The 72,089-nt window shown below is 48.4% G+C and overlaps 1 protein-coding gene across 2 annotated transcripts; it reads right to left on the bottom strand.

The window, feature by feature from the left end:
- Positions 1–35,000: 35,000 nt before the first annotated feature.
- On the bottom strand, positions 35,001–52,772 carry PRXL2B (peroxiredoxin like 2B). Of its 2 annotated transcripts, XR_012727497.1 has the most exons (8): positions 52,655–52,772; positions 44,694–44,898; positions 42,086–42,137; positions 40,010–40,073; positions 39,856–39,931; positions 36,670–36,788; positions 35,094–35,178; positions 35,001–35,051 (listed from the first exon to the last, which is right to left on the bottom strand). XR_012727497.1 is itself a non-coding variant. In XM_075327740.1 (7 exons), exons 1-7 carry the CDS (start codon positions 52,715–52,717, stop codon positions 35,152–35,154), a joined length of 606 nt encoding a protein of 201 aa, XP_075183855.1. In that variant the 5' UTR covers positions 52,718–52,772; the 3' UTR covers positions 35,058–35,151. The 2 variants fall into 2 exon arrangements, 1 of the variants encoding a protein (XP_075183855.1); XM_075327740.1 differs by lacking the exon at positions 35,001–35,051 and having other exon boundaries at positions 35,058–35,178.
- Between the last annotated feature and the right edge of the window lie 19,317 nt (positions 52,773–72,089).

Raw genomic sequence — 72,089 nt, 5'->3', positions numbered from 1 at the left:
CCTAGTTGCAAACAGGATGTTTTGATTTGCATCAAGCACATTCAAAAATACGCCATTCTTATCCGTCCCCAGGATGACACCGGGGTAGGTAGCAAAGTCTTTGCTGATCCCAGCTCTGTTCATCTTGGCTTCTTTTAAAAACACATCAAGCAAGGGTTACTCCAAGCGGAGTCTCCCTTTTTTTCCAAAAATTGGGCCACACAGACACCCACCCCATCAGTGGCAGCACTTGGGCCCTAGTTGCAAACAGGATGTTTTGATTTGCATCAAGCACATTCAAAAATACGCCATTCTTATCCGTCCCCAGGATGACACCGGGGTAGGTAGCAAAGTCTTTCCTGATCCCAGCTCTGTTCATCTTGGCTTCTTTTAAAAACACATCAAGCAAGGGTTACTCCAAGCGGAGTCTCCCTTTTTTTCCAAAAATTGGGCCACACAGACACCCACCCCATCAGTGGCAGCACTTGGGCCCTAGTTGCAAACAGGATGTTTTGATTTGCATCAAGCACATTCAAAAATACGCCATTCTTATCCGTCCCCAGGATGACACCGGGGTAGGTAGCAAAGTCTTTGCTGATCCCAGCTCTGTTCATCTTGGCTTCTTTTAAAAACACATCAAGCAAGGGTTACTCCAAGCGGAGTCTCCCTTTTTTTCCAAAAATTGGGCCACACAGACACCCACCCCATCAGTGGCAGCACTTGGGCCCTAGTTGCAAACAGGATGTTTTGATTTGCATCAAGCACATTCAAAAATACGCCATTCTTATCCGTCCCCAGGATGACACCGGGGTAGGTAGCAAAGTCTTTCCTGATCCCAGCTCTGTTCATCTTGGCTTCTTTTAAAAACACATCAAGCAAGGGTTACTCCAAGCGGAGTCTCCCTTTTTTTCCAAAAATTGGGCCACACAGACACCCACCCCATCAGTGGCAGCACTTGGGCCCTAGTTGCAAACAGGATGTTTTGATTTGCATCAAGCACATTCAAAAATACGCCATTCTTATCCGTCCCCAGGATGACACCGGGGTAGGTAGCAAAGTCTTTGCTGATCCCAGCTCTGTTCATCTTGGCTTCTTTTAAAAACACATCAAGCAAGGGTTACTCCAAGCGGAGTCTCCCTTTTTTTCCAAAAATTGGGCCACACAGACACCCACCCCATCAGTGGCAGCACTTGGGCCCTAGTTGCAAACAGGATGTTTTGATTTGCATCAAGCACATTCAAAAATACGCCATTCTTATCCGTCCCCAGGATGACACCGGGGTAGGTAGCAAAGTCTTTCCTGATCCCAGCTCTGTTCATCTTGGCTTCTTTTAAAAACACATCAAGCAAGGGTTACTCCAAGCGGAGTCTCCCTTTTTTTCCAAAAATTGGGCCACACAGACACCCACTCCATCAGTGGCAGCACTTGGGCCCTAGTTGCAAACAGGATGTTTTGATTTGCATCAAGCACATTCAAAAATACGCCATTCTTATCCGTCCCCAGGATGACACCGGGGTAGGTAGCAAAGTCTTTGCTGATCCCAGCTCTGTTCATCTTGGCTTCTTTTAAAAACACATCAAGCAAGGGTTACTCCAAGCGGAGTCTCCCTTTTTTTCCAAAAATTGGGCCACACAGACACCCACCCCATCAGTGGCAGCACTTGGGCCCTAGTTGTACACTTCACAGCTACATTTGCATCAATCACATTCAAAAATACCCCATAATTAACCGTCCCCAGGATGACACCGGGGTAGGTAGCAAAGTCTTTGCTGACCCATGACTTGTTCATCTTGGCTTCTTTTAAAAACAATGTAAGCAAGGGTTACTCCAAGCGGAGTCTCCCTTTTTTCCAAAAATTGGGCCACACAGACACCCACCCCATCAGTGGCAGCACTTGGGCCCTAGTTGCAAACAGGATGTTTTGATTTGCATCAAGCACATTCAAAAATACGCCATTCTTATCCGTCCCCAGGATGACACCGGGGTAGGTAGCAAAGTCTTTCCTGATCCCAGCTCTGTTCATCTTGGCTTCTTTTAAAAACACATCAAGCAAGGGTTACTCCAAGCGGAGTCTCCCTTTTTTTCCAAAAATTGGGCCACACAGACACCCACCCCATCAGTGGCAGCACTTGGGCCCTAGTTGCAAACAGGATGTTTTGATTTGCATCAAGCACATTCAAAAATACGCCATTCTTATCCGTCCCCAGGATGACACCGGGGTAGGTAGCAAAGTCTTTGCTGATCCCAGCTCTGTTCATCTTGCCTTCTTTTAAAAACACATCAAGCAAGGGTTACTCCAAGCGGAGTCTCCCTTTTTTTCCAAAAATTGGGCCACACAGACACCCACCCCATCAGTGGCAGCACTTGGGCCCTAGTTGCAAACAGGATGTTTTGATTTGCATCAAGCACATTCAAAAATACGCCATTCTTATCCGTCCCCAGGATGACACCGGGGTAGGTAGCAAAGTCTTTCCTGATCCCAGCTCTGTTCATCTTGGCTTCTTTTAAAAACACATCAAGCAAGGGTTACTCCAAGCGGAGTCTCCCTTTTTTTCCAAAAATTGGGCCACACAGACACCCACCCCATCAGTGGCAGCACTTGGGCCCTAGTTGCAAACAGGATGTTTTGATTTGCATCAAGCACATTCAAAAATACGCCATTCTTATCCGTCCCCAGGATGACACCGGGGTAGGTAGCAAAGTCTTTCCTGATCCCAGCTCTGTTCATCTTGGCTTCTTTTAAAAACACATCAAGCAAGGGTTACTCCAAGCGGAGTCTCCCTTTTTTTCCAAAAATTGGGCCACACAGACACCCACCCCATCAGTGGCAGCACTTGGGCCCTAGTTGCAAACAGGATGTTTTGATTTGCATCAAGCACATTCAAAAATACGCCATTCTTATCCGTCCCCAGGATGACACCGGGGTAGGTAGCAAAGTCTTTCCTGATCCCAGCTCTGTTCATCTTGGCTTCTTTTAAAAACACATCAAGCAAGGGTTACTCCAAGCGGAGTCTCCCTTTTTTTCCAAAAATTGGGCCACACAGACACCCACCCCATCAGTGGCAGCACTTGGGCCCTAGTTGCAAACAGGATGTTTTGATTTGCATCAAGCACATTCAAAAATACGCCATTCTTATCCGTCCCCAGGATGACACCGGGGTAGGTAGCAAAGTCTTTCCTGATCCCAGCTCTGTTCATCTTGGCTTCTTTTAAAAACACATCAAGCAAGGGTTACTCCAAGCGGAGTCTCCCTTTTTTTCCAAAAATTGGGCCACACAGACACCCACCCCATCAGTGGCAGCACTTGGGCCCTAGTTGCAAACAGGATGTTTTGATTTGCATCAAGCACATTCAAAAATACGCCATTCTTATCCGTCCCCAGGATGACACCGGGGTAGGTAGCAAAGTCTTTCCTGATCCCAGCTCTGTTCATCTTGGCTTCTTTTAAAAACACATCAAGCAAGGGTTACTCCAAGCGGAGTCTCCCTTTTTTTCCAAAAATTGGGCCACACAGACACCCACCCCATCAGTGGCAGCACTTGGGCCCTAGTTGCAAACAGGATGTTTTGATTTGCATCAAGCACATTCAAAAATACGCCATTCTTATCCGTCCCCAGGATGACACCGGGGTAGGTAGCAAAGTCTTTGCTGATCCCAGCTCTGTTCATCTTGGCTTCTTTTAAAAACACATCAAGCAAGGGTTACTCCAAGCGGAGTCTCCCTTTTTTCCAAAAATTGGGCCACACAGACACCCACCCCATCAGTGGCAGCACTTGGGCCCTAGTTGCAAACAGGATGTTTTGATTTGCATCAAGCACATTCCAAATCCACAAGCATTTACTCTCCCCAGGATGACACAGGGGTAGTAAATTCCTTCTGGATCCATGACTTGTTCATTTTGATGAACGTCAGTCTGTCCACATTGTCACTGGACAGACGCGTGCGCTTATCTGTCAGCACACACCCAGCAGCACTGAATACACGTTCAGAGACAACGCTGGCAGCTGGACACGACAAAATCTCCAAGGCGTAACTGGAGAGCTCTGGCCATTTTTCTATGTTTGAAGCCCAAAAGGAGCAAGGCTCCAGTTGCACAGTCATGGCATCGATGTTCATTTGGAGATACTCCTGTATCATCCTCTCCAGCCGTTGAGTATGTGTCAGACTTGTTGTCTCTGGTGGCCTTGCAAAAGAGGGTCTAAAAAAATTATGAAAAGATTCCATAAAATTGCTGTTACCGGCACCAGATACGGTCCTACTGGTACGGGTAGACTGGTGAAGATGACGAGACCGTCCCATGTTTGTCAAGTTACAACTGGGAGATTCCCTCCCTGCACCTGCACGGTTGTTTGGTGGAAAAGCCGAGCTAAGATCGAGTAACAGCTTCTGCTGATACTCCTGCATACGTGCGTCCCTTTCTATGGCTGGAATTATGTCACAAAATTTGGACTTGTACCGGGGATCTAATAGTGTGGCAATCCAGTAGTCATCATCACTTCTAATTTTGACAATACGACTGTCATGTTGGAGGTAGTGCAACAAAAAGGCACTCATGTGTCTTGCGCAGCCATGCGGACCAAGTCCACGCTGTGTTTGTGGCATAGAGGTGCTACCCGTTCTTTCTTCCTCTGACATCTCCCCCCAACCTCTTTCAACTGAAATTTGACCAAGGTCTCCCTCATCCGCTGAGTCTTCCATGTCCATGGACAGTTCGTCCTCCATTTCTTCATGTTCTCCTGCACCTTGCTCAACATTTCGCCTGCTACTATGCGCCCTTGTCGATTCCTGTTCCCCATGGTCCCATGCCTGCTGCGTTGGTGATGATGAACGTCTGGACCTTGGTGATGTTGTTGTCCCTTGCACATATGAATCCTCCTGTAGTTCCTCCCCTTCATGTTGTCCCACCCCCTGACTCCGAATAGTGTTTAGCGTGTGCTCCAGCATGTAAATGACTGGAATCGTCATGCTGATAATGGCATTGTCAGAGCTAAACATATTCGTCGCCATGTCGAAACTGTGCAGAAGGGTGCATAGGTCCTTGATCTGAGACCACTCCATCAGGGTGATCTGCCCCACCTCTGCATCTCGTTGGCCCAGGCTATACGTCATGACGTATTGCACCAGGGCTCTGCGGTGCTGCCACAGTCGCTGTAACATGTGGAGAGTTGAATTCCAGCGTGTCGCCACATCGCATTTCAGGCGATGAACCGGCAGGCCGAAAGACTTCTGTAGCGATGCAAGTCGCTCAGCTGCGGCGCTTGAACGCCGGAAGTGAGCAGACAGTTTTCGTGCCCTGTTCAGAAGGCCATCTAGGCCGGGATAGTGTGTTAAAAATTGCTGCACGACAAGGTTCAACACGTGAGCCATACAAGGTACGTGTGTCACCTTGCCCAGGCGAAGGGCCGCACCCAGGTTTGCAGCATTGTCGCACACGGCCTTACCAGGCTGCAGGTTGAGTGGAGACAACCATTTATTAAACTCGGACCGCAGAGCTGACCACAACTCCTCAGCTGTGTGACTCTTATTACCAAAACATGTCAAGCTAAAGACCGCCTGATGCCGTTGCGCTCGGCTGCCAGCATAGTAATGAGGCGTGCGTGATTCCTTCTGCGCAGTGAGAACGCTGGTGGCCTGACCAGGCAGGCTTGGGGCGGAGGTGGAGGACCCAGATGAGGTGGAGGATGCAGAAGCTGTGGCGGAACTTGGACAGACAGAGGATTGACACACAAGTCGTGGGGACGGCAAGACTTGTGCAGCAGACCCTTCACCATCTATCACCATAGTTACCCAGTGCCCAGTCAGCGACATGTAACGTCCCTGTCCATGCTTACTGGTCCAAGTATCGGTGGTGAAATGCACCCGTTCACACACAGAGTTTCTCAAGGAAGCGGTGATGTTGTGTGCGACATGCTGGTGTAGCGCGGGCACACCTTTCTTAGAGAAGTAGTGGCGACTAGGCATCTGGTACTGGGGCACAGCGACAGACATAAGGTCTCTAAAATCCTGTGTGTCCACTAGGCGGAAAGGCAGCATTTCGGTAGCCAACAGCTTACAGAGGGATAGAGTCAACCTCTTAGCTTTGTCATGGGTCGGAGGAAGTGGCCTTTTATTTGACCACATCTGAGGGACAGAGATCTGGCTGCTGTGTGTAGACGGTGTTGAGTAGGGTGTCCCTGGAAAAATGCAGGTTTGTGAGGAAAGTGCAGGCGGAGACATGATGTTGCCTTCATCCAACGTTGGTGCTATCGATGTCTGAGAGAGCTGTACACACTCACTTGTTTCCCCTTCCAAACCAACTGACGACCTTACAAGCAAACTGCCTGTTGCGGTTACAGTGGTGGAAGTTTTGCGTGGAAAAACAGGTGTGACAGCTGTCCCCACAGTCCTAGAAGATGAAGAGCGCGCGGATGCACTGGAAGGGGCGGGCGGTGGATGGTTCGCTCCGCTAGCCGGCATTGCAGCACGGTGAGCTTCCCACCGGGACTTATGATATTTATTCATGTGACGATTCATGGAAGAAGTTGTCAAACTGCTGAGGTTTTGACCTCTACTAACAGAATCATGACAAATGTTACATATCACATGAGTTGGGCGATCTTTTTCGATGTGAAAAAAGGCCCAGGCTAGGCAAGGCTTAGAGGCCATGCGACCTGTTGATCCACCCCGAATAATGCTCATAGGCAGAGTGGTGGCTGAGGATGCAGTTGTAGACGTGCTACCAGTGCTCCGACTCTGTCCAGGAAGGCGCAAGGTAACTTCGTCGTCGGTTGCATCCTCCTCCACCGCCTCTGTTGACCTCCTCGAGTGCCTGACTGGGGGTTGACAGTAGGTGGGATCTAGAACGTCATCATCAATTGTTGTGTTCGCACTCCCCTCCCCCTCAGACCGAGCCTCTTCTTGCCCTGACCGAATATTTAAGTTGTCATCCCAATCGGGTATCTGCGTCTCATCTTCATCAGTATGTTCCTCATTGTCTATAACCACAGGTGTTACAGTTTGTGACAAAGGGTCAACATTATGCTCAGAAACTTGGTCCTCACGGCCTGAATCTGAGTCACAAAGGTTCTGGGCATCACTGCAGACCATTTCCTGTTCTGTACTCACTGTAGCTTGGGAGCAGACCTCTGATTCCCAGGCTATAGTGTGACTGAACAGCTCTGCAGACTCAGCCATCTCAGTTCCACCATACTGTGCAGGGCTGATGGAGACTTCAGAGCTGGGAGAAATCAAGTGTGATTGGGATGACAACTCAGAGGAATGGTGTTTTTTGGATGCGGTACTTGAAGTGGCTGAGAGGGCACTTGTTGGACCACTTGAGATCCATTCAAGCATTTTCCTTTTTTGCCCATCATCTACCTTTGTTCCTCTTGTTCGTGTCCGTAAAAAAGGGAGCACATCGGATTGTCCACAATAAGTAGTAGACATCTTACTTTTGCTAGTAGATGGTCTATCTTCAGCAGATGATAATGGAGCTTTGGCACCTTCCCCACTGACAAAACCTTTTTTGCCTTTTCCACCACGCCTCTTCCCCTTTCCACCAGCATCTGTCATTTTGCCACTCATGTTGATTGCGACAAGATTGTGGACTGAAAATGTGGTAGTAAAAATTGAGAGGTGGTGAAGATTGCAGTGGTGGTCTAGCTTTATTAACAGCAGAATAATAAAGAATAAATATCCCTGACAATGTAACTTAGTTATAATTAGTTGGAGTGTGCAACGCAGGCAGACGTGCTGCAAATGTCTTGGCACTAGTGGGACTATAGCAAAGTCCAATAGCCACGTATAGGATGCCACTAGGTACACTGAGTGTGTGCTAGTATAATGGCTTAGTTATAATTAGTTGGAGTGTGCAACGCAGGCAGACGTGCTGCAAATGTCTTGGCACTAGTGGGACTATAGCAAAGTCCAATAGCCACGTATAGGATGCCACTAGGTACACTGAGTGTGTGCTAGTATAATGGCTTAGTTATAATTAGTTGGAGTGTGCAACGCAGGCAGACGTGCTGCAAATGTCTTGGCACTAGTGGGACTATAGCAAAGTCCAATAGCCACGTATAGGATGCCACTAGGTACACTGAGTGTGTGCTAGTATAATGGCTTAGTTATAATTAGTTGGAGTGTGCAACGCAGGCAGACGTGCTGCAAATGTCTTGGCACTAGTGGGACTATAGCAAAGTCCAATAGCCACGTATAGGATGCCACTAGGTACACTGAGTGTGTGCTAGTATAATGGCTTAGTTATAATTAGTTGGAGTGTGCAACGCAGGCAGACGTGCTGCAAATGTCTTGGCACTAGTGGGACTATAGCAAAGTCCAATATCCACGTATAGGATGCCACTAGGTTCACTGAGTGTGTGCTAGTATAATGGCTTAGTTATAATTAGTTGGAGTGTGCAACGCAGGCAGACGTGCTGCAAATGTCTTGGCACTAGTGGGACTATAGCAAAGTCCAATATCCACGTATAGGATGCCACTAGGTTCACTGAGTGTGTGCTAGTATAATGGCTTAGTTATAATTAGTTGGAGTGTGCAACGCAGGCAGATGCGCTCTGCAAATGTCTTGGCACTAGTAGGACTATAGCAAAGTCCAATAGCCAAGTATAGGATGCCACTAGGTACACTGAGTGTGTGCTAGTATAATGGCTTAGTTATAATTAGTTGGAGTGTGCAACGCAGGCAGACGTGCTGCAAATGTCTTGGCACTAGTGGGACTATAGCAAAGTCCAATATCCACGTATAGGATGCCACTAGGTTCACTGAGTGTGTGCTAGTATAATGGCTTAGTTATAATTAGTTGGAGTGTGCAACGCAGGCAGATGCGCTCTGCAAATGTCTTGGCACTAGTAGGACTATAGCAAAGTCCAATAGCCACGTATAGGATGCCACTAAAAAACACTTAGTGTGTGCAAGTATAATGGCTTAGTTATAATTAGTTGGAGTGTGCAACGCAGGCAGACGTGCTGCAAATGTCTTGGCACTAGTGGGACTATAGCAAAGTCCAATAGCCACGTATAGGATGCCACTAGGTACACTGAGTGTGTGCTAGTATAATGGCTTAGTTATAATTAGTTGGAGTGTGCAACGCAGGCAGACGTGCTGCAAATGTCTTGGCACTAGTGGGACTATAGCAAAGTCCAATATCCACGTATAGGATGCCACTAGGTTCACTGAGTGTGTGCTAGTATAATGGCTTAGTTATAATTAGTTGGAGTGTGCAACGCAGGCAGATGCGCTCTGCAAATGTCTTGGCACTAGTAGGACTATAGCAAAGTCCAATAGCCACGTATAGGATGCCACTAAAAAACACTTAGTGTGTGCAAGTATAATGGCTTAGTTATAATTAGTTGGAGTGTGCAACGCAGGCAGATGCGCTCTGCAAATGTCTTGGCACTAGTGGGACTATAGCAAAGTCCAATAGCCACGTATAGGATGCCACTAGGTACACTGAGTGTTTGCTAGTAAAATTGCTTAGTTTAAAAAAGTTGTAGTGTGCAATGCAGGCAGACGTGCTCTGCAAATGTCTTTGCACTAGTGGGACTATAGCAAAGTCCAATAGCCACGTATAGGATGCCACTAGGTACACTGAGTGTTTGCTAGTAAAATTGCTTAGTTTAAAAAACTTGGAGTGTGCAACGCAGGCAGATGTGCTCTGCTAATGTCTTTGCACTAGTGGGACTATAGCAAAGTCCAATAGCCACGTATAGGATGCCACTAGGTACACTGAGTGTGTGCTAGTATAATGGCTTAGTTATAATTCGTTGGAGTGTGCAACGCAGGCAGATGCGCTCTGCAAATGTCTTGGCACTAGTGGGACTATAGCAAAGTCCAATAGCCACGTATAGGATGCCACTAGGTACACTGAGTGTTTGCTAGTAAAATTGCTTAGTTTAAAAAAGTTGTAGTGTGCAATGCAGGCAGACGTGCTCTGCAAATGTCTTTGCACTAGTGGGACTATAGCAAAGTCCAATAGCCACGTATAGGATGCCACTAGGTACACTGAATGTTTGCTAGTATAATGGCTTACTTAGAATGAGTTGGAGTGTGCAGAGGACAAGAGGGTACAGTGGCAGGATTGTGGTGCTCTGGGTAGAGGAATGGAAGCCTGCCTTTCTATCCCTCCTAATAGGGAAATGCAGGGAGGAAATCCCTGACCTGGGCTACACAGACGCTGTCTCTGTTTTCAGGACCTGTCACTTATGGCTCTCTGACCCTGCCGCTTTGAGCCCTTAAAAGGACTGCTAGAATGTGCTCTCCCTAAGCTGTCTAACGCTGTGTATGCAGCGCATACAGCTGTATCGGCTATAGGACTCAGGAGGACGGAACTGCGACACTGATGTCTGACACCAAAGACGCAGAAGGCAGATAATGGCGTTCGTGAAGAAAATGTCCGGTTTTATAATGCAGGGACATGTGACATGCAGATCCTATCACACATGCCGTTGCTTCTCTGGCTCAAAGTCCACTTAGGTGTGTGTGTGTCTGTGATTGGCTGACATGCTGGCCCGCCCCACAAGACGCGCGCGCTTAGGGAAGGAAGACAAGGAAAAAAAAAAAAATGGCCATTATAGAAACAGCAGTGATCTGAAGGCGCTGTTCACGCACACTATACACTGAAATGTGATAATAGTTTGATTCACAGAGTGACTTACACTATTACAGCAGAAACCAAGCTATGATTTAGCTGGTTTTTTGCTGCTAGAACCGTTCTCGAACGTTTCTAGAACTATCGAGCTTTTGCAAAAAGCTCAAGTTCTAGTTCGATCTAGAACATGCCCCAAAATCAATCGAGCCGCGAACTGGAGAACCACGAACCACGAACCGCGCTCAACTCTACTTATAACTTTCAAAGAGCATATTAGGCATTATTACTTGTTAGGTAGCACAGTGGGGGCTTGAGTACTTTCTATGGGACACGATTATTTTTAGAGGCCCCTGTCGCGGGCGGGGAGGAGGGTGTCAGCACACCGCGCTCACCCCTTCTGCTCGGGTCCGGCGGCCGCCGCTGCTCAGTGGTGGCTCGAGCTGTGGGCCGGATCCCGGGGGTTCTCGAGCGGCGCTCCTCGCCCGTGAGTGAAAAGGGGATTTGGGGTGTTGGGATAATGTCTGTGACACCACCCACGGTTGTGGTGATTTGTAGCACCACCACTGCTCAATACGGGGATCCCGGGGTTGGTGATGTGGAGCAGCTAGGTGTTGTGTTACACCTCCGTGGGTAGGGGGTTGGTGATCCCGGGGCCCGGTGATGATGTGTAGGATGCAGGGCCTGGTGGGCGCAGGGACGCGGGGGCAGCGCTGTGCCTTGCGGCACTGTGGTACTCACTCAGCCTGAGACAGTGACACAGTTCTCGGTAAACAAACGGCTGGTTGGTCGGTCCCACGGACGGCTGCACTTGCTCACCCAGTCGGTAGCGGTGATGTCCCTTTTCCTTGCACCTAATGTTGTCTGTTGGTCGCGATGGGTTCCCACCGGTAACCCGCTCCCCGGCTTCAAGCTGGACCGGAGGAGCTCTACTCTTTGCCCGCAGGCGCTGGCCCTCAGAAACTGGTGCCCTGGCGGTGGCGGTGTCTCTGTTGTACAGGTTGGGCTGTTGCCTTCACTCGGGACTTGGTTGTTGGGGGATCTACGTCCCCTTCACTGACGGATTTGGCAAGTTTGGCGACTCCTAGCCTTGCCGGGGTCCGAGAGGCCCCTGCCCTGGTGCTGACTGTCTTTTGGTACGCTGCTCCAGACCGCCGGGTCACTACCCGTCCGCGGTCCTTCCAGGAACTTCCAAACGGTCACCCCTTCAGACAATCACCACTGTTGCTGACCTTGCTGACCCTGTCCTGCACACAGCTGGACTCACTTCAGGCTTTCTTTCTGTCACCTTTCACCTTCCTTCAGTTTCTCCTACTCCTCCTTTACTACTTCACTTCCTTAACTCATCTTAGCTGTTTACTCAAGCTCTCCCTGAGCTAATCTGCTTCCTCTCACTTTCACCTCTCTCACTAGACTGCCTGCTTTTCCCGCCTCCAGAGCTGTGAACTCCTCGGTGGGCGGAGCCAACCGCCTGGCCCACCCCCTGGTGTGGACATCAGCCTCTGGAGGAAGGCAACAAGGATTTTAGTTTAGCTTTGGTGTTCCTAACTGGGATGTAGGGTGTGATGGTGCAGTGACCTGTGACCCCTGGCTTGCCCAGGGCGTCACATTCCCCCTTAGCAAAATGCAGACCGTCCGCGGGCTGCCGATCCAACACCGGTTTTATTTTTCTGTAAAAAGGGGTAACAAGGTTAATAAAACATAAATACATTTTTAATAACTCTTCCCTTACGGGAGGCACATTTCTTAAACGTTTCAAACGGTTTACGGTTACGGTTTCCGCTCTCTCCCACCCAAGTAACCTGGCCCTGATGCTGCCCCTAAAGCCCAGGCAGCACCCCTTGACCCACAGTCCAGTACACGGTACCCGAGCGGGATCTGTCCTTCCCCTCCAGAGGGTAACCACCGGTCCCTTTGGTGGCTGGGCCCCAGCCGGCTCTGCTGCGGGCCCTCCCTCCAATCTGCCTCTCCGGAGGCGGCATTGCGGAAAACGGTAACGGTAAACAATTATTTACAAGCCACTTAACGTTTGTGGTTGCCCTGCAAGTTCACGGGCTTGTCCATGGATAGTTCCCATGCAGAACAACTTGTAACGGTCCCCACGGGGACAACGGTGCCAGCTCCGGCCGGTTGCAAATCACACAGAAAATCAGATGAGGTACTCGGTAATCATCATTCTCATTTTTCAAACTTTCAAACACAAAAACAACTTCAAAGGTAGTCCCAACGGGGACGGTGCAACGGGCATCCGCTGCCCTACTCCGGATATTCAAGCTCTGGTGTTGTTGCCAAGGGAGGGAGTGCTGCGCTCGCTCGGGCCTCTGGGCTTCTCCTTAGTTTAGCGTCCAGCGCGAACCACCCCTGCTTCCCAAAGTACCGGGTGTATTGCACGATGTCACCCGGCATCAGATTACGGCCGGGATGCTCCTCAGGTAGGTGGGCATTCACATCCCGCCGGGCTATAAACACTTCGGCCTCCAGGCCCGGTTCATAGATAAACCCGTAGCCCCGGCGGACATCAAACCGCCTCACCTGCCCCTCGTACAACGGTCCCCGGACACGGGCTGTTGCTTGCCGGAGGTTCTCTTTCTCCCGAATGGCCCTAGCCACCAGCTCAGCCTTCTTCCGTTCCCGTTCAGCGATCTCCAGGCCCAACGGTACCGGCTCCCTATCCCAATACGGCGCTGCTGCGAGCTCCGGCGCACGGGTCGGGCCCCGCGGGACATCCTGGACATTGCCCACTGTCAGGAATCTGGGCGGCATGTCCCGCGGTGTCTTGGCCTTGGGCGCTGCCTTGCAGCAACAACCCGGCGCTACCTCAGCCGAGGTGTGGGGGATGGGCATAGGGGCTTTCCGCTGCTGGGCCTTCGGCTCGGAGCGGGTCATCGGCTCTGGCTCGGGGGACTTTTTAGGGGATGCCTCCGGTTCAACCTTCGGAATCTTCCACGGCAACACCTCTGGTTTACTACGGGCTCCGGCTACAGGTTGGCCCACCTGGGCGGGGACGCTGGGTACTGCTACCGGTTGCGGTGGTAGCAGGCCTAATGGCGGGGTCACGGCCTCCGGGACGGGTGGCGAGGGAGGCAGCGAAGGGAGAGGGCTTGGACCGGGCCCCGCAGCCGCGATGACCGGCCCTTCCAGGGCATCGGGACGTGGGTCACTCACCCTCCCTTTCTTCGCTTCCTCCTCGCGTCTCCGCACGGTGGCTACAACGTCCGCCATGTCGGCCTCCCACTCCTCCATGAGGAGCTGCATCTTCACCTGCAGCCGTTGGTAGAGCTGCGCGGTCCGGATCTCCACCCACGCCGCGGTTCCAGGCGCGGGGGCTACGGTGTCGCGGGACGGCATCCACATGGTGACTTCTTCTTTCAGGAACGGGATGTCTGCAGAGTCCTGGCGTCCCTGCTTTTATAGCTGCAGCTACATGCAGCCAGCCGCCATCGCGTCCCCCTTAGCTCTTTCCCGGCCCCTCCTCTCTCGGGGCGGGGTTTTGGCCTTCGCGCCTCTGCTACTCGAGAAGACGCTCGAGCGGGAACTTTTCGCGCCAAAGATGGCGGCTTTTTAAATTTTTCAGCCGGATACCTCCGGCGGTAACAAGGCGCACCTCTACCAAACGGCAGAGCGGTAGGATCCTGTTCGTGACGCCAAGTTGTCGCGGGCGGGGAGGAAGGTGTCAGCACACCGCGCTCACCCCTTCTGCTCGGGTCCGGCGGCCGCCACTGCTCAGTGGTGGCTCGAGCTGTGGGCCGGATCCCGGGGGTTCTCGAGCGGCGCTCCTCGCCCGTGAGTGAAAAGGGGATTTGGGGTGTTGGGATAATGTCCGTGACGCCACCCACGGTTGTGGTGATTTGTAGCACCACCGCTGCTCAATACGGGGATCCCGGGGTTGGTGATGTGGAGCAGCTAGGTGTTGTGTTGCCCCTCCGTGGGTAGGGGGTTGGTGATCCCGGGGCCCGGTGATGATGTGTAGGATGCAGGGCCTGGTGGGCGCAGGGACGCGGGGGCAGCGCTGTGCCTTGCGGCACTGTGGTACTCACTCAGCCTGAGACAGTGACACAGTTCTCGGTAAACAAACGGCTGGTTGGTCGGTCCCACGGACGGCTGCACTTGCTCACCCAGTCGGTAGCGGTGATGTCCCTTTTCCTTGCACCTAATGTTGTCTGTTGGTCGCGATGGGTTCCCACCGGTAACCCGCTCCCCGGCTTCAAGCTGGACCGGAGGAGCTCTACTCTTTGCCCGCAGGCGCTGGCCCTCAGAAACTGGTGCCCTGGCGGTGGCGGTGTCTCTGTTGTACAGGTTGGGCTGTTGCCTTCACTCGGGACTTGGTTGTTGGGGGATCTACGTCCCCTTCACTGACGGATTTGGCAAGTTTGGCGACTCCTAGCCTTGCCGGGGTCCGAGAGGCCCCTGCCCTGGTGCTGACTGTCTTTTGGTACGCTGCTCCAGACCGCCGGGTCACTACCCGTCCGCGGTCCTTCCAGGAACTTCCAAACGGTCACCCCTTCAGACAATCACCACTGTTGCTGACCTTGCTGACCCTGTCCTGCACACAGCTGGACTCACTTCAGGCTTTCTTTCTGTCACCTTTCACCTTCCTTCAGTTTCTCCTACTCCTCCTTTACTACTTCACTTCCTTAACTCATCTTAGCTGTTTACTCAAGCTCTCCCTTAGCTAATCTGCTTCCTCTCACTTTCACCTCTCTCACTAGACTGCCTGCTTTTCCCGCCTCCAGAGCTGTGAACTCCTCGGTGGGCGGAGCCAACCGCCTGGCCCACCCCCTGGTTTGGACATCAGCCTCTGGAGGAAGGCAACAAGGATTTTAGTTTAGCTTTGGTGTTCCTAACTGGGATGTAGGGTGTGATGGTGCAGTGACCTATGACCCCTGGCTTGCCCAGGGCGTCACACCCCCTCTATCTGACACACTGTCTTTGTAGCATTAATTAGAGGAGTGGTAATCATGGTATTTACATCATTTTTGCAGTATTGGAGTTACTGTTCAATCCCGGAAATGCAGGCAGGATGGAGAGTTTGTGCAGGTTGGGGATAGACGGGCATGGAGCTGGAAATGTGAGAAATCAGATGTGACTTTGTTGTATTCTCTACAGATGAGTCAGGGCTGGAAGAGTTTGTCGTGTCGGACCAGATGAAAAAGACAAAAAAAGTGAACCACTCCACCCGAAAGAACTTCACTATGCTGTATGTGTACTGTAATCTCACTATGCAGTAGACATTGTGTACCGGTATTTTTTTGGCCTTGTACAGTAGTAATTATGGTAGTATTGGTATTTGCACAGTGTTTTAGTGTTAGCAACAGTGGTATACTGTAATTATATATGTATATGGCTGGGAGGTCGTATGGGGAGACAAGTACTTCGGGGTCCCTCTGCAATGCCGCATCATTTCAGAGTCAAACATACCAGGCGAGGTAACAGCCACGGTCCGATACACGACACAGCAGCTGTCAGGTTCCCTTTAAACCACCAACATTTTCTGCTTATTCGTTCTCTGCATAGAACCAATAATGGCCCAGCATGCAAGTTTACATTAAGAGTCAATAATGGAGTCTTCATCACACTTCAGATCTGTAATAAAACCAGCCTGAATCCCAACGCAGAAAACACTGCATTATGGCAGCTCAGCTAAAAGGCTTTTACAAGATTACAAAAACATGACAGCTTTAGTTGAGAAATTATCAAAGTATAATGCAAAATACATAATAAAACAATTACTTCTTTTTGAAATGTTTCATTTTTGTGAAAAAAAATAACAATACTAATTTAGTCTGGCTTCTAATAACCCATGAAGTCCTATAATCTGGCTATAACCTGGTCCAGAACTATCTGAGAATTCAAAACATTTCCAGATTTCAAATATCTACTTAGATATCGGAAAACTCGTTAGAAGAGTGTCACATCTCCACCAGAGTCCACATTGGCGACTTCTGCTTCGATCACCAGACACCACCGTATTCCCGCCGTGGGCAGTGCTGGTAATGGGGGAGGAGTCAGTGGTTCTGGTGGGCGCAGGTTCCGCTCATCCACTAAGTTGGGTTTCACTAGGACCTGCAGTACCACTGGCTGACTGTGGTGGCATGTGCCTTCCAGCTGAAGTCAACACCTTTCAGCCAGGGTCAATGGGAAGGCACCACACCCTTCTAATTCCTCTTCAAGTCTGCTGGTAGCTGCCAGATATAGTCTTGTTGTTTACTGCTGCTTCCTTTTTCACATCCTCCTTTGTATTATTGATTCCCATGTTTTGACCTTTGCCTGTTCTCTAACCACTCCCCTGCCTGCCGTTTTTGTACTTCGCTGCCATCTCTGGTATGATCTTAGCCTGATTTCCTGACCTTTCTCCTGCGGTTTTTGTACTTCACTGCCATCTTAAGTTTGACCTTAGCCTGATTTCCTGACCTCTCTCCTGCCTGCCGTTTTTGTACTTCGCTGCCATTTCCGGTTTGACCTTAACCTGATTTTTTGACTACTCGCTTGCCTGTCGATTTTGTCCCTTTTTGTACCTTCTGGTTTGGACCCTGCCTGGCAACTACTCTTCTCTGGATTGCATTCTTCCATAGGCCATGACCTCCTGGGTCCTGTGTAATTCCAGATCCCTGTACAGGGGTTAAAGGTTTACGGGATCCTGCGTAGGTGGCAGTTAGCCTTTAGTCTGTCCGTGACAGCCATCCTGAGTCTGTGGTCCCGGGCAGACATCACAAAGAGTCAATGCTGCCTTATTGTAAAGTTGAACTAGCCCACAGGAGAGCCGGATAATCCTCCTGTGGCCACCCTTGTAGTAGAATATCACTTATTTCCCCCAACATAATCAGTAGCTAGTCAAATACACTTATTTCACTATGTGCAGACAAAGGAACGATCTCATCATTCATTTTACAAACTACCGACATATATAGAAGCATAGGTAAATTTGTGAATGGAATAATTGCATGTAGATGACCAATGGGTCCCCAGAGACAATGTTACTGGTGAGCTCCTGCCGCCCCAGTCCGACACTAGATAAGGTGTTACACTTATCAGACATACGAGTTTCTGCACCCAGGTTCTGCTCGCCATACACCCCCCCCCTTCTCTATAGAATTACTATTGACACATGCTTGATTGACAGACAATTATTGTTATAGCAAAGATCTTTCAGATAAGAACAGATCTATCAGCCAACTCCAGAAATAATTGTGGAAACTAAAATGTCTACATTTCAGAAGTGGAATTTCCTTTGTAGAAATGACATCTAGTGGGGAAAATTCATACTGCAGGAAATTTAGCAAAACAAGGTTTTTTACCTAATAATTTCTCAATGATAAATTAAGAAACTTTCTAATTTACAATTTATATATTTTTTTTTCTCTAAATATGTTTACTCCAGTGAACGAAAAACAAAAGTGGGAGACAAAAGCGCAGTTAGGGTTTTCTCCAAGCAGAGCAATGGGGTGAGGGCAGATCCCAGAAATTCACCTGTGGGGGTTGTGAGAGTCACAACCACTGTAAGAACATGTCGCGGCTACTGCAGTAACCTGATATATGGTGTAACAGACAGGTCAGAGAAAAGGTTAAGCAACCCTGCACAGCCGCAAAAGGTAGAATCCAGTCAAAATCTTGTATAAAATAGTGATTTTGTCTACAAGTTTTGGACATTGTTCTGTACCTACATGTAATATGATTTTTGTCCTGAAGAAAACAGGGGTAGATACAGTTGAAACCAGAAGTTTATATACACACACGAGATAGAGATACACCTATGGATGTATTTTAATGCACATCTAAAACCTCATGGGATACTCAAAAGAAATCAGCCAAAATCTCAGGAAGAGAATTGTGGACTTGAACATGTCTGGTTCATCCTTGGGTGCAATCTCCAGGTACCTGACGGTGCCTCCTTCATCTGTAGAAACAATTATACACAAGTACAAACAAGATGGGAATGTCCAGCCATCATACCGCTCTGGAAACAAATGGGTTCTGTGTACCAGAGATGAATGTGCTTTGGTCAGACATGTGCATATCAACCCAAGAACAAAAGCAAAAGACCTTGTGAAGATGCTGGTGGAAGCTGGTAAGATTATATCATTATCCACAGTGAAATGAGTACTATATCAACATGCGCTGAAAGGACACTCTGCCAGGAGAAGAAATTACCCCAAAAGAACCATAAAAAGACAGATTAAAGTTTGCAAATGCACACAGGAAAAAATACCTTAATTTTTGGAGACGTCCTATGGTCTGATGAAACAAAAATTCCATTGTTTGGCCATAATGACCATCATTACTTTTGGAGGAAACAGGGAGAAGCTTTGAAGACTAAAAATACCATCCATGCGTGTATATATACCCCTGACTTTTCTGTACCTACCTGTAATGTGATATTTTTGTCCTGAAGAACAATCTCCAAAACTCATAGACAAATAAAATCCTTATTTTATACATGATTCTGACTGCATTCTACCTTTGCGGCAGCCCAGTGTTGTTTAACCCTTTCTCTGACCTGTCTTTTACTTCAGTGAATGGAAACATTCATTCCGAGAGCTGCTCACACACATGAAATCTATAACCTCTTCAGAGAAGAAGGACAGGGACTCTAATGTCAACTATTATGTCGCGGGCGGAGGAGGGGACGCTGCGCTCTCCCACTGCTCGGGTCCGGCTGCCGCTGCTGCTGCTGCTCGGTGGCTCGAGCGATGGGCCGGATCCCGGGGACTCGAGCGGCGCTCCTCGCCCGTGAGTGAAAAGGGGTTTGATTTTGGGGATTTATTGTCCGTGACGCCACCCACGGTTGTGGTGATTTTTGGTAACACCACCGCTGCTCTGTATGGGGATCCCGGGAGCGGTGACAAGGAGCAGCAAAGTTGTTAGTTCTCCCCTCCGTGGGTAGGGGGTGGTTGTCCCGGGGCCCAGTGATGGGGTGGAGGATGAGGGATGGCAGGCCAGGTGCAGGGCCTGGTGAGGTGAAGGGTCGCGGGGCAGCGCTGTGCCTCACGGCACGGTGGTACTCACTCAGCCTGAGACGGTGACACAGTTCTCGGTAAAACACACGGCTGGTAAGACGGTTCCCACGGACGGCTGCTGTTGCTTTTCCCCGGTAGTTAACAGTGACTGTCTCTTTTCCTGCACCTAAATTCAATGTTGGTAGCGATGGATTCCCACCGGTTACCCGCTCCCCGACTTGGATATGGGCCGGAGGAGCCCCTCTTTGCCCGCAGGCGCTGGCCCTGAGAAACTGGTGCCTTGGCGGTGGCGGTGTCTCTCGCATACGGTTGGACTGTTGCCTTCAATCGGGACTTAGTTGTTTGGAGACCCGGAGGTCCCCTTCACTGACGGATTTGGCAAATTCATGGCGACTCCTAGCCTTGCCGGGATCCGAAAGGCCCCTGCCAATGGTGCTGGCTTCTCCTTGTGTACCGGTCCGGTACCGCCGGGCCACCACCTGTCCACAGTCCTTACGGTAACTCCGATAGGCCACTCCTGCAGACGGTCACCGCCGTCTGCTAACCTTGCTGTCTTTGTCCGGGGCACACACCCGGACCAACTTCAGGCTCTCTCAAGCTGTCACTTTCCTCCTTCACTACTTTCCCTCCTTCCACTTCCTTAGCTTAACTCTAACTAACTGCCTGTGTTTTCCCTCCTCCAGGACTGTGAACTCCTTGGTGGGTGGAGACCAACCGCCTGGCTCCACCCCCTGGTGTGGACAACAGCCCCTGGGGAAGACAACAAGGAATTCTGGTCTAGCTTTGATATGCCTAACCGGGGTGTAGGGTGTGATGATGTCATTACCTGTGACCCCTGGCTTGTCCAGGGCATCACAATTAGATGTAGCAATCCCAAAAGTCACATATTTAGGATTAAAAGCCAAACCAAAAATTCTATTTGCAGACACGTGTTTCGTGGCATTTTCTCCTCATCAATTCAAAAGCAGTAGAACTGCTCAATAGGTGGCACTAGAGTTCAAGTCCTCTTCTTCTTCCCTGGAGGATATTTGCATATTTTAATTCCCAGAGAAGCATTCCATGGCCTTTAAGTCTCCTTATGTCAGCTCTACAAGAAGGAAATGTTCTCATTAAAAAAGCTGTGTAAACTGAACATTTATTGGTTGACTGCTTTTGCAGAGGTTCAGCTATAATCAATTACTCCAGCTGTAGTGCAGTGTCTACTGCAGATGAAGGTAGTCACCTAATGTCCTATGATGGGCTTAGTTTACTGCTCTATACCTAATATAGAACATTTATTCCATATATAAAATTCTTAGGAACCTGTCAGTAGGGTTTTTTTTACACCCAAATGAATGGCATCTAGGTAAAGTCCCTGTAAAAGATTAAATTCATACCTTTGTTGTATAAAAATAATTTCCTGTTTTTTCTTTGTTTTTTTTTAGAAATTCCTTGAGCAATTTTTAATGTTAATGAGCTGCAAGTGGAGCTTGTGCTGCGCTTGCCTCTCCCGGGCAGTGCATGTACAGTAAGGTCCTGATGAAGACTATCAGTGACTAGCACAATGTGCATAGCTTGTAGATAGAGATGAACTACCAAACCGTACCGAGCAGAGACTTTAAAAAAACAAAAAAAACAAAACACAGTTAGGCTATGTGCGCACTATGACATATTTGCACTTCTCAAAAACGTTGCGTTTTTGGCTGCAAAAAATGCACCTGCAGCAAAAACGCAGCAGTAAAAATGCATGTGTTTTTACCGCGTTTCGGGTGCGTTTTTGATCACTACGTTTTGCTGCTTTTTACCAATGCATTGCATGGGTGAAAAACGCAGTAAAACGCAAGAAAGAATTGACATGTCCATTTTTTTTTTTAGATCAAAAACGCAGCTAAGAAAAAAAAAAAAAAAAAAAAAAGCGGTGTGCGGACAGCATAAATGAAAAGTCAGACTTTGCTGGGGAAGCAAAGTCATGCAGTTTGGAGCCCAAAAAAGCACCAGAAAAATGCGCAAAAACGCTCAGTGCGCACATAGCCTTATAGTTTGGAGATCGGGTGCTTTACGTATGTAAACCACTCGTGCGAGCATCGTTGTGCTTGAGTACGCTGGTTGCTTAGCTTTGTGTGAGCCGCTTATACTGTTTGATCGGCTTGCACTGGGGGTAACAACAGCGTGATCAGATGTAGTGTGCACCAAACAAACGAGGGAGAGAAAAAAAAAAAAAAAGCAAAAAGCAAAAAAAAAAAGCAAAAAAGGAAAGGAAAACCCCTTCTTACCCACCCCGGGAAGTGTTCTGAATATGGCTGGCTGCATCTGGGTGGAGATCCAAACTGCCCAATTAGTGACTTCCATCGGGGTTGAGGTCAAGTCCAGATCCCAAACCAAACTTTATCTAAAATCCGGCTGAACCCGCCGAACCGAACTTTTACAGGTTCCCTCATCTCTACTTGTAGATCATGGCAAAACTCACAGTCTTCTTCACTAAACCGACAGTTACGGGAATGAGCAAAAGGACTGAAGAACAAATATGTATGTATAAAAAAAAAAGACAAACACACCAGTGCGCAATATAATTTTTTAATAATAATATATTATTAAATAAAAAAAAACTTGATCACACATGGAAAGTATAAAAAATACATTTAAAATGACATTGACTAATATATACTTGTTAGTGCTGATGTATGTAGCTTATGCTTTAATCTTCACATTAGTATAAAATTAATGTCTGTCATGTGTTAGTTGGAGATGAGTTGATCAGGCAAAATTTGAATTTCCATGTGCTCACATTTTTTCCCCCGGGAAATTCAATTCTGGAAAAGTTCTCAGTAAATTTAATTTCCCTCATTATGTTCTCTTATAGAATCACCACACCGCTCAGCTCCCCGGCTCCTCCGCTAGTCACTGTCACCCATCCGGTTCTTGTATATTTGGGTCAACCTCAGCAGTGCCGAAATCTCTGAGGCCTCAGTCGCTAGGCCGATGTATCCGAGTTTGCTAAGCCCGTGAAGATTTTTCACATGCGCTTACAAAGATTATAACACGTCATGACTAGAGTTGAGCAAGTACCTAACTATTCGTACATGCTATATTGATAACAATTACTGTCCAATACGTGCATATTCATTCCGAATAGCATGTGCAATGCAAGTCCACGGGGAAAAACTCACAAAGTAACGAGTAACCCAAATAACGTATTCTTCATGCGAGTAGTGAATAGTGCGGCATTCGGGTTACTCGTTACATTGTGAGTTTTTCCCCATTGACTTGCATTGCACACGCTATTCGGAACAAATATGTGAGTATTAGACAGTACTCGTTATGAGTATAGCGAGTACGAATAGATAGGTACTCGCTCAACTCTAGTCATGGGTCATAACCTTTGGGGGCATGCAGAAAACTACCTAGGCCAAGCAAATAAGGAAGCCTCAACCTAGCGAAATGCTTGCGGATTTTAGTGCTGTCAACACAGATACAAAAATGTGACAAAAAGTGGACGAGAATCAATGAGTAGCAGAAGGGTCTTAAAGTATGAATGTACTCATACCTAGATAATAATTTTTTTTTTTAAATAAATTAGCGAAATGCAAATCAACTCATTATGTGGTGTTAACGCCCTATGCTTTCAAAAAGTCAACTTTTTTGGGTAGTCTTGCACAAAGTCTAGGATTTTATAGGCTTATAGTCAGGTGTATGAGTAACCAAAATTATACTATAAACAGGTGATAATGGTCATTTCTTATGAAGGTTAAAACAGAAAAAAACCTGTGAAAGATTTACCGTATTTTTCGGCCCATAAGACGCACTTTTTTCCCCCAAATGTTGGGGGAAAGTTGGGGGTGCGTCTTATGGTCTGAATACAGGGCTGCGGGGAATGAGGTGCTGCGGTGGAGCGGGTCATCAGGGGCACGAGCAGGCTGTAGCAGCCTGCTGTGACCACGTGGGCCCGCTCATTACATATGCACGCTCATCCTCCTGCCCATTTCTCAGCGCAGAAGCCGGCGCTGACAGGTGGGTGGGAGGACGAGCGGGGACGCGCGCATAGTAAAGAGCCGGCCCGCATGATCACCCCTGGCAATTACAGCCTGGAGTGATCATGTGCGGCTGTATTCACTGCCCCCCCCGCGCGTCGTCGTCATCATCATCAGCGCGGGGTGCAGTGAATCAGTGTACTCACCCGTCCCCGTGTGTGGAGCCGTCCCCCTGCAGCACGCGATGCCTTCCTGTCTGTGCCGGTCAGCTGATCTGTGCTGATCAGCTGATCGGCATAGACAGGAAGACATCGCAATGCTGCAGGGGAACGGCTCCACAGACACAGGTCAGTGGTGCAGAGAGGAAGATGATCGGCTGCAGGGAGCGAGGAAAAGGTGAGTATAAACGTTTGTTTTTTTTTCTCTGTGCTATAGGATACAGGCCATATACCAGGATGGTATATGAGCACGATGTGGGCATATAGCAGGATGGGAGTATATGAGCAGGATGGATGGGGGTATATGAACAGGATGGGGGTATATGAGCAGGATGGATGGGGGGTATATGAATAGGATGGGGGTATATGAACAGGATGGGGGTATATGAACAGGATGGGGGTATATGAGCAGGATGGATGGGGGTATAACAACAGGATGGGGGTATATGAACAGGATGGGGGAATATGAGCAGGATGCTGGTATATAAGCAGGATAGGGGTATATGAGCAGGATGGGGGTATATGAGCAGGATGGGGGTTTATAGCAGGATCATATACAAGGCAGGAGGATCATTACCAGGATGGGGTACCTTAGTAGAGAATTTGGGGACATTACCCCCATAACAGTGTCAGCAGCAGATCCTCGCCCCATAACAGTGTGTCATGACCACTTTTTTTGCTTAAAGTTTTATTTTCCTATTTTCCTCCTCTAAAACCAGGGTGCGTCTTATAGTCCGGTGCGTCTTATAGTCCGAAAAATACAGTAGAAGTGGTTAAGGAACTAGTAAACTAAAAGTACAAAAGGTGAGGTTGTGGAAGACATTTTCATGGCACAGGTTATACACCATGGCAAGACTAAGCAAAGCACCAAGACACAAGGTAGTTATACTGCATCAGCAAAGTTTTTCCTAGGCAAAGATTTAAAAGCAGACTGGAATTTCAAGCTTTTTTGAAGAATCACCAAGAACTGGACAATATGAAGGGTCGTAGATACAGTGGTTGGCCAAGAAATCTTAAATCTGCATATGAAACACATACTTAATTCCCTTTGAAATCAGATGTCCAGCAGTACCATCAGCTGAGAATTACAATTAACTGATGGGACCAAGCCAATGTTCAGGGAAGTTTGGCCAGATGTGGTCTTCATAGAAGAACTGCAGTCAAAAGACCATACATTCAACATTGAAACAAGACCAAGTGACTCAACCATTCAGAAAAAGCATAGTAACTGGCATGAAGAAAAATGGCAGCAGATGCTCCATATGAAAGACTCAATATGTGAAATATTCGGCGTAACAAAAGGCAGTTTGTGGAAGGGCTGGATCGTGAGTATTTGCAGGCAGCAAATTTAGTTTGGCATTTGGTCAGGATTTTTAATTGTCCTAAATCCTGAGAAACACAGGTTGATACTTATCCATCACATCACACTTCAGGGTGGTGTTAGATTGCCTCCAAAATGTATTCTTCAGCAATAACCCAACCATACAGCCAGTCATTGAGAATGATCATCAACAAAGAAAATTAAGGAGTCTTGGAAGTGATGATCCGGCCCCCACAGAGCCCTGATCTCACATCATCCAGTCCGGCTAAGATCACATGAAGAGAAACGGATGTGTCCAAGATGTGTGGTTGTTTGAAACAACCTTCTTGCGGAGTTTCTTCAAAAATGGTGCGCAGGTACCTAGAAGAATCAATACGGTTTTGAAAGCAAAGGGCAATCTCACCAAATATTGATTTAATTTTTGTTTATTCACTTTGCATCTTGTTAATTGATAAAAATAAACTATTAACATTTGTTTCTTTTTAGAGCAATCTTAAGGCACATTTACACCGGCTGATAATCCTTCAGATGCTAATGGCAACAACTCATAGTGGATGATAATTGTATAATGTGAATAGATTGAACAACTAAATGATGAGTCAAAAAAAAACAAAAACCTCATTGATTGTGCAACAAAAAACGTTTGCGAGTGAAAAAAAAATTGTCACAAATTTTTTAAAAATTATGTAAAATAGTTTGTTCTTTGTTCAACCCTTAGACAAGCAAAAGAGTGCAGTGTAAATTGAAACCCTAAAACATTATGGCTGTCAGGGGTTATTTGCTCGTGTTCCGAGGCGATTCAGTTCCGTACCAGTGGAGCATTGGAACGAGTACATATCAGTGCCATATTTTTAATTGTGATTCATGCGAATGCTACTGTTCATATATAACTGGAATTAATTATCGAAGATTAGATCATGAATTCGATTACATTTTCTTTGCAAAATATCAGTAGAAAAATGCTCAAGTTCCCCATAAACTTCCATTATGCTCAGAAACGAGGGGCTGTTAATAAGTCTTTGGCCTTGAGATCTTTTTTGTTTCTTTGGTAATGAATGTTACATCATATGAAAGCCTTATGTGTCTAATACATGTTTTCCAAATGTAGTGTTTGTTGCTTATGACAACAGTGCTCTACGCACGCGGGAAAACAAATTGGCAGAGTCTAATGCGATATTCACAGCAACTGAGAGTAAAGGAGAGATAAAATTCTTGTTTCTGCAAGGAAAGTCCGTGAAGGATATTCATGGTGATATGTCGCAGACATTGGAGGATCAATGCCCTTCATAATCCACAGTTAAGAACTGGGTTGCGAAATTTAAAACTGCCCATTTCAGCCCCAATGATGAGGAACCTCCCTGACGACCGAGAGTGGTTGTTGTTCCAGAGATCGTCGATGCTGTGCACAACCTCACACTGGAGAATCCACGAATTTCAGCTAATGCAATAACAAACATCAGGGGGATTTCCCGTGAACATGTTTGTGTCATTAACCATGAACATTTGGGCATGAGTTAGCTATCTGCAAAGTGGGTCCCCAAATGTTTGACAACAGATCAGAGAAGCTGCGAGTGAAAACGTCCAGACTGATAAAATCTTCCTGGATTGACTGGTCACTAGGGATGAGACCTGGATTTATTTCTGGGTGCAAAAATCAGCCACTAAAGTGATGGTGTCTGTGTTCTGGGATAATGAGGGTGTGCTGCTAGTGGGCTATCTTCAAAAGGGTTCCACCATCAATGCAAGGTATTATATTGACCTTTTGGCCCAATTGAAGGCAGCTCGTAAGGTCAAAAGGTGCAGCAAGCTGTCCAAAGGAATCTTGTTCCTGCAAGACAACGCTTCCGCTCACACTGCAGAAGCGACCACGGCAAAACTGGCAGAGCTAGGCTTCCAGCTGGTTGACCACCCACCTTATTCACTAGATCTAGCTCCCTCCGACTATCATGTGTCCAAACCTGAAGAAACACCTCAAGTGTACCAAATTTCACCCCATTTCTGATGCCATGGCTCCCACGGATGCCTGGTTTGAGGCAGATACTTTTTGCTAGGCTTACAGAACTTGGAATACTGATGTAAGAAGTGTGTTGACATCAGTGTAGAGTATGTGGAATAAATGTAAAGTTTCATCATCCTATCTCGTTTCTTTCTGGGTTAAGCCAAAGACTTCTCAGCAGTCCCTCGTACATGAGTCCCACCCATCCGAGCATCCAACTACTCATTACAAGAACCGATCAGCAGATCATAGCAGTGCTCGCTCATCACTCATCTTTATAAATGGTTAGAACCCCATTTTTCTGATGCAGAGCTAAACCATGCATTATCGACAAAGGCCACAATTAACCATTGCATTTCCCCCCACTTTTTTTTAGTGACTACCACTCAATTAGTGACTTTGTGATTTGCAACAATTTCATCAAATGATTTGCGCCGTTTTTTGAAATTGTCTTTTGTAGTTTAGTTTTCCAATTGTTATGTCAGTGTAAACGGTGCTTTACACGCTGCGACATTGCTAGCGATGTTGCGAGCGATAGCACCCGCCCCCGTCGTTCGTGCGACATTTGTTGATCGCTGCCGTAGCGAACAAGATCGCTACGGCAGCGTCACACGCACATACCTGTTCAGCGACGTCGTTGTTGATGCCGAACAATCCCTCCTTCAAGGGGGAGATGCGTTTGGCGTCACAGCGGAGTCACAAAACGGCCGCCCAATAGAAGAGGAGGGGAGGAGATGAGTGGCCGGAACATGCTGCCCACCTCCTTCCTTCCTCCTTGTCGATGGACACAGGTAGGATTATGTTCGTCGTTCCTGCGGTATCACACACAGCGATGTGTGATGCCGCAGGAACAACGAACAACCTGCGGAATGAAACACCAACGACATTATGATTTGGAGCGACGTGTCAACGATCGCTCCTAGCTGTCACACGCTGCAATGTCGCTAACGATGCCGGATGTGCATCACAAACACTGTGACCCCGACGATATATCGTTAGCAATGTCGCAGCATGTAAAGCACCCTTTAGAGTTGAGCGAGTAGTTGACTATTCGTACTCGCTATGCTGTTAGTGAGTTCTGTCCGCTAGTCGCATATTTGTTACAAGTAGCAGGCGCAATGTAAGTCAATGGGAAATACTCGCTAAGTAGTGAGTTACCTGAAAGCCGTACTAATCGCTACTTGCACAAAAATTTCGGTTTTCGGGTTAGTCGCTACTTAGAGAGTATTTCCCATTGAATTACATTGCACACGCTATTCGTAACGAATATAAGAGTAGTGGACAGTACTCGCTAACAGCATAGCGAGTACGAATAGTCAACTACTCGCTCAACACTAGTCAGGGTGGTTTTTCCTAAGGTTTTGGATGAGTAAGTCACAAAATGTGGTGCAACTGTATACCAATCTCCCTGTACACCACTTTAAAGTCACATTTTTAAAAATGTGTGACTAGTTACACAAAAATCACTTAGATGGTTGAGGAGAAAAAACAAAAAAACAAAAAAACAAAAACACAAACCAATTTGGGGCTTTGTGTAAAATGTATGAATTGTGTGCACCATTTTTATGAATATGGCACAAAAAACTTCAGGTGAAAGCCACAAGTCAAAACAGAAAGGGAACTTAAAAAAACCAAACACACACAAATGGTGAGTTGAGTTATTATATTAGTCAAACTGCCTGCTGTTAGTAGTTGGAGACCCCTGCAGACTGTATTAATATTGGGTTCAATGTATAATACAATGAGATCCCACTAGTGGTGGCTGGAAGAAGAAGGGAATTTTGTTTACTTACCGTAAATTCCTTTTCTTCTAGCTCCAATTGGGAGACCCAGACAGTGGGTGTATAGCTACTGCCTCTGGAGGCCGCACAAAGAACTACACTTAAAAGTGTAAGGCCCCTCCCCTTCTGGCTATACACCCTCCCGTAGGAGTACAGATTCCTCAGTTTTAGTACCAAAGCAAGAAGGAGGAAAGCCAATAACAGTTTCAAAACAAATTCACTCCGATAACTAGATCGGAGAACTTAAGAAACAACGTGAACAACATGTGCACCCGAAAAAACGAAACCCTAAAAACAGATAGGGCGGGTGCTGGGTCTCCCAATTGGAGCTAGAAGAAAAGGAATTTACGGTAAGTAAACAAAATTCCCTTCTTCTTTTTCGCTCCTAATTGGGAGACCCAGACAGTGGGACGTCCAAAAGCAGTCCCTGGGTGGGTAAAAAGATACCACATGAACGGGCTGTCATACAGCCTCTTCCTACAGGTGGGCCACCGCCGCCTGAAGGACCTGTCTACCTAGGCTGGCGTCTGCCGAAGCGTAGGTATGCACTTGATAGTGTTTGGTAAACGTGTGCAGACTCGACCAGGTAGCCGCCTGGCACACTTGCTGAGCCGTAGCCTGATGCCTCAACGCCCAGGACGCACCAACGGCTCTGGTAGAATGGGCCTTCAGTCCAGATGGAATCTGAAGCCCAGCAGAACGGTATGTGTGAAGAATTGGTTCCTTGATCCACCGCGCCAGGGTGGATTTGGAAGCTTGCGATCCCTTATGCTGACCAGCGACTAGGACAAAGAGCGCATCTGAACGGCGTAGAGGCGCCGTGCGAGAAATGTAAATCCTGAGTGCTCTCACCAGGTCCAACAGATGTAAACCCTTTTCAAATTGGTGAACTGGATGCGGACACAAAGATGGCAAAGTGATATCCTGATTGAGATGAAAGGAAGAAACCACCTTGGGAGAAAACTCTGGAATTGGACGCAGTACTACCTTGTCTTGGTGAAATACCAGGAAGGGAGATTTGCAAGATAACGCCGCCAGCTCGGACACTCTTCGAAGAGACGTGACCGCTACAAGAAAAACTACCTTTTGTGAAAGCCGAGAAAGGGGAACCTCTTTCAAAGGCTCGAAAGGCGGCTTTTGAAGAGCAAGGAGAACCTTGTTCAGATCCCAGGGTTCCAATGGCCGCCTGTAAGGAGGAACGATATGACAAACTCCTTGGAGAAACGTGCGTACTTTAGAAAGCTGTGCCAAGCGCTTCTGAAAGAATACGGATAACGCGGAGACTTGACCCTTAAGCGAGCTAAGGGACAAACCTTTTTCCAACCCAGACTGCAGGAAGGAAAGAAAAATTGGCAATGCAAATGGCCAGGGAGAAAACCCTTGAGCCAAGCACCACGCTAAGAATATCTTCCACGTCCTGTGATAGATCTTAGCTGAGGATGGTTTTCTAGCCTGTCTCATTGTGGCAACAACTCCCTGAGATAAACCTGAGGCCGCTAGGATCCAGGACTCAATGGCCACACAGTCAGGTTCAGGGCCGCAGAATTCAGATGGAAAAACGGCCCTTGAGACAGCAGATCTGGACGGTCTGGTAGTGCCCACGGTTGGCCTACCGTGAGATGCCACAGATCCGGGTACCACGACCTTCTTGGCCAATTTGAAGCGACGAGTATGGCTCGCTGGCAGTCGGACTTGATTTTCCGGAGAACTCTGGGTAACAATGCTAGAGGTGGGAACACATAGGGGAGTCGGAATTGCGACCAATCCTGAACCAAGGCGTCTGCCGCCAGCGCTCGGTGATCGTGAGACCGTGCCATGAAAACTGGGACCTTGTTGTTGTGCCGTGACGCCATCAGATCGACGTCCGGCGACCCCCAGCGGCAACAGATCTGTTGAAACACGTCCGGGTGAAGGGACCATTCTCCTGCGTCCATGCCCTGGCGACTGAGAAAGTCTGCTTCCCAGTTTTCCACGCCTGGGATGTGAACTGCAGATATGGTGGACGCTCTGCTTTCCACCCACATCAAAATCCGCTGGACTTCTTGAAAAGCTTGGCGACTGCGTGTTCCCCCTTGGTGGTTGATGTACGCCACCGCCGTGGAATTGTCCGACTGAATCCGAATCTGCTTGCCTTCCAGCCATTGTTGGAAGGCTCGCAGGGCAAGATAGATTGCTCTGATTTCCAGAACATTGATCTGCAAGGTGGACTCTTCCTGAGTCCACGTCCCCTGAGCCCTGTGGTGGAGAAACACCGCTCCCCACCCTGATAGGCTCGCATCTGTCGTGACCACTGCCCAGGACGGGGGAAGGAACGACTTTCCCTGTGACAATGAGTTGGGGAGAAGCCACCAACGTAGAGAGTCCTTGGCAGTCTGAGAGAGGGAGACAGTCCTGTCGAGGGACGTCGATTTCCCATCCCATTGGCGCAGAATGTCCCATTGGAGAGGGCGCAGATGAAACTGCGCGAACGGGACTGCCTCCATTGCTGCTACCATCTTTCCTAGGAAATGCATGAGGCGCCTCAGTGAGTGCGACTGGCTCTGAAGGAGAGATTGCACTCCAGTCCGTAGCGAGCACTGCTTGTCCAGTGGAAGCCTCACTATCGCTGATAGAGTATGAAACTCCATGCCAAGATAAGTCAGAGATTGGGTCGGGGTTAGATGAGACTTTGGAAAGTTGATAATCCACCCGAAAGTCTGGAGAGTGTCTAGCGCCACCTTCAGACTGTGTTGGCATGCTTCTTGAGAGGATGCCTTTATAAGCAGGTCGTCTAGGTACGGGATGACCGAGTGACCCTGCGAGTGCAGAACAGCTACTACTGCTGCCATAACTTTGGTGAAGACCCGGGGGGCTGTTGCCAGACCGAAGGGTAACGCTACGAACTGTAGGTGCTCGTCGTGTATGACGAAACGTAGGAAACGCTGATGCTCTGGTGCAATCGGCACGTGGAGATACGCATCTTTGATGTCTATTGATGCTAGAAAATCTCCCTGAGACATTGAGGCTATGACGGAGCGTAGGGATTCCATCCGGAACCTCCTGACTTTTACGTGTCTGTTGAGCAACTTCAGATCCAGGACGGGACGATACGATCCGTCCTTTTTTGGGACCACAAACAGATTGGAGTAAAAACCGTGACCCTGTTCCTGAAGAGGGACGGAGGTCACCACTCCTTCCGCCTTTAGAGCGGCCACCGCCTGCAACAGAGCATCGGCTCGGTCTGGTGGTGGAGAAGTTCTGAAGAAACGAGTTGGCGGACGAGAACCGAACTCTATCCTGTACCCGTGAGATAGAATATCTCTCACCCAACGGTCTTTGACATTTGCTAGCCAAATGTCGCCAAAGTGGGACAGCCTCCCACCGACCGCGGGTGTGGGCATCGGAGACCGCAAGTCAGGAGGACGTCGTTTTGGCAACGGTTCCTCCGGCTGGTCTTTTTGGGCGTGACTGAGACCTCCAAGAATTTGAACGTCTCTGGTCCTTTTGAGTCTTCTTTGACGAGGTGAATTGGGACCTGCCCTGTCCTCGAAAGGACCGATAACCAGACTGACCCCTCCTCTGTTGGGGCTTGTTTTGTCTGTGTTGCGGTAAGGAAGAGTCCTTACCCTTGGAGTGTTTGATGATTTCATCCAAACGCTCTCCAAACAATCGGTCACGAGAAAAAGGCAAATTGGTTAAGCACTTCTTGGAATGAGAATCTGCTTTCCAATGTCTCAACCACAGAGCCCTACGCAAAACAACTGAGTTGGCTGACGCCACTGCCGTGCGGCTTGTAGCGTCAAGAACAGCATTAATCGCGTACGACGCGAATGCCGCCATTTGCGAGGTCAATGGTGCTACCTGCGGGGCAAATGCACGTGTGACTGAGTCGACTCGCGCAAGCCCGGCCGTGATAGCTTGGAGTGCCCATACGGCCGCAAAAGAAGGCGCTAATGACGCTCCAATCGCTTCATAGATGGATTTCAGCCAGAGCTCCATCTGCCTGTCAGTGGCATCTTTAAGTGCCGCTCCATCTTCAACAGCAACCAAGGATCTGGCTGCAAGCCTGGAAATTGGAGGATCCACTTTTGGACACTGGGTCCAACCCTTGACCACTTCAGAGGGAAAAGGGTAGCGTGTATCTTTAAGTCGTTTAGGAAAACGCCTTTCAGGATAAGCGTGGGGTTTCTGGATTGCGTCTCTGAAGTCAGCGTGGTCCAGAAAAGTGCTTAATGTACGCTTAGGGTATCTGAAATGGATTCTCTCGTGCTGCGAAGCTGACTCCTCTACAGGAGGAGCTGGTGGGGAAATATTCAACATCTTATTGATGTTAAATATAAGATCATTAACTATTGCGTCACCATCTGGTGTATCTAGATTGAGAGCGGTCCCAGGATCAGAATCCTGATCAGTTAAGTCCGCCTCATCACCCATAGATTCATCCCGCTGGGATCCAGACCATTGAGATGAATGTGAGGGCCCGTCATAACGAGCCCGCTTAGGCTGCCCGGGGCCATCGTCCGAGTCAGAGTCTTCACCCTGAGGTGTAGATGCCCGTCCCGGAGCTAGGAGCTGAGGGGGACCAGGGGGCAATACATGCACAGTGTCCGTGGTCTGAAGTACAGGCCTAGCTCGCAATGTGTCAAGAATTTGTGACATAGTGAGAGACATTCTGTCAGCAAAAGCTGCAAACTCAGTTCCTGTCACCTGGACAGCATTCACAGGTGGTACACCCTGGGACACGTCCAGCAGAGGTCCCGACTGTGCAAGCGCCGCAGGGGCCGAGCACTGCACACAATGGGGGTCCGTGGAGCCTGCCGGTAGAAAAGTCCCACATGCGGTGCAGGAAGCATACAATGTCTGTGCCTTGGCACCCTTGCGTTTTACGGGCGACATGCTGCTGGCTCTCTGCATGTGAGAGAGTCTATAGCCAAAGGGCGACCAGCGCTATGCAGTACAAAGTATTTGTAGAAACAAAATACTAAGAATACTACGAGCACAAGAGGGGGTGAGCCCTGAGGGCTGCTTACCGCCCGCTGAACAGCGGGTAAGAGGCTGCAGAATGCCTTGTCTGGGTCTCCCCGGCTCCCCTCTGCAGCTCAGCGTGTCAGCAAGAATGGCTGCCGGCTTCTGTGGAGAGGGGCGGTCCGTGGGAGTTCCCAAACAAAAGTGCGGGAACAGTGTCCCCTCTGTGCTGACTGTGAGGGCTGGAGTATGTAAAAACGACTCCAGCCCTCAGCGCTGATGCACTGGCCAGCGTCCCGCCCCTCTCCTGACTGGCAGGTCTGGGGGCGGGAACGAACGAAAGCAGGCCGCAAAAGCCGGGGACTCGAGTTATCAGCGCGGCCGCCGTAAAAGCGCGGGCCGCGCTGAAGTCCCCGGCGCACCGCAAGTGCCAGCCGCGCCGCTGTTCGAGCGGCCGGCGCGACCGAGTTCTAGACGTGGGCAGCGTCCCGCCCCTCTCCTGACTGGCAGGTCTGGGGGCGGGAACGAAAGGAAAGCAGGCCGCAAAAGCCGGGGACTGTAGTTATCAGCGCGGCCGCCGTAAAAGCGCAGGCCGCGCTGAAGTCCCCGGCGCACTACAAGTGCCAGCCGCGCCGCAGTCCCAGCGGCCGGCGCAGCCTATTCCCATAAATGTGCCTGCTTCAGCAAAGCTGAATGAGGCCATGGCACAGGCGCCGCAGCGCTGATGTCCCCCGGCGCACTACAACACCCAGCATGCTGCGGTGTGAGCGCCAGATACACGGGGACACAGAGTACCTTGAGGAAGCAGGGCCATGTCCCTGATGTACTCCGCTCCATCCAGCATCTTCTCCAGGGGCTGTAGATGGAGCACGGTCTCTGTGCCTGGAGACCGGTAAATCCCACTTCACCCAGAGCCCTGTAAAAAGGGATGGGGAAGGAATCAGCATGTGGGCTCCTGCCGCCGTACCCGCAATGGGTACCTCAACCTTACAAACACCTCCGACATAAGTGGGGTGAGAAGGGAGCATGCTGGGAGTCTGTATAGACCCTCTTTTCTTCCATCCGACATAGTCAGCAGCTGCTGCTGACTAAAAACAATGGAGCTATGCGTGCGTGTCTGACCTCCTTGCGCACAAAGCTAAAACTGAGGAATCTGTACTCCTACGGGAGGGTGTATAGCCAGAAGGGGAGGGGCCTTACACTTTTAAGTGTAGTTCTTTGTGCGGCCTCCAGAGGCAGTAGCTATACACCCACTGTCTGGGTCTCCCAATTAGGAGCGAAAAAGAAATTGGGATCAATCTTCATGGAACTACATCTATGCAGGATTTGGTGCTCAGAGTCCCAAAAAAACAAAACCTTTGACTTCTAATATGGAGATTTAACACAGTCAGTGCCATGCAGCTCTCAAGAACCCTGGGCCAGGATTCTTCATTCACTTTGTACACACATCGTCATTACACTGTGGAGGGAAACAAGAAGATCATGTCAGCAAGGGCCGGAGACTATACACTGCTCAAAAAAATAAAGGGAACACTTAAAAAACACAAAGTAACTGCAAGTCAATCACACTTCTATGAAATCAACCTGTCCAGTTATAAAGCAGCACTGATTGTGATGACTCAGACTCCCCCTCCCCATTACTAACTTTGGGCTTGATGACATTTGTGATTTTTTATTACACAGTGAATATTCATGAGCGTTAATGAGCAGACCTGGAAGCAGTGTGACATCTGCTCGGGAGACTCGCCAAGTAGAATTCTCCTGCTCTACAGCCCCTTAGCACTTATTAGTACCATTTTATAACACTGATGTTCAGGTCACCATAGACATATATGGGGTTCAGCGTCCGGGCTAATGTTTGGTCCCAAAAAAGACTTTTTAAAAAAATTCGTCCGGACCTGCCAAACATGAACATCTGCGGGTTCACCCATCTCTAATAGAGCAGTGGGCATCCATTCAGGGGGCCCTGGTCCCTCATTCTCTTGCACCATGGGGGTCCCAGCTGATCAACTAATTTATCATGAAGCCCGAGGATAGGTTTTGAGACAATTCAGGGGAGCTACAATAAATACAAGTGCAATTAGCGCCCTCTACTGGTGAAAAGATCAAATCCGTTTGAAGCAGCTCAAAATAGGCAAAGCCAGAGTGGGAGAGGACGTGGCTCTGCTACAGAGATTATGTACCGAATTCATTAAGTTGCAAGCTCCTCTTAAAAAGGGGTTTCCACTACTTTGACAACCCCTTATCACTCCCCATGTTTGCCCCTATAATAATAATAAAAAAAAACCAAAACTATACTCCCCTCAGATGACAGTGCAGTTCCAGTTATGTCACAACTCACATTCCCAGGGCCCCGGTGACATTGTTATGACACGCGATTCCACTTGGCCAATCAACCCCGGCTTCCTTCTCCCCCTCTTTGTATGGTTTAATAATTAACAGGAAGTAAGCGCTGTGGCTGCACATCACTTCCTATTAAACTACTTAACCATATGAAGGACAGGGACAAGGAAGCCAGGGCTGATTGTTATGATATGCAAACCCCGAAACCAATGTCACCTGGGCCCTGAAAACGTGAGTTCTGACATTGCTGGAACCGCGCTGGCACCGGAGGAGACTATAGGCTTTTTTAAATTTTATTTTATGGGGTCGAAAATGGAGAGTTAGAAGGGGTTGTCAAAGCAGTGGACAACCCCATTTAATGAGTTTGGTGCATTCTACTTCAGTCTTAACGAATCTGTCCAGAAAATATGGAGCTTAGTTTTAGAAAAACAAAGCACCACCTATTCAGAGACTTGCAGTAATATGAAGAAATTAACCTAGACCTAAAATTGATATGGTGGTAAAAGGTTGAAAAATCACTGTAGATTAAGGAGACGCGAGACAGCAAAAGAAGAAAAAAAAAAGGCAGAATAAAGCAGTTTACCAACATCTGGTACATACGAGTTACCTGAGGGCGCTGTCCTTCAGTCACATTTGCAGAAATTCCTAATGTTTTCACTAAGGTTTCTAGAGACACGTGGTCACCGGGGGAATCTTGTACAAAATGAAGCAAAACGTTTTCTCCTCCTTGTAACAGTAAGAAAAATTAAATATAAAGTCAGTTAAAGTGGAGTCTATTTCAGCTACAAAATGAAATCAGTGATGGATCCTTTATATTAGAACATACAGAGCTGTAGTGTAACCCCTTATCTACCAAGGACATATGGTTCTTGGTCATGTATATCCCCGTTAATGCTGGCTCCCGCGGTGAGCTGGTATTATTTCCTGCACAGGTCAGCTGATCTGATCAGCTGAAGTGCATCTAAAGGCCCCGTCACACTAAGCAACATCGCTAGCAACATCGCTGCTAACGAACAACTTTTGTGACGTTGCTAGCGATGTTGCTGTGTGTGACATCCAGCAACAACCTGACCCCTGCTGTGAGGTCGTTGGTTGTTGCTGAATGTCCTGGGCCATTTTTTAGTTGTTGCTGTCCTGCTGTGAAGCACAGATCGCTGTGTGTGACAGCGAGAGAGCAACAACTAAATGTACAGGCAGCAGGAGCCGGCTTCTGCGGAGGCTGGTAACCAATGTAAACATCGGGTAACCAAGAAGCCCTGTCCTTGGTTACCCGATATTTACCTTTGTTACCAGCCTCCGCCGCTCTCACTGTCAGTGCCGGCTCCTGCTCTGTGCACATGTAGCTGCAGGACACATTGGGTTAATTAACCCGATGTGTGCTGCAGCTAGGAGAGCAGGGAGCCAGCGCTAAGCATTGTGCGCTGCTCCCTGCTCTGTGCACATTTAGCTGCAGCACACATCGGGTAATTAACCCAATGTGTGCTGTAACTAGGAGAGCAGGGAGCCAGCGCTCAGTGTGCGCTGCTCTCTGCACGTGTAGCTGCGTGCGCTGGTAACCAAGGTAAATATCGGGTTGGTTACCCGATATTTACCTTAGTTACCAAGCGCAGCATCTTCCACGCGGCGCTGGGGGCTGGTCACTGGTTGCTGGTGAGCTCACCAGCAACTCGTGTAGCGACGCTCCAGCGATCCCTGCCAGGTCAGGTTGCTGGTGGGATCGCTGGAGCGTCGCAGTGTGATATCTCACCAGCAACCTCCTAGCAACTTACCAGCGATCCCTATCGTTGTTGGGATCACTGGTAAGTTGCTTAGTGTGACTGGGCCTTAACAGCCTTGGGTAGATTGGTTATTGGAGATCCAGCCGCGCCTGTTAACTAGTTAGATAGTGCTGTCAAACTCTAATCTTGAGGGGCGAAAAAAAAATAAAAAAATCTAAATGCCAGAAATAGGTTTTTGGGGTTTTTTTTTTGGGGGGGGGGGGTGTCACTGCAGAATTGAATTAAAATGTAATAACAGAATTAAAACATCACATCTACCAAATAATAGTATAATTAAAAAAGTCAGCTCAAGATACAAAAATAAGCCATCACTGAGCCCCAGACCCCGAAACAGGAGAACGCGACAGGACCTGGAAGATGGTAACAAAAGCGCATATTTTTTTGACAATTTCTGAATTTTTTTCCACCACTTAGATAAAAGTAAAACTATACATGTTTGGTAACTATGAACTTGTATCGATCTGGGGAGTCGTACTGACAGGTATGTTTTTCCATTTAGCAAAAAAGGTAAATAAAATTAAAAAAATTGTGGAATTGTATTTTTTGTAATCTCACTGGAATTTTTTTTCCTTGTTTTTCAGTACACTATATGATAAAATTAACGACACTCAAAAGTACAACTCGTCCCGCAAAAAATAAGCTCTCATATGGCTATATTGATAGCAAAATAGAAAAAAAAAAAAAAAAAAAGTTAAAAGCTCTTGGAAGAAGGGGAGGAGAACACGAAGAAAGATTGCCAGGGGCTGAAGGGGTAACACGAGCAAAACAGCTACAGGTTGCAGACCCCCCTGCTCTAGAGCAGAGGTCTCAAGCACATGACCCGCATGCAGCCCCTGAGGTTGCTTCTTGCAGCCCGCAGACACCTAGACCACTTGACGATTACGGTTCGGTATCCGGGGCTGCCGCGGTCAGCACTTTCCTTCAGGTGAGTATAATTTGCAGCACCACGCAGAGAAGCTCGCCTCTACACAGCTTTACTAATGGCAGGTGCCACCTGCCAATCAGAGGCCAGCATCCAATGTGGGTGTATTCTGATTGGCCGACACGGCTGCCATTGGTAAAGCTGTGAAGACAGCTGAGCCGCAAATCACTCCCTAGGAGGAAAACGTTGATGGCAGCGGCCTTGTGTACTGGACAGCAATCATCACGGGCTCTAAGTGCCTGTGTGCTGCAGGTAAGAAGGACACCAAGGGAACAAAGGAGAGGTGAGAAGAATCTTGTTTGTTTTTTTTGTTTTTTTTTTTTATGTGAACAACGTCATAACAGGTCATATTACTACAAGGGGACAATATGGGCACATTACTACAATATAGACACATTACCACAAGGGCACAATATGGGCACATTACCCAAAGGGTACAATATGGACACATTACCACAGGGGACAATGTGGGCACATTACCACAAGGGCACAATATGGGAACATTACCACAAGGGCACAATATGGGAACATTACCACAAGGGCACAATATGGTCACATTACTACAATATGGGCACATTATCACAGGGGACAAAATGGGCACATTACTACATTATGGGGAGATTACTAAAAGATGAGGACCAGGATGGAAATATTACCACAAAATGTTACTATATGGTGGTAATTGTAAAATGATATTACTTACAAGAAGGGGATAAAATGTAAAAAATAAAGAATGATTTTTCTCACATTAAAAATACTCTTTACATATAAACTGAAATAAAATTGCACGTGTTATAATAAACGAGCGAAAAAATGTAAAAAAAAAATAAGGTGCATAGGGGAAAAAAAATGTGATCACTAAAAATGTCACTGGGTCCAGCAAATGCGGCCCCCTGAATACATTTTTTTTCTATGTGCGGCCCCTATACTTGGCAGAGTTTGAGACCCCTGCTCTAGAGGATTATGACATGTTTTACCCTTCCTCCTTACTCAAACTTAACTCAGACAAGCTCGCTCCTGCCACCTTGTGGCTGTTTTGGATAATGTCGGAAAATTCTAATATTTCTACACAGTTCATATAAAATCTTTTTACCTTTACTGACAATCAGCATTCCCCCGCTCTGCAGGAGATCGCCACTGAAGTTTCCTTGTACCCCATCTGCATTTGCCTGTAAAATGTAAGAAAGCTGTTTAAAACAAAGAAAAAAAAAGTCTACTTTAAATACTTTGTGGAAATATTTTCTCACCTGAGTAACAACATCTCGAACTTTCTTCCCAAGAGCCGCAGGAACTATAGAAAGCGCATTATACCTACAAAGGAGAAACAGACAAGCAAACCATCAGTAAGGAGAGGTGATCTGATCAAAAACTCAAGGCTATGGGACCACAGGGATAGCTATATTATATATATCTCCACAAAAATTAGATCATAGTATATTTACAGTATATCTCAAAAGTGAGTACACCCCTCACATTTTTTGGTGAATATTTCATTACATCTTTTTATGGGACAGCACTGAAGATCTGATCCTGTATTACAATGTACAGTGTCAGTGTGCAGCTTGTATAACAGGGTAAATTTGGTGTCCTCTAAATAACTCAGACAGCCATTAATGTCTAAACCGCTGGCAACAAACGTGAGTACACCGCTAAGTGAAAATGGCCAAATTGTGCCCAATGACCCATTTTATCTCCCCGGTGTTATGTGACTCATTGGTGTTACAAGGTCTCAGGTGTGAATGGGGAGCAGGGGTGTTACATTTGGTGTTATCGCTCACACACTCTCTCATACTGGTCACTGGAAGTTCAACATGGCTCCTCATGGCAAAGAATTCTATGAGGATCTGAAAAAAAGAATTATTGCATATTGCACATAAAGATGGACGAGGCTATAAGAAGATTGCCAACACCCTGAAACTGAGCTGCAGCACGGTGCCCAAGACAAAACAGCGGTTTAACAAGACGAGTTCCACTGAGAACAGACTTCACCATGGTCGACCACAGACTTTGAGTGCACGTGCTTAGCGTCATATCCAGAGGTTGTCTTCTCAGAATACACATGAGTGCTGCCACCATTGCTATAGAGGTTACAGGGGTGGGGTCAGTCTGTCAGTGGTCAGACCATGCGCCACACACTGAATCACATTGGTCTGCATGGTTGTCGTCCCAGAAGGAAGCCTCTTCTAAACAGGATGCACAAAAAAAAAAAAAAGCACCCAGTTTGCTGAGGACAAGCAGACTAAGGACATGGATTACTGGAACCATGTCTTGTGATCTCATGAGAACAAGTTAAACGTATTTGGTTCATGAAAGAGATAGTAATATAGAGTAGGACTCAGGACAATGAAGTTGCCATGACGTGGCTACTGGGCAGGTATGAGAATGGCCATTCTGATATGTTAAACACAGCAAAAAATATTTTGCATTTTTTTTGCTTTTTTTAGTTGGTTCAGATGGTGTCAAGTGTGTCTGGCAGCAACCAGGAGACAAGTACAAAGACAAGTGTGTCCTGCCTACAGTCAAGCATGGTGGTGGGAGTTTCATGGTTTGGTGCTGCACGAGTGCTGCCGGCATTGGGGAACTACAGCTCATTGAGGGAACCATGAATTCATACTTGTACTGTGACATACTGAATTGATGGGTGTTGTGGTACATTACTCTTTGAAACATTTTTTTTTTATTCATAAAATGGTTAACAAAGGAGTGTTTATTCAAATGAACTTTTTTCTGTGTGTTTATTGTTAACTCTATACTTGACTGGTTACAAATTGAGGTGTCGGTCTGCTTTACCTTGGCTGGTTATAAAACTAAAGCAAAGCCCACATAATGTTTATTTATTTTTTTTAATTATTAACTTCAATAATTTTTCTTTTTTTTTTATTTATTGTATATTTGCCTTTATTTGCAGGGCCTTTGTCCCCATTTTGCCGCCTCCTAGCCCTTTCTGCATCCATTTTACAGCACGCAAGCTCGGATCTTCATTGATTTATGAGATTCGACATCTGGGGTCAAGTCTGGGTCTGAACCGAACTTTTATTTAATGTTCAGCTAAACTCGAACCTCCATGTGTCTGCTCATCTCTAATATTCAGTGCTGTCCCATGAAAAGATATAAAATATTTACAAAAATTTGAGGGGTGTACTCAATTTTATGATATACTGTACATACAAACACATATATGATCTCCATTTTTCTGTCTTGATAAATGACCTAATTTTATTCTCTGGCAGCCACCACAAGGGGGCGCTCATTAGGGTGGATTTATATAGCCTGCACTGAAACGCTGGTCCTAGGCAAATATTATGGACTTTTGGGACACCGACCTCTTGAATCCCAGCTCCTTGTAGCTCTGCTTTGATTCATCCAGATATAATTCTGAAATAAAGAAGAGATTTGCAGTTACACAATCAATGACGTCGGGTTACACAACTCCACAGCTGGAAAACTACAGATAATAATGGCAGCAGCCGGTGCGGTGAAGTTCACAAGGCGGGGTGTTCATTAACAGGATAAGGGCATGGCACTCCGGGTTATGCAAAAAGCCATAAACCTATTTTGCTAAATATGCAGGAATAAAAGGACGACATAACACGTCCTCCACAGGAGAAAATGGAGTTCCAGCTTCATGTAAGGGAATTGCATAACTAGATACTCCTCAATATAAGCCATTAATAACGATTCTTTCCTTTATTTATGGGGCTATAAGTGATAACATCACAAGATTGTGGAAATTTGTTTATTTTCTGACCATTTTCCTTCACAGATAATCTACGGGACAGAGGTGCTGTATATAGTGGTCTGAATCCCCTTATAATAATACACATAGCAGTGTAGCCATTGTGTGAGAAACTGCGGTGTGCGTTCTTACAGCTCCGAGAGGGGTTGTCTCCGGTCAATTTAGTTTCCCCTGGGCGGCACACATTCTTGTAACTTTGCTGCCTGCAATACAGAATAGTAACAAGGCTATGGGATGGCACTACACTCAGACACTGCCGCCATGACGTCATCACTCTGTCATGTAGCATATACCCACCAGCTACAAGAGGAAGGAAGAGGAGCCGCACGTACTCGCCAGCCACAAGGGGAAGGAAGCGGAGCCGCACGCACCCGCCAGCCACAAGAGGAAGGAAGCGGAGCCGCACGTACTCGCCAGCCACAAGAGGAAGGAAGAGGAGCCGCACGTACCCACCAGCCACAAGAGGATGGGAAGAGGAGCCGCACGTACCCACCAGCCACAAGAGGATGGGAAGAGGAGCCGCACGTACCCACCAGCCACAAGAGGAAGGGAAGAGGAGCCGCACGTACCCACCAGCCACAAGAGGAAGGGAAGAGGACACGTACATACCCATCAATGTATGAAATTTAAAAACTGCATTACTTCTAAATATAATAATAAAGTTACTTCGCAAAAAATTGGCCAATTCACAAGAGCCTAACAGTAATACAGATCAAATTTCATACATCCTCTATTTGTATTTTTTTAGCAGCTTGCACCTGGTCACACTATTCTGTTTGGAGGTGCTGGTCAGTTTTTGGGGTTTTTGTAATGTTCTTAAACAAACCTCTGGAGTCCTTCACAGAACAGCTGTAGTTATACTGGGAATATATTACACAGGTGGGCTCAATGTACTAATTATGTAACTTCTGGAAGTGATTGCTCACTTAGGATTTTATTTAGGGGTGTAAGATTACAGGGGGCTGAATACAAATGCATATCACAATTTTTAGATTTAGTTTTAAAATATTTAGAAAACCATGTATCATCTCCTTTACACTTCACAAATACGTATAACTTCATATATTACGTAAAATTCCAATAAAATACATTTAAGTTTGTGGGTGTCATGGAAGAAGAAAAAAAAAAATGTGGAAAAGTTCATAGGGTGTGAATACTTTTTCAAGTCACTGTAGTGTCTCCTCTCATTATGTATAGTGCAGTCCCTTATTACATATTATCCTCTATTGTTATTTATAGTGCTATCCTCTATTACATATCCTCTATTGTTATAGTATCCTCTATTGTTATTTATAGTGATAGATAGATCTATCCTTTGTCTTCAGATGCAGATGAGCACCTTTGCGTTCATCATATGACATCCCAAAAAAGTTGATACATCGGGTGCTGGGGAGCTCATGCACTAACTGCCCAGGGTTCTGGCTACCCTTAATCCTCCCCCGAGTCCAGGCAGTACACTATGCATGGCCTGAGAGGTGAGATACATTACAGTGAGTAACAATTTTGTATTTTAGATCATGCTCTGTCTAGTCAGGTCCTACAATAGATGCAAGAATATTTTTTTTTCTACAGAAGTCTTACTTTTATCAACAGTCAGCCAATAATTTCGCATATCGGTTGACGCAAATCGACTCTCAGTGAGGAAGGAGACAAACTCTAGTACCACCTATTGGAAGTAGCAATCCTAAAAGTCACAAGTGACCCTTTAATGAGCTGTCATATGACCTAGGATTTATGCCAGATCAGAGCCTCAATTTGCAGACACGGTGTTTCACGATGGTTGTACCTAGTCAGTACAAAGTATGAGATCTGATATGGCTGTATGAGAGGCTAAGATGGGGTCTAAAGGGAAAGCTATTCTCCTTACGGAGACTGACACACCAATCCAGCATGTAAGTGGTGAGGAGACTTTAAACTGAAATGGTCCTCTGGGAAATAATTGACTTTTAGGATTGCTACCTCCAATAGGTGGCACTAGAGTTTGTATACTTCAGTGAAGAAATAATTTTCATTTTCCCCAGGAGCATTATGGCTTAAAGTCTCCTCACTACTGGCATGCTGAAATGGTGTGTCAGTCTCCGCGAGGTTGATGCAAATAAACAAATCAAAATTTTCTGCAGCATTTTGGCCAGAACTTGGCATCTTGCATTAATATATTGCCCAGAAATTCGTAACTTGCCTGTATGAACACTTACCTCCTGAGAAAAATTTCCCATCTACAAATTCTTCCAGCCCCAAAGTCTCTGGTCCAATCCCTATCAGACGGATTTGGTTGGCGTTGAACGATTCTTGCAGCTTGGAAACTTCTTTTGCCATCCAGCGGCAAACCTGGCAGCCGAACCTCCGCAGGAAGAACAGGACACTGGTGCTGTCTCTCCACAGCGACTGGAGCTCCGCTGTCTGAAAGCAGAAAATAAAAGACAGATGTAGAATGATTGTAGTCCGCACAGCCGAAGACCAGAAGTGTCCAGACGAGTCGACCCACTTTTCTGGCTGAAAAATCGGGCAAATATTGTTATACTGTCCTGTGACCCCAGCCTTAGCGAGACCAATTAGTAAATCCATGTTACACAAGTCCCCGATGTCTGCCGCCTCTTCTGTAGATCTTATGCCATCCTGTCTGGTTCTAGAGCAATCACACATGACTCATTTACAGAACGAGCCAGGCTGAGAGAGTTAAGCTGGTGTCACACACAGCGACAACGACGTCGCTACTACGTCACCATTTTCTGTGACGTTGCAGCGACGTCCCGTCGCTGTCGCTGTGTGTGACATCCAGCAACGAGCTGGCCCCTGCTGTGAGGTCGCCGCTCGTTGCTGAATGTCCAGCTTCATTTTTTGGTCGTCGCTCTCCCGCTGTGACGCACACATCGCTGTGTGTGACAGCGAGAGAGCGACGAAATGAGGCGAGCAGGGAGCCGGAGCCGGCATCTGCAGTAAGCTGTAACCAAGGTAAACATCGGGTAACCAAGGTGGTTACCCGATATTTACCTTCGTTACCAGCCTCCGCCGCTCTCACGGTGCCAGTGCCGGCTCCTGCTCTCTGCACATGTAGCTGCAATACACATCGTGTAATTAACCCGATGTGTACTGCAGCTAGGAGAGTAAGGAGCCAGCGCTAAGCAGTGTGCGCGGCTCCCTGCTTTCTGCACTGTGACATGTAGCTGCAGTACACATCGGGTTAATTAACCCGATGTGTACTGTAGCTAGGAGAGCAAGGAGCCAGCGCTAAGCAGTGTGCGCGGCTCCCTGCTCTCTGCACATGTAGCTGCAGTACACATCGTGTAATTAACCCGATGTGTACTGTAGCTAGGAGTGCAGGGAGCCAGCGCTCAGTGTGCGCGGCTCCCTGCTCTCTGCACATTTAGCACAGCGACGCATGTCGTTATGATCGCTGCTTCGGCTGCTGTGTTTGACAGCTAAGCAGCGATCATAACAGCGACTTACAAGGTCGCTGCTACGTCACAGAAAATGGTGACGTAACAGCGACGTCGTTGTCGCTGTCGTTTAGTGTGACCCCACTCTTAGGCCGGGGCCTCACGGGAATTACTGTGATACCCTCGCATGACACTAAGCTCACGCTGGCAGTACAGCAGAGCCGAGTGCCATGTGAGTGTCCCTGCAACTGAGGTCCGATCGTGCGAGCGGACCTCAGCGGCCGAGGGCGGGCCGGCACTGAGAAGGAGAGGGAGGAATTTATCTCCCTCTCTCCTCCATAACCGGCTATTGCCATTCTCGCCCTGCACTCGCGGTACACCGGCGTACTGCGAGTTCAGAGCAATTTTTCTCTCGTCCCATAGACTTGAATGGGTGCCAGAGAAACTCACTCCAGAAGTTCATTGAGGATCTCTGAATGATCCAATGTTGTCTTAAATGACTGATGATGATAAATATAATCCACCTGTGTGTAATCAAGTCTCCGTATAAATGCACCTGTTCTGTGATAGTCTCAGTGTTCTGTTTAAAGTAGAGAGAGCATCATGAAGACCAAGGAACACAACAGGCAGGTCCGTGATACTGTTGTGGAGAAGTTTAAAGCCGGATTTGGTTAAAAAAAAAAGATATCCACAACTTTAAACATCCCAAGAAGCACTGTGCAAGCGATCATATTGAAATGGAAGGAGTATCATACCACTGCAAATCTACCAAGACCCGGCCGTCCCTCAAACATTTCATCTCAAACAGGGAGAAGACTGATTAGAGATGCAGCCAAGAAGCCCATGATCACTCTGGATGAACTGCAGAGATCTACAGCTGAGGTGGGAGAGTCTGTCCATAGGACAACAATCAGTTGCAGAAATCTGCCCTTTATGGGAAAGTGGCAAGAAGAAAGCCATTTCTCAAAGATATCCATAAAAAGTGTCATTTAAAGTTTGCCCCAAGCCAGCTGGGAGACACCAAACATGTGCAAGAAGGTGCTCTGGTCAGATGAAACCAAATATCAAACTATTTGGGCACGATGCCAAACGATAAGTAACACACCATCCCCAAGCAACACACCATCCCCACTGTAACATGGTGGGGATGGTGTGGCAACATCATGGTTTGGGCCTGCTTTTCTTCAGCAGGGACAGGGAAGATGGTTAAAATTGATGGGAAGATGGATGGAGCCAAATACAGGACCATTCTTGAAGAAAACCTGTTGGAGTCTGCAAAAGACCTGAGACTGGGACGGAGATTTTTCTTCCAACAAGACAATGATCACAAACAAAGCAAAATCTACAATGGAATGGTTCACAAATAAACGTATCCAGGTGTTAGAATGGCCAAGTCACAGTCCAGACCTGAATCCAATCGAGAATCTGTGGAAAGAGCTGAAAACTGCTGTTCAAACACTCTCCATCCAACCTCACTCAGCTCCAGCTGTTTGTAAAGGAAGAATGGGCGAGAATTTCAGTCTCTCGATGTGCAAAACTGATAGAGACATAGCCAAGCGACTTGTGCTGTAATCGCAGCAAAAGGTGGCGCTACAAAGTATTAACTTAACCCCTTCAGCCCCAGGGCACTTTCCGTTTTTTGCTCCCCTTCTTCCGAGAGCCGTAACTTTTTTATTTTTCCATCAATCTTGCCATATGAGGGCTTGTTTTTTGCGGGACGAGTTGTACTTTTAAATGAAACCATAAGTTTTACCATATGGTGTACTGGAAAACAGCAAAAAAATTCCAAGTGTGGAAAAATTGCAAAAAAGTGTGATTGCACAATAGTTTTTGGGATGTTTTATTCACGGTGCTCACTATATGGTAGAACTGATGTGTCATTGTGATGCCTGAGGTCGGTGCGAGTTTGTAGACCCCAAACATGTATAGGTTTACTTGTATCTAAGGGGTTAAAAAAAATTCACAAGCTTGTCCAATAAAAGTGGCTTATGTTTTGCGCCATTTTCCAAAACCCGTAGAGTTTATTTTTTGGGATCTATGGCTCAGTGACTTCTTATTTTTTGCGCCTCGAGCTGATGTTTCTAATGGTACCATTTTTGCGCAGATGCTACGTTTTGATCGCCTGTTATTGCACTTGGCGTAAAACTTGCGGTGACCAAAAAAACGTAATTTTGGCGTTTGGTAAACGGCGTAGCGGCAAAAAATTCCAATCAGATTAATTGATTTTATATTTTGATAGATCGGGCATTTCTGAACGCGGCGATACCAAATATGTGTATATTTATTTATTTTTTAATCCTTTAAATTTTCAATTGGGGGGAAAGGTGGGTGATTTGAACTTTTAGGTTTTTTTGTTTTTTTTTATTTTTTAAAACTTTTTTTTTTACTTTTTTTATTTTACTAGTCCCCCTAGGGGGCTATAGCGATCAGCAATCCAATCGCTCTTATCTATTTGCTGATCACAGCTATACAGCTGTAAACAGCAGATTTAGTCACTTCCTGTTTCCCTCTGCTCGGGGCCGAGGAAAAATGAAAGTGAAACATCATAGCTGCAGGCGTCATCACATGACTCTGTGCTACGATGGCAACCACTGAAAGCCACGTGATCACTCACGTGACTTCCGGTGGGGGCGGCGGTAAGTAAAAAACATGGCTGCGCGCATATAGATCTTGCTGCCAGACTTTGGCAGCGAGATCTAAGGGGTTAATGTTACGGGTGGAATGCGATTCCACTCGTAACATGCAGGCACACATGTCAGCTGTTGAAAACAGCTGATATGTGTGCCGATCCACGCCGCCTGCCCGCGGAAGGGGGCGGGGCTTAACGGGACACGCTCCATGACGGAAATATCTGTCCATGATCGTGAAGGGGTTAAAGGGGATGAATAATATTGCATGACCCAATTTTAAGCTATTTATTTTTTAAAAAGTTTAAAAATAAGCAATAACTTTCGTTCAACTTCACAATTGTGTCCCACTTGTTGTTGATTCTTCACCAAAAAATTAAAATTTTTATGTTTGAAGCCTGAAATGTGGGAAAAGGGTGAAAAATTCAAGGGGGCTGAATACTTTCGCAAGGCACTGTACATACAAAGTGACCTCCGCCCCCCACACTAGACGCAGAGAGCGACAGAAGATGGTGTGCCGCCCCCGTGCTGCTCGGATCTAGATCCGCAGTGTGGCTCGAGGGATTCTACAGGACCCGGGGGTCACGCGGACACTTCAAATAAAAGGGGACGTATTTGTGGCGCCCTGGACAAGCCAGGGGCCACAGGTAACAACACACAAACACCCCCACCCCCAGCAGTTCACAGCAGACATCCCCAGTGAAACTTGATTCCTTTCCTCGGGCTCAGACTGACACACCAGGTGGGTGGAGTCAGGAGATGGAGACGCCCACCCAGGAGTTAGCTGGCCTGAGGCAGGAAACAAGTCCAGTCAAGTTCTAGGAGAGAAAGAGAGAAGAGGTCTGCAGAGAGGCAGACGCAGACTGGGGCCTAGGAAGGATTGGAGCCTAGGGCCCTCGTGCAGCAGAGAGTCAGGCAGACTGTAGTGGCCGTCTGCAGGGAGCTGGGGAGACAGTTGGTGGAACCGTAGGTAGCCGGGGCTGGGTGGTGGCCCACCGGTACTGAATCGGGGAGCCAGCTGGAAGCCGAAGCGCAGGAGGAGTGCACGGAAGGTGCAGGAAAGGACTTACACCACCAAACTGGGTCAGGGGAAAACACCGCAGTGTCTGTGGGACCCGTCCATCCAGCCGAGTGTTTTACTAAGAACTGTGTCCTGATTTCTGGCTGAGTGAGTACCACCATGCTGTGCGGCACAGCGCTAACCCTGCACCTCACCAGGCCCCGCACCTCACCAGGCCCCGCACCCGGCCTGCCATCCACCCCTACCCAATCACCGGGCCCCGGGACAACCAACCCCCTACCCACGGAGGGGAGAAATAACAACAAAGCTGCTCCCTGTCACCGCTCCCGGGATCCCCATACAGAGCAGCGGTGGGTGGCGTCACGGACCATCTCCCTTACCAAATCCCCTTTTACTGTGGAGCCTGGGATCACAGACCGGGTCACGCCACCGTGATACCCACAGAAGTGACCCCGTGGCCCGGATCTGAGTACCCCCTGATCCCCGGGCGACACACGGACACTTCAAATAAAAGGGGACGTATTTCTACGGGATTTGCCGTAAACAGTCTGTGACGCCACCCACAGTGTGTGGTGAAATATGGCACCACCGCTGCTGTTGTGGGGCACCTGGGGGACGATGGCATGGCAGCTGGATGTTAACCCCTCCATGGGTAGGGATGGATGCCCCGGGGCCCAGTGTCTCTTATGCTGAGGATGGTGACTGCATGGGCCGGCGCTCCCGGTAAGACCGATGGATGTTTATTTACTCACGATTAAATGAATCACACAAGTCCAATGGTAAACCAAGGTGCTGGTGGCTGGCCGCCGCGGTCGGGTGTATCTGGTCCCACACCCGGGCTGGTGGTCTGTCACTTTCCTCTGCACTCTGTGTTTGGTGTGGTCGACTTCCCGGTGTGAAACATGGGAGTCCGCTCCCGGTCTTTGTGTTAGGAGCCTTGCCCGCTGACGCTGACCCTTGGGATCTACCGGGCCTTGCCGGATACCCTATCCCCCGCGGTGGGCTGTTGTCTGCTTTTGGGACCTTGGTCAATTGGTTAATTAGCTAGGCCGTTGGTTCCGGTCCTGGCTTCAGGGTCCAAGTACCCCCTCTGTGCACGATTTACGGGTCGGCTCTCCGGTGTCGGTACCGGCGGGCCCCAACCCTGTCCTGGTCCACCTTGGATCTCCGGCAGCCGTCCTCCCGTCTCCTGACAGACACGGACCACCGTCTTCCACCTAGCCAGTACGCCGGGGCTCCAACCCAGACGCCTTTTCTTTCTGTGTCAGCCTTCTCCTTTTCCTCCTCAACTACTCCACTCCACTCGAACTACAACTTAGACTACTGCCTTTCCCGCCCCGGGTTCTCCAGACCCCTAGGTGGGCGTTCTCCATCCGCCTGGTCCCGCCCACTGGTGTGCCTTTCCTAACCTGGGGGGGGTATGACTAGGGTTTCTAGTCTGCTGTGTGTAACCCTGTGTGGCATGGTGTTATGCGGGGGCCTATACTGTGTGACTACCTGGTTTTGCCAGGGCGTCACAATGGCAACCGGTGAGAATATCACTGCATTCATCACACACACTGGAGGGCTACCCGAGCAACAAAACACCACACTGCTCCCTTAAATAAAACATTTTTTTATCAGTGTGCAAATTCAGTTTCTATATATTTTTGGGGTATGTTTTCGGGTTTTTTTTTTAACCATCAGATAGCAAACTTTTTTTTTTTATTAAAGAGGAAACAAAAAAAAAACAAAAAAAAAAAAAAAAAAAAAAAAAAAAAAAAAAAAACACAAAATCCTCAAACTTCTACTTATTAAAACAATAAAGCAGCCATCAGTGTGCTTTCCATTATTTCTTGAACGGACAAGTTTGATCCCCAGAGTTGGATTAAAAATGGACAGGGACAAGTGTTGCTCTATATTGTACAGACTGTCAGAATGATTGGCTGTGCTGGGGGCATTATATAGAAATTAACAGCTCCTGAGTACACCCCCACATGTGTGCCCACCTTTCAGGTGCCTGTGCCCACTGCCGGGGTCTGTAGGTGAGCAGGCGGCCCCTCATTAGTATATAGGGTATGCAGGGTGAGCAGGCGGCCCCTCATTAGGATATAGGGTATGCAGGGTGAGCAGGCGGCTCCTCATTAGGATATAGAGTATGCGGGGTGAGCAGGCGGCCCCTCATTAGTATATAGAGTATGCAGGGTGAGCAGGCGGCCCCTCATTAGTATATAGAGTATGCAGGGTGAGCAGGGGGCCCCTCATTAGTATATAGAGTATGCAGGGTGAGCAGGGGGCCCCTCATTAGTATATAGAGTATGCAGGGTGAGCAGGGGGCCCCTCATTAGGATATAGGGTATGTAGGGTGAGCAGGCGGCTCCTCATTAGGATATAGGGTATGCAGGGTGAGCAGGGGGCCCCTCATTAGGATATAGGGTATGCAGGGTGAGCAGGGGGGCCCTCATTAGTATATAGGGTGAGCAGGGGGCCCCTCATTAGTATATAGAGTATGCGGGGTGAGTAGGGGGCCCCTCATTAGTATATAGGGTATGTGGGGTGAGTAGGGGGCCCCTCATTAGGATATAGGGTATGTGGGGTGAGCAGGGGGCCCCTCATTAGGATATAGGGTATGCAGGGTGAGCAGGGGGCCCCTCATTAGTATATAGGGTATGTGGGGTGAGTAGGGGGCCCCTCATTATGATATAGGGTATGTGGGGTGAGTAGGGGGCCCCTCATTAGGATATAGGGTATGCAGGGTGAGCAGGGGGCCCCTAATAGTATATAGGGTATGTGGGGTGAGCAGGGGGCCCCTCATTAGTATATAGGGTATGTGGGGTGAGTAGGGGGCCCCTCATTAGTATATAGGGTATGTGGGGTGAGTAGGGGGCCCCTCATTAGTATATAGGGTATGTGGGGTGAGCAGGGGGCCCCTCATTAGTATATAGGGTATGTGGGGTGAGTAGGGGGCCCCTCATTAGTATAGGGCATAAGATATGCAGACACAGCCCGATGCCCCAGGAGCACAGCGGACTGTGCAGGGATCCCCGGCCCCTCACTGCTAGATATAACCGGACGCTGCAGAGAATGATGAAATCCCCCCACTCATTACACCACAGCTGAGGACATGGACACTCACTAATGCCCCGGCTCACCTCCCCGGTCCGGACATTCTTCACCAGCAGCGCTCCCAGCTGCACCAGGTCCACGCTCCCCATGTTTTATACTGTATACTTTCAGCAACTGGACGGCTCGCTCCAATATAATAACTGCAATTCCTGCAGCATCCGCCCCTCAACCAATCCCAGGGCAGGATCTCGTCGGGATGGGTTCAAAAGGAGGAGCTGTAATCCTTATATGGTTGTGTGGGCGGGGCTTGGTTGCATAAGTCGCTACAAGGTATCTTTCATAATAGCGCAATGTAGAAATCACGTGACCAGATAACGGCCCCGGACAGGAAGCGCCGCTATACAGCGTGTGGAAGTGTCGGCATATGCAGGGTGATTTAGTGTGCCCTCATGTGCAGCGTGATTGCGTGGGCGTGTCCTCATGTGTAGGGCGTTGTCAGGGCGTGTCGTCATATACTGTACAGGGTGGGTGCTGTGCGGGCGTGTCCTTACAGCGGTAATGTGTGGTCGTGTCTTATAGCCTGTTTTGTGGGCGTGTCCTTCTAAACAGATGCACAGTGTTGTGTGCAGAGTAGTCCTGTGTATATAGCACAGAAAGTGTCTACAGCTGTACTGTACATATACTTTATAGAGTGCACATACCTGTTTTCAGTAAGGCTACTTTCACACATCAGTTTTTTGGCATCAGGCACAATCCGGAAAAAAAACTGATGCGACGGATCCAATGAAAAAAACGGATCAGTTGCATCAGTTTTTTCCATCAGTTCCTTCAGTTTTTTGACAGATCCGATGTGATACTGAGCATGCTCAGTTTAAAAAAAAAAACGGATCCGGCGTCCGGATCCGTTTTTTGCCGCATTAGGCCGCATACGGCGTCCATAGGCTTTCATTATAAAACATGCCGTACGGCACCGGATCCAGCGTGATCCATTTTTTTTGCTGGACACAAAAACGTTCACTTCAATCATCTGGCTGCCGGACAAGTACATTTTGCCGAATCCGGCAAAAAACGAATGAAACGCAAGGCCATCCGGCACAATCCAGCGCTAATGAAAGTCTATGGGGGAAAAAACGGATCCGGCAGCAACAGGCGCCGGATCCGTTTTTTCATGTTTTTGCCGGATTGTGCCTGATAACAAAAAACTGATGTGTGAAAGCAGCCTTAACTAGAGTTTGATAGGCCCTGGTGCAAAATTTGGTCTGGGCCCCCCCTCCACTAACACTGACACTCGGGGTACAGGATAATGACGCTGACACTTGGCTTTTCACCACAGCACCCAGGCTTCTCTTGATCTAAAATCCCTCTATCAGTACCCTGCTTTCCCATGTTCTGATATTCATCTTGTCCTCAGCACCTAGCTTTCCCATATCAGAGCATGGGAAAGCTGGGTGCTGAAAAATGGATGAGTCGCCCACCGCTGCGGCGGTCGCCCCGGGGACGCCACTCCATCTCCAGGGACGCCGCAGGGACTACTCTTTGGGATCTTCTCTGGCAACAGATGTGTCAGGTTATTTACATCTGAGTCGTGACGCTGTCGCGGGCGGGGAGGAGGGTGCCGGCACCGCGCTCACCCCTCTGCTCGGGTCCGGCTGCTGCTGCTGCTCAGTGGTGGCTCGAGCGGTGGGCCGGATCCCGGGGGTTCTCGAGCGGCACTCCTCGCCAGTGAGTGAAAAGGGGAATTTGTTGGGGAGATTGTCCGTGACACCACCCACGGTTGTGGTGATTTGTAGCACCACCGCTGCTCAATATGGGGATCCCGGGGGTGGTGATGCGGAGCAGCCAGGTGTTGTGTTGCCCCTCCGTGGGTAGGGGTTGGTGACCCCGGGGCCCGGTGATGGTGTGGAAGGGTGCAGGGCCTGGTGGGCGCAGGGACGCGGGGGCAGCGCTGTGCCTTCCGGCACTGTGGTACTCACTCAGCCTGAGACGTTGACACAGTTTTACGGTAAACCACACGGCTGGAGGATCCCTACTTTGCCCGCGGACGCTGGCCCCGAGGAACTGGTGCCCTGGCGTACATCGGGGCAGTTGTAATCAGCTCCTCCACCTCGTTGGTCCACTGCTCCATCATCCGGAAGATCTGATCCTGCTAACGCCGGTGGAATTGAATCACCCGGGCCTCCATCCAGGCCACGGTTCCAGGCTCAGGGTCTGGCACAGTCACTGCCGGGACTTCTGGCACCATGCTGTTAAGGGGCCGCGGTCCTAGCGGTTCCCCCTGGTGTACTTCAGGGACGTCCCGGACGTCTGCTGCCGGCTGGTCCGCCGGAGCGGCTGGGCAGGGTATCGCTACCAATTGGGTAGGTAGCGGGCCTAATGGCGGAGCGGCAGTAGCCATCACGGGTAGCGGGGAGAGAGGCAGGGTGAGCGGAAGCCGGCCGGGCCCCTCAGCTCCAATGGCCGATCCCTCAGGAATACAGGGGCGTGGGTCGCTTACCCGCTCCTCCAAATCCTCTTCTGCCTCGCGTCTCCACATAGCAGCCACCACATCCGCCATGTCGGTCTCCCACTCCTCCAGGAGGAGTTGCATATGGGCCTGCAGACGATTACTCAGCGGGACGGTCCGGTCCCTCAACCACGTCGCCGTGCCGGGCGCGGGGGTCTCGCTGTTATTGACTGGAGCGGACATCTCGGCAATCGTGCCTTCCAGGAACCCGATATTGCTGCAGAGTCCTGGCGTCTCTGCTTTTATAGCTGCTTTCACATGCAGCCAGCCGCCATCGCGTCCCCCTTAGCTTCTTTCCGGCCACTCCTCTATTGGGGCGGAGTTTTGGCCTTCGCGCCTCTGCTACTCGAGAAGACGCTCGAGCAGGAACTTTTCGCGCCAAAGATGCCGACTTCTGGAAATTTTCAGCCGGATACCTCCGGCGGTCACAAGGCGCACCTCTACCCGACGGCAGAGCGGTAAGATCCTGTTCGTGACGCCAAGTTGTCGCGGGCGGGGAGGAGGGTGCCGGCACCGCGCTCAACCCTCTGCTCGGGTCCGGCTGCTGCTGCTGCTCAGTGGTGGCTCGAGCGGTGGGCCGGATCCCGGGGGTTCTCGAGCGGCACTCCTCGCCCGTGAGTGAAAAGGGGAATTTGTTGGGGAGATTGTCCGTGACGCCACCCACGGTTGTGGTGATTTGTAGCACCACCGCTGCTCAATATGGGGATCCCGGGGTGGTGATGCGGAGCAGCCAGGTGTTGTGTTGCCCCTCCGTGGGTAGCGGTTGGTGACCCCGGGGCCCGGTGATGGTGTGGAAGGGTGCAGGGCCTGGTGGGCGCAGGGACGCGGGGGCAGCGCTTTGCCTTCCGGCACTGTGGTACTCACTCAGCCTGAGACATTGACACAGTTTTACGGTAAACCACATGGCTGGAAAGACGGTTCCCACGGACGGCTGCACTTGCTCTCCCAGCAGGTAACGGTGATGTCCCTCTGACCTGCACCTGATGTTTCTAAGTTGGTAGCGATGGGTTCCCACCGGTAACCCGCTCCCCGGCTTGGATATGGGCCGGAGGAGCCCTACTTTGCCCGCAGACGCTGGCCCCGAGGAACTGGTGCCCTGGCGGTGGCGGTGTTCCTCACTAATGGTTGGACGGTTATCTTCAATCGGGACTTGGTTGTTGGGGGATCGACGTCCCCTTCACTGACGGATTCGGCAAATTATGGCGACTCCTAGCCTTGCCGGGGTCCGAGAGTCCCCTGCCCTGGTGCTGACTGTCCTTCGTATACTGCTCCAGACCGCCGGCCACTACTCGACCGCGGTCCTTACAGCAACCTCCGAGCAGTCCCCCTCCAGACGATCACCGCTGTTGCTGACCTTGCTGACCTGTCCTGCACTTAGCTGGACTCACTTCAGGCCTTTCTACGTACACTTTTGTTCCTTTTCTTCCTTGCTCCACTACTACTTCACTTTCACTTAGCTCCTCTACCACTTCCTTCCACTTCTCCCTCCAAACTCTAACTGCCTGGTTCTTCCCGCCCCCAGGGCTGTGAACTCCTCGGTGGGCGGAGCCAACCGCCTGGCCCACCCCCTGGTGTGAACATCAGCCCCTGGAGGAAGGCAACAAGGATTTTGGTAGCTTTGATGTTCCTAGCTGGGATGTAGGGTGTGGTGGTGTGATGACCTGTGACCCCTGGCTTGCCCAGGGCGTCACAACGCCACTCTCGGTTTGCGGTCAGGGTTATATGTGACCGCCACTGCAGTTTAGTGAGCGTCTGGGGCTGATGGAATCTGCAGTCGGGTGGTGTGGCCTCCCGAGAGTGAGGCTGGCCCCAGGGGCTCGGGTGTGTGCGAAGAACAGGTTCCAGAATAACTCAGTCTCAGTCCAAAGTGTCTTTCAACTTGTTTACTCACTTTCAGATGGTTTTGTGAGGTAACCCGGGCGATGCTGAGATACAGGTATCCTTCAGGCTGGTCTAAGGGTAACCGTTAACTCGTCTTCCTAGCACTTCTTGTTTCGGATAACCCCTGACTTGAAGTACCATGGGATTCATCCAGGGAAGTCGCAACTGCCTTTTCTCCCCTTTTTGCCCCGTTTGCTGGCAGCGTGGACCAAGGAAGATGGCTCCAGGCTCGATCCTCCTTATGGGCCCCTTCGTTGCTGCAGATGCTCGGACTCTAGTTGGTTGGTGTGGGACTTGTGGTTCCCCCCACCAGCAGGTTTAGCAGACCAAATAAATGGACATCTACTCTAGGGGCCTGTTCCCCGTGCGTGCCTAGCCACCAGAGTCTCCGTACATGACCAGCTGACTTCCTCAGTGTCTTCCTGACCAACTGACTTCCTCAGCATCTTTCTGTCCAACTTGCTGATGACCGTTCTCCCCTGCTAACGGCTACTACCTGTGCAGGGTCTGACTAGCGTGTCCGCTCTCCTGCGTCTCCGCTTCAGGCTGGCTAATTCACAGATTAGATATTAGAAAACACTTTTTGACATTGAGGGTGATCAATGAGTGGAACAGGCTGCCACGAGAGGTTGTGAGTTCTCCTTCAATGGAAGTCTTTAAAAAGAGGTTGGACGGACATCTGTCTGGGATGATTTAGTGAATCCTGCTTTGAGCAGGGGGTTGGACTAGATGACCCAGGAGGTTCATTCCAACTCTAATGTTCTATGATTCTATGATTCCTACTTTCCTGACGGCCGCTGCAACCTAGCTTCCAGCCCCTCCCCTACACTCCTAGCTTAGATGTGGAGGCAAGCCCCCTCTTGGGTCTGCCCAAGGGTCCCCTCTATGGTGTGGGAGACCTGGTTGCTATGTGTCTGTGTGTACACACCCTATTTCAGCCTTTAGAATTACCTGGAAGTACCGACCCAGCATGGGTGCAGTACTCAGTGGTGCCTGACCAGGTCAGGGGCGCCACATGTACAGTAGAGTATGGGAAAGCTGGGTGCCGAGGGAAAGAGCCTTTTTCCCCCAACACAAAACATTCCCATCCCATGCTTGTATCTTTGTCCTCCTCATATATAGTTCTCCAAATACTATAATGGCCCCCACATAGCCTTCCATATAGTATAAAGGGTCCCACATAACCCTTGATATATTAGAATGCAGCTCCATAATCCTCCATGTATTATAATGCATTTCCTATAGTTCTCCATGTATTATAATTCACCCCATAGTCCTTCATATATTATAATTCACCCCATAGTTCACTATATACTATACTGCACCACATACAGTAGTCCTCCATATATTATAATGCACACTCATAGTCCTCCATGTATAAAGTAGCCCTCATAGCCCTCCAATTATTATAATGAATTTCCCATAATTCTCCATGTATTATAATTCACCCCATAGTTCTCTATATATTATACTGCATCACATAGTCCTCCATGTTTTATAACGCATCCCCATAGTCCATGTATAAGATACCCTCTATAGTCCTCCATATATTATAATGTAGCCCCCATAGTCCTATATGTATTATAATGCAGCCCCATAAATTTTCATTTTGTATTATGTAGCCCCATACTCCTCCATGTATAATGCACCCCTATATTCCATGTATAAGGTGTCCTTCATGTTTATTATGCAGCCCCATAGTCCTCAGGTATAATGCATCCCCATAGACCTCCATATATCATGCAGCCCCATAGACCTCCATGTATCATGCAGCCAGCCCCCCCAGGCCCTCCATGTGTCATGCAGCCAGGCCCCCAAGTGTCATGCAGCCAGCCCCCCCAGGTGCCATGCAGCCAGCCCCCCAGGTGTCATGCAGCCAGCCCCCCAGGGCCTCCATGTGTCATGCAGCCAGCCCACCCAGGGCCTCCATGTGTCATGCAGCCAGTCCCCCCAAGTGTCATGCAGCCAGCCCCCCAGGGCCTCCATGTGTCATGCAGCCAGCCCCCCCAGGACCTCCATGTGTCATGCAGCCAGCTCCCCCCAAGGCCTCCATGTGTCATGCAGCCAGCCCCCCCCAAGGCCTCCATGTGTCCTGCAGCCAGCCCCCCAAATCAAAGCCTCCATGTGTCATGCCACCAACCCCCCCAGGGCCTCCATGTCTCATGCAGCCAGGCCCCCCCCAAGGCGTCCTTGTGTCACGCAGCCAGGCCCCCCGCCAAGGCCTCCATGTGTCCTGCAGTGAGTCCCCCCACCAAGGCCTTCATGTGTCATGCAGCCAGCCCCCCCAGTGCCTCCATGTGTCATGCAGCCAGGCCCCCCAAGGCCTCCATGTGTCATGCAGCCAGCCCCCCCCAAGGCCTCCATGTGTCCTGCAGCCAGCCCCCCAAATCAAAGCCTCCATGTGTCATGCCACCAACCCCCCCAGGGCCTCCATGTGTCATGCAGCCAGCCCCCCCCAAGGCCTCCATGTGTCCTGCAGCCAGCCCCCCAAATCAAAGCCTCCATGTGTCATGCCACCAATCCCCCCAGGGCCTCCATGTCTCATGCAGCCAGGCCCCCCCCAAGGCGTCCTTGTGTCACGCAGCCAGGCCCCCCGCCAAGGCCTCCATGTGTCCTGCAGTGAGCCCCCCCACCAAGGCCTTCATGTGTCATGCAGCCAGCCCCCCCAGTGCCTCCATGTGTCATGCAGCCAGGCCCCCCAAGGCATCCATGTGTTATGCAGCCAGGCCCCCCCAAGGCCTCCATGTGTCCTGCAGCCGGCCCCCGCAAGGCCACAACGTGTCCTGCAGCCAGCCCCCTACCAAGGCCTCCATGTGTCCTGCAGCCAGCCCCCCCACCAAGGCCTCCATGTGTTCTGTAGCTAGCTTCCCCGTGTACTCACTGATTGATTAAAAAAAAAAAAAAAAGTACTCACCTTTCCTCTCCTTCCACCGCTGCTCTGTCCTCACCTCTACTTGTTTCACCGCTACTCGTCCTCACCTCTGTCCTTGTTTCCCTGTGGCTCCGGTCGGCGTCCTCCCGTCCTGCGCTCTGTGCTGTGACTGTCACCATGCACAGCAGTCGCACAGGAGAGACGTCACCGTGCAGTCACGGGGGAAGAATGATGTTGCATAGAGCGGCGCCGGTCGCTCTATGCAATATCATAGCAGTGTGCGATGACGGGGGCCCAGTGCCGCCTCATATAGCGGCCGCGTGGTCTGCGGCAGAATAGCACAGCGCCTCTCACAGAAAGGAGCTGGCTGCTGATCTGCCGGGTAGCCGTGGGCCCCTAACCTCCCGTGCCCGGTCGCAATGGCGACCGCTGCAACAGCGGTAGTTACGCCCCTGTCTGTTTTCATATGTACTGTTTGTGTATATATGTATGCTAGTTCCCCTGTGAGCTTTCATAACATACACACCCACACCCACAATTCCCAGTGGCATAACTAGAGTTTGATGGGCTCTGGTGCAAAATGTGGATCTGAACCCCCGCCCCGCCCCTTATGTTGGTCAGATGTATGTATACATTTAGCACTTTAAATCCTATAAATACATACGAGTTGCCCCCCCCTTCCTCCATTATGTAGTAATGTCCCCTTCCCTGTTCTAATGTCCCCCATCCTGGGCTCCTTCCTCATAAATGTGTCCCCCATCCTGGTAAGTATATTTCCCATCCTGGCATATATATTACCATCCTGGTATATATGTCCCCATCCTGGGCCCCTCCTGGTATTTACTGTCCCCCTTCTAGTATATACTGTCCCCCTCCTGGTATATACTGTCCCCTTCCTGGTATATATCCCCATCCTTGTTAATATGAATCCTTTTTGTCTAATGTGAAAAACAGCAACATTGTACTCACCGTCCCTGGCGCCCATGTCGCGCAGAATCCTCTTTTGTAGCCAGCGTACAGTGGCCAGCAGCTTTCATTGGTGTCGGTGCTATTGAGAGCAAAATGCCGGCAGCATGTATATCAGTACAGGAACCAAAGGGTCTCTGCGCTGTGATGCATTTCAGCTCTTCATGTTGTTAATTTCAAGGTTTATATTTTTTTTTGCTAGTGAATATTATATAAATGGGTTTCTACCTTCTATTTATTCTTAGAACTTAATCCCAGTCATGTAAAATAGTAAACAGGTCGAGCACTGCCTTCTATTGATTGGCTGTGACAATGATGAAGTCAACCGCTGAGCGCAACGCAGGGCCGCCAGCAGGAATTTCAGGACCTCATACTGGCAAAATTTTCGGGCCCCCTTGAGACTCCACCCAGGCTCCATTCAGCTCTGTAATATACATACACAGTCATGGTCAAAAGTTCCCATTCTGGTATATATGTCCCCTTCCTAGTATATATGTCCCCTTCCTGGTATATACAGTATGTCCTCTTCCTTGTATATATGTCGCCTTCCTGGTATATATGACTCTCTTATGGTATATATGTCCCCCTCGTTGTATATATGTCCCCTTCCTGGGCCTCTCCTAATATATGTTCTCCTTCTGGTGTATGTGTCACCCTCCTGGGGTCTTCATGGTATATATTTTCCCCTCCTGGTACAGTTGTGCTGAAAAGTTTACATACCCCGACAGATTTTTTTTGCTTTCTTAGCCTTTTTTTTTTTTCAGAAAATATGCATGATAACTCCAGTCATGGTTAGTGGTTGGGTGAAGCCCTTTGTTTTCTCTTTTTAAATAATAATGACAACCAAAAACATCCAAATGACCTTGATCAAAAGTTCACATACCCTTGTGATTTTGGCCTGATGACAAGCACAGAAGTTGACACAAATTGCTTTGAATGGATAATAAAGGTAACATCCTCACTTGCGACCTGTTTGCTTGTAATCAGTGTGTGCGCATAAAAGCTGCGGAAATATCTGGGATCCAGACAGACTCTTGCATCCTTCATTTAGCCACAATCCAGAAACTTTAGTGGGATGGGGAATGCAAAAAACGTGTCACCGGATCTACGGGAAAAGATAGTTAAACTGTATAAAACAGGAAAGGGATTCAAAAAGATATCCAAGGAATTTATAATGCCAGTCAGCAGTGTTTAAACTGTGATTAACAAATGGAAAATCAAGGGCTCTGTAAAAACCAAACCACGATCAGGTAGACCAACAAAGATTTCGGCCACAACTGCCAGGAAAATTGTTCGGGCTGCAAAGAAAAACGAATAAGTAACATCAGCTGAAATACAGGACTCACTTAAAAGTAGCGGTGTGGCTGTTTCAAGATGCACAATAAGGAGGCACTTGAAGAAAAATGGGTTGCATGGTCGAGTCGCCAGAAGAAAGCCATTACTGCGCAAATGCCACAAAGTATCTTGCCTATAATACTAGAGGCAAATTTGCACTCATCAGCCCAGAAGCTGTGCATGGGACGTACTTGAACGTTCCAACATGACAACGATCCAAAACACAAGGCCAAGTCAACCTATCATTGGCTACAGCAGAACAAAGTAAAGGTTCTGGAGTGGCCATCTCAGTCTCCTGAACTCAATATCATTAAGCCACTCTGGGGAGAACTCAAGCGCAGTTCATGTATGAATTTAAAGGAACTGGAGGCTTTTTGCCAAGAATGGTCAGCTTTACCATTTGAGACAATAAAGAGCCTCATCCACAACTACCACAAAGGCCTTCAAGCAGTCATTGATGTTAGAGGGGGTAATACATAGTATTTAGAACTGAGGTGTGTGAACTTTTGATCAGGGTCATTTGGATGTTTTTGGTTGTAATTATGATTTAGAAAGAGAAAACACAGTAGTTTGATAATAAATGGTTTCACCCAACCACTAACCATGAGTGGAAAAAAAGATTTTGTGTTATTATTCATATTCTCTAAAAAAAGTCCAAGAAAGCAAAAAATCTGCCGGGGTGTGTAAACTTTTGAGCACAACTGTATATATGTTCCCATCTTTTTAAATATGTCTCTGTTCTGTCTCTAATGCAAAAACAACATTTCACTCACCCTCTCTGAGCTGCAATGCATTCCAATGCTGGCTATATAAAGCCCTAGTGGCCTAATGGATAAGGCACTGGCCTCCTAAACCAGGGATTGTGGGTTTGAGTCCCATCCGGGGTGGGTTGCTATTTTTTTTTTCTTTATATTTTCTCTTTTTTTGTTTTGTTAATTACAAGGTTTATATTTTTTTTTTTGCTACAAATATCCAAAAAAAAATGACCCGCACATCCAACAAATGTGAACAGGTGCTAACTGAAAAAACATAGTAACTATAAAATGCATATGGATAAACTTCATAACTCCAGCGGACAAATTTGAGGATGCAGATATATATTAAAAAAATTTTTGCATTTGCAAATCTTTATTTTGAAAAAATTCCATAAAATTGGAGCCACACTTCTGGGCGGTGAAGGAAAAAGATTAGGAGTGGTAGCCTGCTTGGACTACGCGTTTTTTCAAAATAAAGATTTGCAAATGCAAAAAAAATGTTAATATATATCTGCATCCTCAAATTTGTCCGCTGGAGTTATAAAGTTTTTTCATTTGGATTTCCCGTGGCTGGCTCCTGCTCTGGTTTTCCGTGCGGACTATCTTTTGGATTGATACTGGAATCCACACACAGCAGTGTACGGGTAAGCTGGCTTTGAAAACTATTTAGTTTTTTGTATATAAAATGCATACAGCTGCACACTGAAAAGCCAAAAAATGTACAAGGGAAAATATGGCACTGCATTACTGAAAAAGAGAGATACTTAGTTTATGTATTGGCCAATGCATGTAATCCCAGAAACCAACGGCAAGGTATATCTCTGTAATCCGGGAACCTAAAGGCCCCTTTACACACTGAGACTTTCTAGCAATCCCACCAGCGATCCCAACCTGGCCGGGATCGCTACAAAGTCTCTTTTGAGTCGCTGGTGAGCTGTCAAACAGGCAGACCTGGCCAATGACACAGCAGTGATAGGGACGTGCAGAACGACCTAGTTGGTCATTAGGGACGTGTTAAAGCAGCTATTTGAAAAGGAAGTCGCTAATGAAGTCGTTGTAACGGTGTCAAACACACTTATGCAAGCTGCTCAGCGGGAAACAAAGGACCAAAAAATGGTCCTGAAAGATTTGTAGCGATCAGCAACCTCACAGCGGGGGCCAGGTCGCTGATGCGTTTCACACACTGCAATGTCGCTGGGGAGGTCACTATTGCGTCATAAAACCGGTGACGTTACAGCGATGTCATTAGCGATGTTGCAGTGTGTAAAGGGGCCTTAACTTAAATGCCACTATCAAGGTTAAAAATAACCTAGATAGTGGCATTTAAGTTAGGTTCCCGGATTAAAGAGATATACCTTGCCGTTGGTTTCCGGGATTACATGCATTGGCCAATACATAAACTAAATATCTCTCTTTTGCAGTAATGCAGTGCCATATTCCTTTCTCGCCTTTTCATTGGGGGACACAGACCGTGGGTCTGTGTCCCCCAATGAAAGGCTCCAAGAAAGACATTTTACGGTGAGTACACAAAAATGTCCTTTTTCCCTTGTACATTTTTTGGCTTTTCAGTGTGCAGCTGTATGTATATTTTTTTGCTAGTGATTATTATAGAAATGGGTTGTTGCCTTTTACCTATTTTTAGAACATAATCCCAGTCATGTAAAATAGCAAAGAGGTCGATCACTGCCTTCTATTGATGTGACAGTGATGCAGTCAACCTCTGAGCTCAGCGCAGGGGTGCCACTAGAAATTTCAGGGCCCCATACTGGCAAAATTTATGGCCCCCTTGAGAATACACTACACCCCAGCTCTGCCTCCACCCCACAAACCTTCTACTGTCCTACCATCACTGTTTGGAAAAACTCAACTTCTGCTTACATCCTCACCAATCACACATATGTGCGCACGCTGCATCCTTGTGATGACCATAACAATGCATGTTTTTGGCCCCCAAAAAAACGCACCCGAGGCTATCCAAAAATGCATTTTGCAGCTTTTTTTGCGGGCTTTTGCTGTGTATTTATCGCCCTTATGTGCAATGCATTTATTTAAGTCAACTCTATTGATAGATAGAAAGTATAGACATAAAGAACATTTGGAATAGATAGAAAGAACATATGGAATAGATAATAATAAAGAACAGATAGAATAGATAAAAATAAATAGCAGAATAGTGTGCCACCCCCGTGCTAGCAGCCGAGCTGCTTGGATCCGGGTTCTCAGTGGCTCGAGGGTCTCCGGACCCGGGGGTCATGCGGCCACTCAAATGAAGGGGGTTATTTACAAGGTATTTTATAGAGTTCGTGACGCCACCCATGGTATGTGGTTATTAGGAGTACCACCACTGCAGTTGGGAGTACCCTGGGATTATGGAATGGGGCAGCCAGGTGTTGTGACCCTCCACGGGTAGGGGGAATACCCCGGGGCTCGGTGATCGAAGGAGGATGCCGTCGGATGCAAGGGGGGTCACTGTGGTACTCACTCAGTCCATTAAGCTGACACCGACAACTGGTCAAACAAGTCTCTGGACCCCGCTGCCACTGAGGGGAGCTTAGTTAGGGTCCCGTCCCCAATGGTGCTGCCTGATGATCCGTGACCTGCCTCCTGGCACTAAGTTTACTTCTTTGGTGGTCCCGGTAGTGTGAAACTTGCCGAGTCCCGCTCCGCACTATGGCTAAGTGTGGGAGCTTGCTGTCAGGGCTCACGCTTGGGATTTTCTGGACCATTTTGAATTGGAAAGTCCTATACCCCTCGTTGCGCTAATGCCCCAATTTTAGAGTGGGTGGGAATGGATTTTAAAGACTCCGTTCTCCTCGGGTAAATTATCTGGTTGCCTGAGGCTACTCCCCGACCTAGGGTCCATGTACCCTGTCGTGCCTTGGTCCCAGCCCGGTGATGGTGCAAGGCCGCCAGCTGTCCTCCTCGACAGATCCGTGCCCCTTGCCACGATCCCCTGTGACCGGGGCTCCAGCTCCTCTAGGCCCAGACCACCGTCTGCCACCTAGATTGCTTCCCAGGAGCCCGGCTCCTGACCTCCTCTCACTTTCACTTCTCAGACCCAACTCTCTCCTCTTGACACTCCTGACCTTTCCTCTCCAACCCCCCAGGTGGGCGACTCTATTCCACTCAAGCCGTCCACTGGTGTGTTTGGTGGGTGTGGTGCAGGGTGTATCTAGGGTTTGATTAGCTGATGTAGGCAACACCATGTAGTTTGGGACCCTAAACCAAGAAGGAGGTGGATACTGCATGGGAGGGCAGATTGTGCAATACCCTGTGACGACCCAATAGTCCAGGGGAGTCACAATAGTTCGATAAATAGAGAAATGGCTAGCTTGGCCAACTGTTTTTTAATTATTTTTTGATAAAAAAATGATGTGAGGACCCCCTATTCTTCACATCCAGCACAGGAACAGCAGCAGCTGCAGGCTGTAACCCTCAACTGTCTGCTGTACCTTGGCTTGTTATGAAAAATAGAGGAGATCCCACCTTTTTTTTTTAAATTGATTTATTTTAAAAAAAATAAATAAATGAAGTGAGTTCCCCCCCTATTTTTTAAAACCACCCAAGGTACAGCAGACAACTAAGGGCTGATATTATTAGGGTGTGAAGGGCCATGGTTATTTGTTCCTTTCCAGCCTAACAATAGCAGCCTGCAGCCACTCCAGAAGTGGTATATCCATTAGATGCGCCAATTCTGACACTTGACCCAGCTCTTCTGTTGCCCTGGTGCGGTGGCAATTGGGGCAATAAGGAGGTAATGGCAGCCCACAGCTGCCACTAAACCCCAGATTAGTAATGAGAGGCATCTATAAGACCCCCCCATCACTAATCTATAAGTGAAAGTAATTAAACACAAACACCCCAAAAATACTTTATTTGAAATAAAAGACAAAAAAACACCCTCTTTCACCACTTTATTAACCCCCAAACACACTCCTGTAGGTACGAAGAAATCCACATGAGGTAACATGACGCTTCCAGCACTGTTACAGCTGAAGCTCACAGTGAGCGCCATAGAATATGTCCGCCCACTGTGAGCTCCAGGCAGCAACTGAAGTGAGCGATCAGCAATGATGTCACTCAGATGATTTGTGGTCACATGTGCCTGAACCTCACAGCAGGCTATCATGTTCTATGGCGCTCGCTGTGAGTGTCAGATATAGCAGTGGTGAAAGCATCAAGGGATAACTTGTGGATTACATCAGACCTGCAGGAGTTTTTTGGGGATAATAAAGGGGTAAAAGAGGGTGCTTTTTTGTCTTTTATTTCAAATAAAGGATTTTTTTGTGTTTGTGTTTATTTACTTTCCCTTACAGATTAGTGACAGGGTGTCTCAAAGATGCTTGCCATTACTAATCCAGGACTTAGTGGCTGCTGCGGGCTGCCATTTGCTCCTTCATTACTCCGATTGCCACCGCACCAGGGTAATCTGGAAGAGCCGGGTAAAGTGGCGAGACTGTCACATCTAATAGATGGGGCAATTCTGGGGGCTGCAGGTTGATATTTTAGGCTGGGGGGTGCCCAATAACCATGGGTATCCTCCGCCTGAGAATATCAGCTCCCAGCTGTAGGGCTTTAAGTATGTTGGTATCAAAATATGGGGAGATGCTACGCCAATTTTTTAAATTATTTATTTTACTGTACGATATAGACTTGCCCACTGGCATCTGTGGTTGGAAGCCTCAGACATGCTGTCACTTAGTGTGGGGGCTCATGTGACTGCAACTAATGACTAGAGTTGAGCGCGGTTCGCGGTTCGAGGTTCTCCAGTTCTAGGCTCGAGTGATTTTGGGGCCTGTTCTAGATCTAACTAGAACTCGAGCTTTTTGCAAAAGCTCGATAGTTCTAGAAACGTTCGAGAACGGTTCTAGCAGCAAAAAAACAGCTAATTCCTAGCTGGCTTTCCGCTGTAATAGTGTAAGTCACTCTGTGACTCACACTATTATGACATTTCAGTGTATAGTGTGCGGGAACAGCGCATTCAGATCACTGCTGTTTGTATAATGGCGATCGCCATTTTTTTTTTTTTTCCTTGTCTTCCTTCCCTAAGCGCGCGCGTCTTGTGGGGCGGGCCAGCATGTCAGCCAATCCCAGACACACACACAGCTAAGTGGACTTTTAGCCAGAGAAGCAACGGCATGTGTGATAGGATGTCCATGTCACATGTCCCTGCATTATAAAAACGAGTATCTGCCCGTCCGGACGCCATTATCTCTTCTGCGTCCTTGGTGTCAGACATCACTGGCGCAGCTCCGTCCTTTGTCCTATCGCCGATACTGCTGTATGCGCTCCATACACAGCGCTAGACAGCTTAGGGAGAGCACTTTCTATCAGTCCTTTTAAGGGCTCGTACCGGCAGGGTCAGAGCCATAGGTGACAGGTCCTGAAAACAGAGACAGCGTCTGTGTAGCCAAGGTCAGGGATTTCGTCGCTGCATTTCCCCATTAGGAGGGAATAGAAAGGCAGGCTTCCATTCCTCTACCCAGAGCCCCACAATCCTGGCACTGTACCCTCCTGTCCTCTGCACACTCCAACTCATTATAACTAAGCCATTATACAAGCAAACAGTCAGTGTACCTAGTGGCATCCTAAACATGGCTATTGGACTTTGCTATAGTCACACTAGTGGAAAGATATTTGCAGCACGTCTGCCTGCATTGCACACTCAAACTCTTTTTAACTAAGCCATTATACTAGCAAACAGTCAGTGTACCTAGTGGCATCCTAAATGTGGCTATTGGACTTTTGTGTAGTCACACTAGTGGAAAGATATTTGCAGCACCTCTGCCTGCATTGCACACTCAAACTCATTGTTACTAAGCCATTATACTAGCAAACACTCAGTGTACCTAGTGGCATCCTAAACGTGGCTATTGGACTTTGCTATAGTCCCACTAGTGCAAAGACATTTGCAGAGCACGTCTGCCTGCATTGCACACTCCAACTCATTATAACTAAGCCATTATACTAGCAAACACTCAGTGTACCTAGTGGCATCCTAAACGTGGCTATTGGACTTTGCTATAGTCCCACTAGTGCAAAGACATTTGCAGAGCACGTCTGCCTGCATTGCACACTCCAACTCATTATAACTAAGCCATTATACTAGCAAACACTCAGTGTACCTAGTGGCATCCTAAACGTGGCTATTGAACTTTGCTATAGTCCCACTAGTGCAAAGACATTTGCAGAGCACGCCTGCCTGCATTGCACACTCCAACTCATTATAACTAAGCCATTATACTAGCAAACACTCAATGTACCTAGTGGCATCCTAAACGTGGCTATTGGACTTTGCTATAGTCCCACTATGTGCAGCACCTCTGCATGACACCCTCCTGCTCTGTTTTTAACAAGCTATAATGATAGCAAAAAATACTGCCATTTAGTGGCATCATAGAACTGGCTGTTGTATTCCATTAGTGCCCCACTGGTGCCAAGCTATTTCTAGCACCTGTGCAGGACACCCTCATGCACATTTTGCTACGCTAATGTTATAGCAAACTCAGGGAATTCATTGCTGCATTTGATAATTCGGAGGGATAGAAAGTGAGGCTTCCTTTAGCTTTTCCTTCTGTTCATAGACAGCATCTCCAAGTTCACACCCGAAGAGCAATTTCTCCTCCACGTCTAAGTGTGGAGAGGCAGCTAGTGCGCATGCGTGTGCCGATTTACCCCAGCTGCAGCCTAACTACAGTGTTTCGCCTAGTGAGTATGCTCAGCCTGACTGTGCCATTGCTGAGGCTAAGTCTTCATTTCGGGATACAGCGCATGCTCCCACACTTAGTGCGAAAAGCCTCTTTGCACAGGTACTTGCACTCCGTGCCGGGTCTAGGTCCTGTGTTGTGCCTAGACACCATAAAGCTGATAGTCTTTTTTCAGACACTGTATTTCATGCTACTGAGCATGCTCAGGCACTTACTGCATCAGAGACTATGTCCGGTAATGAACTCTTTGGCCCTGCCCCTGATGTGGGGGTCCCATATAGACCACAGGGCATCAGGTGTCCTGACGATGTGACCAGGCCACTCCCAAATGGCTTGCAGAGGCCCGCCTCTATGACTTGTCACCGCATTATTGATGGTCAGACGATGACTGGTGAGGTGTTTGAGTCATGGCAGCCATGAGGTCATCCATCATTAAAGTTGCGGTTACAAATAGGACGCTAGTTATGCCACTCATGACGTGTCACTCTACTTTTGTCTCCAGGAGGTGCATTGTGGTTCACCCTGGTTTGGGGTGGACCCAGGTTATAAAAGGGGCTGGAGCCAACAAGGAGGTGCGCAGTCTTCTATTATGCTCCGAAAGAGCACACCTCCATGTGTTGAACCCATTGCGGCTTTAGGCCAGAGGTAGGCAGGGATAGGGTGTCGATGCAGGCCACCACCACAGTTGGTAACGCAGAACGGTTAAGACCAGCTCCTGTCCTACCAGTCCTGCTTGTGCAGCCCAGTGGCATTAACAGGCCTGCTGCTGCTGATGCGCCTGCTGTCCACAGGTGTGGCCCCTATGCACACGGTCAGCGTACTCAATGGCCCCTATGTTGTTAACAGGGAGTTCCTGGGCTGGGTGGGCATGTGGACCCTGTGACGCTAACAGGGCTCCCAGTCTCCAGATCCGAATGGCGTCTAACTCGGTTCAAGCTACTATTAGTTTCATAGCCACACAGCTCTGTATCCTCCACCAAACCTTCCAGTTGCCAACCTCTCCTTTTCCAACTGGGAGCACGGTGGACACTGACTGCTGATGGGCATATATACCTTTCTATTTCTTTTCTTATTAATTTTCGTTATATAGCGGTAACATAGTATATACCACCTTATCCAAATCTGCCAGTCCCACTGTAACAGATGGTGTTTCTTCAGCAAATGTTACTGTTGCTTAACCACCAAATCCACGGACCAAAACTTTTTTCCCCTTTCCAACACACCTGTTCCCCTTTCCACCAGCATCTGTCCTTTTCAACTCATTTTGGTATATGACCAAAAGTGCAACTCTGCAGGGACACCGTACTCAATGCCATCTCAGCACAGCAGCCAGCCCTCGGTCCCTCAGATGTGGACAAGTAAAAGACCATTTCCTCCTATCCATGACAAAGTGTTGAGATTCACTCTGTGCAGCACTGGTGTTTAGTGGAAAAGCAGATCTAAGATTGCGTACCACCTTCTGCAGATACTCCTGTATACGTGCGTCCATTTCTATGGCAGGAATTATTTCGCCAAATTTTGTCTTGTACCGGGGATCTAACAGTGTGGCAACCCAGTATTCAGGATTACTTTGAATTCGTACAATCCGAGGGTCATGTAGGTAGTGCAGCAAGAAGGCGCTCATGTGTCTTGTGCATCCAGGAGGACCAAGTCCTTGGTGTGTTGGTGGCAGAGAGGTGAGAATCGTGCCTCCTTCCTCTGCCCTCTCCCCACAACCTCGCACAACCGAAATGTGAGCAAGCTCTCACTCATCTGCTGAGTCTTCCATGCCCATCGCCAGTTCGTCCTCCATTTCTTCATGGGCTCCTGCACCATCCTCAACACTTTTTGCTGATACTATGCGCCCTTGTTAATCCCTCTCCCTCACCATGACTGCCGCATAGGTGAGCTCTGCTGCCAGCATAGTAAGGAGGTGTGTGGTATTCCTTGTGCGCAGTTACAAGGAAGGGTGGCCTGACCACACAGGGTTTGCGCCAAGGTGGAGGACCCACACGAGGTTGAAGAGGCAGAAGCAGTGTATTAACTTCTACATACAGAAGAAGCATTGAAACAACTCGTGGGGACGGCAAGACTTGTACAGCAGACCCTTCTCCATCTCTCCCCACAGTAACCCATTGCCCAGTCAGGGACATGTAACGCCCCTGTCCATGCCTACTGGGCCAATTATCTGTGGTGAAATGCACCCTGTCACACAGAGTTTCTCAAGGAATCAGTGATGTTTAGTGCGACATGCTGGTGTAGCGCGTGCACGCCTTTGTTGGAGAAGGAGTGGCGCCTGGGCATCGGCTCTTGGGGCACTGCGATGGGCATAAGGTCTCGAAAATCCTCGGTTAAAAAGGTTGGAAAGGCAGCATTTCACAGATGCTGAAAGTCAACCTCTAAGCCATGTCATGCCCTTCTAAAAGCATGTAAAACACAGTAAGGGGACTCCAACCACAGTCTCCCTTGTTTCCAAAAATTGGGCCACACACACCCCACTTGACTGGCATCGGTTGAGCCCCC

The sequence above is a fragment of the Anomaloglossus baeobatrachus genome, chromosome 11 (genome assembly GCF_048569485.1).
Source record: "Anomaloglossus baeobatrachus isolate aAnoBae1 chromosome 11, aAnoBae1.hap1, whole genome shotgun sequence".
Lineage (NCBI taxonomy): Eukaryota > Metazoa > Chordata > Amphibia > Anura > Aromobatidae > Anomaloglossus > Anomaloglossus baeobatrachus.
Note: the sequence above shows the minus strand (reverse complement) of the source record. Positions and strands in the feature narration are given on the sequence as shown.

Excerpts from the sequence above, each read along its gene's own strand:
- PRXL2B (XM_075327740.1), bottom strand. The coding sequence starts at position 52,717 with ATGGGGAGCGTGGACCTGGTGCAGCTGGGAGCGCTGCTGGTGAAGAAT. Across the intron at positions 40,074-42,085 it reads AAGGAGCTGGGATTCAAGAG|GTATAATGCGCTTTCTATAG; the intron begins GTCGGTGTCCCA and ends TCTCCTTTGTAG. Across the intron at positions 39,932-40,009 it reads TTCGAGATGTTGTTACTCAG|GCAAATGCAGATGGGGTACA; the intron begins GTGAGAAAATAT and ends TACATTTTACAG.